The 72,089-nt window shown below is 39.8% G+C and overlaps 1 protein-coding gene across 1 annotated transcript; it reads left to right on the top strand.

Moving 5' to 3' along the window:
- Window positions 1-40,587: 40,587 nt before the first annotated feature.
- Window positions 40,588-68,245, top strand: tbca (tubulin cofactor a). The gene is made up of 4 exons (XM_061733331.1): window positions 40,588-40,718; window positions 60,693-60,798; window positions 65,655-65,741; window positions 67,367-68,245. The coding sequence occupies exons 1-4, from the start codon at window positions 40,666-40,668 to the stop codon at window positions 67,445-67,447; spliced, it is 327 nt and encodes a 108-aa protein (XP_061589315.1). The 5' UTR covers window positions 40,588-40,665; the 3' UTR covers window positions 67,448-68,245.
- The last annotated feature ends 3,844 nt before the right edge of the window (window positions 68,246-72,089 follow it).

Below are 72,089 nucleotides of genomic sequence, written 5' to 3'. Positions count from 1 at the left end.
TGGTAAATGAAACTTTTGAGGGGTCAGTGGTTTTGTACTTTGGCTATTCATCTTCTCCCTCACCTCGCAAGGGCTGCCGAACGGCAGGAGTGCTGCTGGGTAATTACCTCTCAGCGTGCCGCACTGCTTCATTATGTCCTGCAACTCCAATCCACTGAAACATTTGTAATTTAGTCTGGGAAGCTTCACGCAGGCCATGCTGAGAGCAGGATGCTTGGGTGTACACGTTTCTGTGTGTGTGTGTGTGTGTGTGTGTGTGTGTGTGTGTGTGTGTGCGCGCGCCTCAGAGGGTAATATGTGCATGCATATCATTGGTTGGGATCACCTCTAACTCTACCAGGCCCATTTAGGAAATGAAATGAAATTTAATTCATCAGTTGCAGAGATTGCCCATTATTTTCAATGAGTATTGTTTTTCAAATCTGTGATTGGATTTGCATCAAATCCCCCTGGTTTCGGTGCAGCGTACAAGATGCACATAAAAATATGATTTCTAGCAGAGTATTGTGTTATTTTGATGTGATCCGCCTACAGCACAAGAAGAAAACGGCCCAAACCTGACAGATCTTTTCCAATGCTTGACTTCAGCACCCTTACTGAAGAGTCTCCAAGTTCCACGTCTCTTCTGGCCAATCTGGATGAGGAAGGGGCGAGCCTTCATCGCACAGACAGACCCGTGACAGCGCACTCCGGCCCCGGCGGAGCCGCCACGCAGGCCGAGGCCGGCCTCTCAGATGTGGACTCATGCGAGAGGACGGATGGATGCACAAGCCTTTGTTTTGACAGAGCCGGTGGGACTGGGGTTAGGGTCTCTGGCATGAGTTAGCGTTGTCTGATCTTCCAAAGGAGCCACTCTGACAGGAAACTCACCAGTGTCACTCAAATGGCTTTCTATGACACGTTTTATCTCTCACTTAACACTCCCCAAAGCCCAGCGAGTCAACGACTGCTTAAAAAAGACATTTTTACCTCATAATTTAAAAAAATAACACATTCAAGGGTAGCACATACTCACCAAAGACCTGATATTCACTATTTTCCTTTATTCCCTTCATATTCAAAGACTGAAACCAACAAAGCATCTCTGCTGAAGGTGCGATGAAAAGGCCAAGGGATTTGTTGAAGGAGCCTGAACTGATAAACAAGCTGCAGTCGTCTAAAAATAATGGCGTAGCGTTGGCGCTCGTGTAGGAAAAAAGATATTTCCATTATTGTCAGTGAAACTCTAAAAATATCTAAAGCAGTCAGTTTTTATCAGTGCTTAATATCTGATGTGGTCTGTGAGACATGGTCCTATGTTTATTAGAAAATGGAAATCTTAATTTAAGACCTTCAATTATTTATTTGAAAAATGTTAGCTGCTTTCCAAAACAGCTGGGAGCTGTCACCTGTGCTAATTATGACACACTTGAAGGGAAAGGTGGACCAGTAATTAGGATCTATTTACAACATGTTTGGTGTTGTTTAAGGCAATTTATGGCTTTTAGGACTGGCTTTGAATTAATTGCAAAAAAAGATAATAAAAAATAAAGAAAAAGGTGCAGATAAAGATGGTCATGGACAAAAATGGAGAGAAAGCCATCTGCAATCATGACGTTTATCTGATTGCTAAGAGTTCTCCAAACACAAGTTCACAACAGCAGTTAAAAAGTTGGATAAAACACGGACCTTTGTGGTTATTATACTAGCTGTCGCTGCTGCTGGCCTTTGTAAGGAACATTTTATCGGCGCTTGTTGACATGTGCTCTTGTCCAAACTTGTTTTCTTGAGAAACGTCAGCGGCGCTTGAAGTTCTGTTCCAATTCAAGATTTTCATCTAAACAAAAACAGTCAAAATCCCCAGATGTTTTCTCATTCTATACAATCACTGCAGACTTGTGTGGACCAAGGCGTCAAACATCTGACTGCTGGGTTGAGGCTAATACAGAGCTGAGACTTGTTGCCCATTTAGGGTTGCCACCCGTCCCGTAAAATACGGAATTGTCCTTTATTTGAGAAAAAAATGTTGCGTCCCGTATTGAACTAATATGGGACGCGATTTGTCGCGTAATTTTTACACCATATTCTAGTTGAATTATTGAAATAAATTAACTTTTACACCATATTCTAGTTGAATTATTGAAATAAATTAACTTTTACACCATATTCTAGTTGAATTATTGAAATAAATTAACTTTTACACCATATTCTAGTTGAATTATTGAAATAAATTAACTTTTACACCATATTCTAAACTTTAAACTTTATTTATTTATATAGCACCAACTCATGCAGTGTAAGTGCAACTCATGGTGCTTTACATACAGAGATAAAATAACAATCAAAAGTACAGTTTAAAACATCCCATACGACCCCACCCCCCACGCATACACACACCCTCACTCACACTCATACACATGTGCATACACTCACACGCCCACACACACACACACACACACACACAATAAGTGGACTGGTGACATGGCTTAGCACTAACGATCCAGGTGAGGAAAACACTACCTATGGGTGGCCGTCCACACCGAGAGGCTCCACCGGCCACGACCACAAGGAGCATCGCCACAGAGACCCCCCCAACCCGGACAGACCAGGACAGACCCCACACAGAAGGTGGAGTCCCTCCCCCAGCTACCCAGGCCTGAGGGACCCCCATGACGACACCCCCATGGGCGGAGCAGGCACACCTCCCAGTGTGGACGACCCCCCTGGGGAAACACTGGAGCTAAAAACTAAAAGATTAAGAGAAAGTAAAAAATGCCTAAAAAGTGTAAAATTTTAGAAAAATCTATACAAAACTTAAGATGAATAATAAATAACATAAAATACAAAGTCACTCAAATGGATTAAAGGTCAGATAAAAGCCAAGCTAAAAAGGTGTGTCTTGAGCCTCCTTTTAAAAGTATCAACGTTCTCTGCGGTCCTGAGGTTCTCTGGCAGGCTGTTCCATAAATAAGGGCCATAATGGCTGAATGCAGCCTCACCGTGGGTTTTGGTCGCGGTTCGGGGAATGGTTAAGAGGCCGGTGCCAGAGGACCTCAGGGTCCGTGAGGGTTGATACAGTAAAAGCAGATCAGATAAATAAGATGGCCCAAGACCGTTAAGACATTTAAAAACCAGTAAAAGAACCTTAAAATCAATCCTGAAGCGGACGGGGAGCCAATGCAGCGATTTTAAAACAGGTGTAATGTGCTCCCGCCCTCTGGTCCTCGTCAGCACGCGAGCGGCTGAATTCTGTAATAGTTGTAGGTTCTTAATACTCTTTTTAGGAAGACCAGAGAGCAGGGCATTACAATAATCTAAACGACATGAGATAAAAGCATGCATCAGCACCTCCGTGCTGGCCTGAGAGAGAAACGGGCGGACTCTGGCTATATTCTTAAGATGGTAAAAACCTATCTTCGTAATATTCTTTATGTGTGGAATAAAAGTGAGCTCAGAGTCAAAAATAACACCCAGGTTCTTTACACATTTCGAAGGTTTAAAATCTTGTAGTTTTGGTAAAAGTTTCTCTCTCTGGCCTTCAGGACCAATAACTAAAACTTCTGTTTTGTCCTGGTTGAGCTGTAGGAAATTATCTGCCATCCATGACTTAATATCTAAAATACAGTTAAAAAGGGCATCAAGTGGCCCTGTGTCATCAGGAGACACAGCGATGTACAGCTGTGTGTCGTCAGCGTAGCTGTGGAAGCTGATGCCGTGTCTCCTGATGACGTCCCCCAAGGGAAGCATGTAAAGGTTAAAAAGAAGCGGACCTAAAATTGACCCTTGGGGGACCCCACACTTAATTTTATGCATTCTGGAGGAACATGTATCCAAACTTACAAAGAAAGATCGATCTGTGAGATAGGAGCGGAACCAGCTAAAAACAGTACCAGAAACAGTACTAGTTGAATTATTGAAATAAATTAACTTTTACACCATATTCTAGTTGAATTATTGAAATAAGTTAACTTTTACACCATATTCTAGTTGAATTATTGAAATAAATTAACTTTTACACCATATTCTAGTTGAATTATTGAAATAAATTAACTTTTACACCATATTCTAGTTGAATTATTGAAATAAATTAACTTTTACACCATATTCTTCATGTATATTATACATCTGGGCTGATGTGGACATACGTAGCATAGGAGGCTATTTCAGTTGCTATATGGTTGTCTGTCTCTACAGTCATGAAAGTTCAATGCTATTAAAGCATTTTAAACTTTAAATCAAAGCATTTTGTTTTTCATATAAAATAAACACATTTTTATTCAGTTTAGAAGTTTTAGGGCTTTTTTTTGGCTCCTGCGCTGCTGAAATCAGGGTGTCCCTTATTTCTATTTCTGAAAGGTGGCAACCCTATGCCCATTCTCTATACCCGTATTATCCTTTGCAGGGTCACAGGGGTCTGCTGGAGCCTATCCCAGCTAATTACAGACGAGAGGCAGGGGTTCATGCTGGACAGGTCGCCAGTCCATCACAGGTCCACATATATAGACAAACAACCAGGCAAACTCATACTCACACTCGACGGGCAATTTCAAATCACCAATTAACCTAATATTCATGTTTTTGGACTGTGGGAGGATGCTGGAGTCACCGGAGGGAACCCAGGTAAGCACACACTGTAAGAAAAGCCCGTAGAAATTACCGTAAAAAACTGAAATAGCAACGGTGAAGGACCGTAAATGTTACAGATGAAAATCTTTGTTGACATTGTGTAAGAGTCTGTCTAACTGGTAATAACTCATTTAATTAAGACATTACTCAAAGAATTCAATGATAGTATGTAGATCTTTATTTCACAACAAAATGCCGCTATTAATATTACAAAATATATTACACAACACACAATCTTTCAATAAAATAAGCGGAAAAGTTCAGTCAAATTACTGTCTTATAATGAGGCTTTTACCGATTAATAATACCTTTATTTTGATGTTTTCCAGTGAAATTTAATGGGATTAGATGTAAATTAAGCAATGGCTGCACATAAATTGTACAGGAAAAATAGCTTTAATGAAGGCATAGTCATGCTAATTTGGCTGAAAATGGATATTGAATTTACCAGTTTTGTACGTAAATTGTATAATGTTATTTTGCAAAGGATTACAGTTTAAATTTACAGGTTGTTCTGTAATATGTTTTACAATCCGCTGTATCTTTTACAGTATTATTCTGGCAACCACAGCTGCCAGTTTATTTCCGTAAAAACAGGGTTTTTTTTCTTACAGTGCAGGGAGAACATGCAAACTCCAATTGGGGCAATCATACCTCCATATTCTGTCAAGCGGTGGTTCATGATAGGAGCCACTTTCAGGAGAGTTTACACTGTAGTTCAGGAGCACGCCATGTCTGGATGAGTTGGGAGACTATTGGGCCAAAATCGGCATTGTTTATTCAATGTGTCAGCAAAAATAACCTCCTGCAAGTTCCATGGTCTTTCACAGTTCTCTACATCCATGACAACTCTGAGGGGGGATGAATTTTTTTTTTTACACCATGCTGGGAGAGTTTATATGAAGCAATAAATGTTTCTCTAAAATGACTGATTGACAGTGGACTCAGCCATCCTCACTTCCTGTTCCGTAAACACCTAAACATGGCGGTAATTTTTAGATTTCACCTTCGAGTCAACATGTTAAACGGTATATCCCGCTCTAAACGTCTGACGCAGCTCTGCAGATATTTCCGTGTGGATCCGCTGATGGAGCTGGGAGCCAAAGCTAACTTTGATTGAGACACAGTGGGCGTGTTCACGCCGGCCTCCGAAGCAACAGGGCTACGCCCAATATGAAGAAAAAGAGGCTTTCAAAACCACGCTTCAGAAACTAATGGTTCACATGACTGAATGCAAAGTATACCAGAATGCATTTTACATCAACAAGCAAAATGAATACAAGAGGAGAGAGGAGTAAATATAAAGTTATAACTTGTTTTTCTTTAACAGAGTAAAAAAATGTTTCAACTTAGTTGTTTAAGATGTCATGTGAAAATCTAGTTATTATAACTTCATATTTGTAGTAAAGTTATAAAGATATAGCTTTTTTAAAGACGTTCTTTTCACTCCCAACAAACTTCATTAGTAACATGGCTGACTTGTACAAAAGTGTAGAGGCGTCTCAGTATGCAATCGTCCTAGCTTTTCTTTTCTGTGTTCTGGCATTTGAGTTTTCCATTTAGGCCTTTTCTTATGTTTTTTGGAGTCCTGCCCTCATAATAAAGGACTTTGTTTGCACTCCTGCTACCTCTCGTCCTCCCACAGCTCAATCCCTGACACGTGTATATGTCTGAAAGTTTAAAGGGATTGTGACATGAAAAACAAATTTTTCTTGATTTTTTGTGTTTTGTTGGGTGTCTTGACATCAATTACACCCAAAAAACAACGAACTTTTAACATTCAGTGTATTGTGTGCTTTCTGAGATTTTCTGCATAACTATGCAAAAACGGCGCATGTGGTTTGGTGGCGGGCCGTTACGTAACAACCCGCTAAATCACTGCCCCCTCCACCCAGCTCCCTGCCTCCTCTCCTCTCCAGTGCACCATAAAGGCTGATTTATGGTTCCGCGTTACACCGACGCAGAGCCTACGGCGTAGGGTTACGCGGCGACGCGCACCATACGCTGAACCCTACGGCGTAGGCTCTGCGTAGATTTAACGCGGAACCATAAATGAGGCTTAACACGGAGCTGTTTAGAGCGTCTTTTGTTCTAATCACCGGAGGAAAACTGCTAAGAAGACCCGCGGCCACTGACTGGACTTAAGATAAGGTGACACTGCTGCTTGCATGCCTTTATTTTTATGATTGTTTGCTGTGGTTCTCCCTGCTGCTTTTCCGTGCATGCTTCGCCTGTCGCTCCCGGCTTAACTCTCTGACGCCGCTGTGAGCGTATGGCTTGGAGGAGGTTGGGAGGAGGAGCGGCGCAATGATTGACAGGAAAGGGAGAAAAGGAAGCGTTTTTCACGGCGCAAAAAAACACTGTAATAAAAAGCCAGGAATGGAGTACTAGAGTGAAGTTTTTCTTGTTACACTCTTTTAGACACATTTGAGGGATGTTGGCCAAGACTTTTAATAGTGTTAAAAGCATGTTAAAAATGATGTCACAATACCTTTAAAGAGTTGTGTCGTGAGTATAATCATCTTTGCATGTTCTAGCAGGCCGAAAAAAAGAGTTAAGTAAAAAAATGCAGTCAAACAGTGCAACAGGTCAGCTGTCATTGTTTAGTACGTGTAAAATAGTATACAATTAACACCATCATTGTGATTCATGATGTGTGTTTTCTTTGCCGGTCCAATGACTCAAACTTTTAAAAGCACCGCTCACATCTTCCAGTCACCCAACTCAGAGAACCAGGGTTACAAAAGTGAAGATCTCTTTCTCTTGTTAGACCCCCACATTTTCTCGCCTCCGTTGTCATCTGAGAGTTCCCTCTAATTAAGCCGCTCCCAGCCAAGTCCCTATTAGAGACTGTTGGCCTCTAATCTGCTAATCAGAAAACTCATTTTTCCCCCTATCCACGATCTCCCGGCAGGCCACGAGAAGCACACACACAAACACACACACACACACACACACACGAGTTAGTGTTGTTGCTGTAAGAGGCGAGGCCTTACAGTAGGAAGAAGACCCCCCTGCCCCTCCCTCCTCCCCCTGAGTGGAGAGCAGAGAGTGTATAGGGAGGGCAGGAGCAGCCAGCTGGGTTGTAGGAGTAATAAAGAAGGAGAATCAATAGGGCATGCAATGGAGCCAAGGTGCTGCCATTCATCACGCCGCCTCCCTGACTCCCATCATTCATCATGCTCAATGAGGCAGCAAATAGGAAAATGACTATTTGTATCAAACACATCTGCACTCATCCACCAAGGTATTTTATTCCCATTAACTCTCAGAGTAAAATACGCACAGGCTTGTTGTTTTTTTCCCCCCCCTCCTTCCAGGGATGGTGTGTGTTGGAGTGTGCGTCGTCTTTGTGTTGCTCGTGTCTCTCTGTTTGTAAAGAATAGTGGGGAAAAATTCCTCGAGCCAAGAGCATGTTGATAGTGGAGTTATCTTTTTTTTTTTTTTTTAAACTCCCCCTCCCTTTCTACCTCTGTCTCTCTTTCTAGTATTTTTATGATTTAGCCCCACCCACATCCCCACCCAGCTCAACCCATCCCCTCCCAGGTCTCCCACCCGCCTTCCCCATCATCCTTTATGTGCTGTCATTGCCGGATTTTCATGGATGTCTTTATTCCTGAACCACCGAAACACGCACAAGCACACACAAACAGAACGGCAGGCTGATTCTATTTGCCTTCCAGGTTTACGCTCGTGTAATAAATCTCCACGGTTGACTCTAAGTGTGGATTGTATTATTGCAGCACGGCTTATTCACGCCTTCGCTCTATAAATTACCAGGTAAGATGGAGGTGCAGCTCGGCAGCTAAAGGCTGGATGGGATGCAAATGTCGGGGACTATCATCATTATAGTGTAATACCCCATGAAATGGTGGGATCATTACAGTCTATGGCAGGATCATTATTGTCTGTGAGCTTTATGAGGTTCTGGGGAATGGCACAGAAGCACAATACGGGAAAATAGGCTGGTGTGCGCTCCCACAAACTCCTCGTGGAGGCTCTGTGATGCAGCCCGTCAACCTTTGCATTAAAGCGGTGCTGTTTGTTTTGAGGCGGCTCCCCTGGTGGCGGCCCTGTCACGTCACTATGGGCCCACAGTTTTAATTGGATCTGTCAAATTCTAATTAATGTGCATGATCCTCAAAACGCAAAACATAAACAACCAGATTGTCATTAAGGTGAAAATAGTGTGTAATATGAGGTTCTTCTGCATAAACAGTAGCAGGTAGCGGCGGGGTGACGTTAGCAGCTGAATACAGAAATGTTTCACAGAAATAATTAAAAAAAAGTTTTAAATGCTTGAGGTCACTGATTTATTTTGTGTACTTTTACATATGTTGAGAATACACAAATGTATTGAATGTTTTAGTGCGCAGTGGTAAAGGAAGAGCTTAGCTCTCTCCAGCGTGTCCAGGGTCTGAACCGGACTCTTCTTCCAGAAGGGCATCCCTTGAAAAACTTGCCCTGGAAGGTCCAAACCACCTCAGCTGGCTCCTCCTAGTCTTCTATCTCCAAGTCCAGCCAAGCTGAAGGAGATGCATGTCAGCTGCTTGTATCTGTGATCTCAGTTTTTCTTTCACTGAAACAAATTGAATTGGTTTGAATTAAGGCAGCACGGTGGTTTGGTGGTTAGCTCTCACAGCAGGAGTCTTCCTGGTAGGGTCTTTCCTTATGGATTTTGCATGTTCTCCCTATGCTCGAGTGGGTTTTCTCCACGTTCTCCGATTTCCTCCCACAATTCAAAAACCAATCCAAATCGAAGCGCCAGCAATATCAAGAAGAAGGAATGCGAGAAACTGGATAATACCAATATGAAATACCAAGATTTCATAAGGGAGACTTGTCACAAACTGAATGGGTGTGGCTGCAAAAAGATCCAAACGTTTATTTTCTGATAATTTATGGCCTAACCTCCAAAGATCTGGCATGCACATTATGTGGACATCGCATGTTTATGGTCTATATCATAACATTTGATTTCTTAACGGGGGCCCAAAGCTACGAGAAAAAAACATTGCACCCAGTCTTAGGAGAATAACTCAAATCTAAAATTCCCCTACATGAAGTAAGACAACTAACCTCAACCTATAATTATATTTAAACATAGAAAGATGTTCTGATTTTCTTACTCTTTTACTGGTCTGTGATACGTAGTCCCAAATTACTGTTTAACAGAGGAAAAAATCTTTAAAAAAGTCACAAATGTGTAGTTAAATTTTATATGCAAATGTTTTCCCTGACGAGCTGGAAAACAAGTAAAAAAAAGTTGACTTGCATTTGTTGGGGTGCTGTTTTCACTATTATATTAATCCATCCTGTAAGAATAAATACACAGAAAAGTCCTCTCTGCCGCAAACAAATAACTATACTCATTTTACAAATTCAAAGTATTGTTTAGGGATGTGTATTTGCATCCTAAAAGCTGAGCGTATTTCAAGTGGCTAAAATGGCTCCATTGGTTGCAACGATAAGAATCAGGCCGACTGAAATCCTCACCGGTCCACGGCTGCAGACGTGAAGTTTTGTAAAAGCCCTTTTCTCTTTTAAATCACCTCCATCTGGCCTCCTGCCTGCGCCCCACTTTCCAGCGGGCTCCTCTGGGAGCTGCCAGCAAAGTCACAGACTGCAGCAGCAGGCTTTTCAAATTCATAAAATTCATAGGATTTTTCACAAATGAATGAACACAATTTTCTACCAATTTCCTCATTATGCAAATATGCAAAATATCGCATTTAGGCCAATTAGGCCTCCACACAGTTCCAAATTTAACCATTTAAGCCATAATTGCAGAAACTATCAAATAATTACCGCCGCTAATTGCGAATATTTGTGACAGATACAACAAATTCTAACGCAAATTACATTTTATTCAAGGAGCCATCAAATGGCTCTGCAAGTTTCTTTTTTTTCTTGTGAAGTTTAATTTTTCTTACATAATAAAGCGAATTGAGTGCTTGTTATCAAATTTGAACAATTCATAAGGCTGTAATGTGGAATGATGAAATAAATTGGTCAGTGATCCACTAGGTATTTTACTCATCTTCTTCACTCGTCTTCCCATTTGTGGGGAAAATGTCCCGTTTTATTGTCCTATTATTATTGTAGGTGTCTCCGAGTCTTTCAAACAGTGATTGAAGCTGATAAATGGTGATGGACTGTCATCACTAACCGCCCCACCCCTTGTCTGCACTGAAGCCACTTCCAGAAATGTTCCTGTTTTTGTTGAAATGAGCCATTTAATAACGATCTAATAAAACATTTTCTGACAAAGCCTCTCTTTTTCTATATTTTTTCACCTGTCCTATAATAAAGTAGCTGGTGCCACATTCAAGGGAAGGTCATCTTTAGACACGGATATCTATCCCACCCCCACCCACCCCACCCCCAGCACACACAAGCATTTATAACTGTCTTGCTGGTGACCCGTTAGCAGGTTATGGATGTCCCCCTCGGGCCGTGATTTGTTTAATCCGTGGAAATGATCCTGGTGTTATGTAAACAAGCCATGTGTGGAGTGGAGGTGGTTGCCCGAGTGTAACGAGGAGGCCCTATTTGTTAGGGACCCTTCATAAAACACTGGGATGATGTTGGAGATCTGATGTCTTCATTTTAGACGGAGGGCGAAAAGGCCCTGTGACTATTGCAGCAAACTCAGTGTGGCCAAGTTTTAGCTAATCGTAGCAGCAACTGCAGAAAATTTCAGTTTTAATCAGCTTTTTAATGTATTTTCCAGTTTAATTGTCTAGTTAGAATATTTTGAATTAGATTAATCAAAGTTAATTAGTAAACACTAACAGATGAAACTGAATTATTTTCTTTCAGTATTTCCAAGAGTTTATTTACCTCATAATGAATTTAATTCTTTCCACTTTATTATTTACTTTAAAACTGCTTTAGATTGTCAGATTTCTTCCCCAAGATTTTTAAATAAACTGAGTGTTTCAGCTGATCTCAGGCTTTCTGGGGGTTTGTTCCAGACATGTGGAGCATAGAAGCTGAACGCAGATTCTCCCTGTCTGGTTCTGATTTGGGGAACTGATAAAAAACCAGATCCAGATGACCTGAGGGGTCTGGAAGGTTCATACCGGGTCAGGAGGTTGCTGGTGTTTTCTGGTCCTGGACTATTCAGAGCTTTATAAACCAGCATCAGACTTTAAAGTCTATCCTATGATGGACATGCAGCCAGTGTAAAAACCTCAGAGCTGGACTTATGTGGTCCACTTTTATGCTCTTAGAAAGGTCACCTTTCAGCCTCAAAAAATGGGACAAAGCCCTTGTGATGTCACCCACAGGTTTTCCAAAGCCCTTTCTTTCTGACCTCTGAAGGAAGTCATATGCCCCTTTTCCACTAGCACCTACACAGCGCGCTTCTACTTGCCATGCCCCCGTCTTGCGCTTTTACACTACGGGCCGAGGCGGGTGGAGCCGTGCCAAGCAGATACCTTTTCTGTATCTATTCTGCCGAGGTTCTAATGGCGCTTTTCCACTAGTACCTACGCAGCCCGACTCGCCTCGGGACGGGTCGTCACGCATCGTTCCGGCTCCACCCGCTTTGTCCTCGTTTGTTTTTTCACAGCCAGGTGAGAAGTGGGCGGGTTGGGGTGAAGCTGGTGTGACGTACTCGATTGTGCAACCCCTTTGTTTGTGTCGGCGCTGATCAGAAAATCAGCTGGAGCCGCGAGCGGCTGAGAGTAAAACAGAGCTCCTGTGGATCTGATCGTTCCTTATCACCCCTTTTTTAATTCTCTCGTCAGCCACCAGGTTTAAAAACATCTGCACCTCAGAGTTGGATCACCAGACGTTTGCGCTGTATAATGAAAACGCTGCGAGCCGCGTGAGGAGCCGTACCGAGGCGAGTCGGGCTGAGTAGGTACTAGTGGAAAAGCACCAATTCTGGCAGGAGCTGACTCTCTTCAACCCCAGTTAATCCAAAAAATTGGCAAATAGGCAGAACGAATAAACCTAGAAGCTGCGTAGAACATCTCAACTCAGTGACCACAAGTTAGATGTTTTATCTTGGCTTAGCTCATTGTTGCCCATGACGCAAGGTGGTGTAACTTTAAATTCATTCTAATCAAATCTTCACAGCCATCCTTGTTTCAGATGTCAGTACCGAAACAATATTGAAAGCTGAAAAGAGGACTGGCTTTGCTCCAATCCATCCACCATGACCCACAGTTCAGCATAGCTTGTACCCAGCAGAGGTACGGGAAAAGTTAATCAGCCCAACAGGCTGCAGTCCAACCTGGATGGTGACTCGATTGGAGGAGCCGGGTGTTGTTAGGCCTAGTAGCCTTTATAATCCTTGGATTATTCCAGGCTAACCCAGAGCTGGTTGGTTCGTTAGTACCTAACAGTAAGTACAGCTACTACTTGTTTTAAACTTTTTCTTTAAATATACAAGAAAGTATGCATTGCCAGGTCTTTATTTACAGCCCTGAAGTCAAGTCAATAGAGTTCTATGTACGTGAGCTATCGTAAAAGCTGTCACTCAAAAATCCAGGCTCCATCGAATTGTCATTTTACACATTTCCACCTGAAGAAGTACATACAAATTCCCCCCATGGTGTAGTTGTCATGACGGAATTTGAAACCATGCACCTTTACAACCTTTTTTTGGATAAACTTATAGACTTTAAACTGAAAATAGTCATGTCCCGATTTGAGTAGAAATCAGGGTCAGCCACGTGATTTCTGAATGATTGGCTGGAAATGATTGGATTTTTAAAATTTTTATTTCACTAAATCACATTATTCATTAATTTATATTTTATATATTCATACAGAAAACTGTCATTGGGGTTGCCAACTCACTGACTTTGTTGGTATATACAGGACTGTCTCAGAAAATTAGAAAGTTATTTATTTTCTGTAATGCAATTAAAAAAACAAAAATGTCATACATTCTGGATTCATTACAAATCAACTGAAATATTGCAAGCCTTTTATTATTTTAATATAGCTGATTATGGTTTACAGTTTAAGATTAAGATTCACAGAAAATGCTAATTTTTTGAGATAGGATATTTGAGTTTTCTTAAGCTGTAAGCCATGATCAGCATTATTAAAATAATAAAAGGCTTTCAATATTTCATTTGATTTGTAATGAATCCAGAATGTATGATATTTTTGCCTCAGTACATGAGCCGCTTGCTCACCCAGCTGCCTACTTTGTTGCTATATTTAACATATTTTCAGACTCCCACAGCAACTTTTTTCAGCCATCATTGAAGACTTTTGTATATTCTAACTTGAAGGCTTGTATCATTCTCACTCTTCTCAGCGAGCAGTCCGTGCTGCAGTGACCCCTGGTACCAAAGGGCTCTCTAGTCTCAGTCCTCCAGCAGCATGAGATGATCACCTCTCCACATCCAGACTGCAAATAAACTGTGCATTCACAAATCCAAAGCAGCATTGAATAATAAATAATAATAATTATGAGGTTAAGAATAAATGATCAATGGTGCTGCACGGGCCAATAGTCATTTAAAACTGGATGGTGAATGCAGTGCTACAGCAGCTTCTTCTGTTTGTGGTTTGGGAATCGGTTGGACAGAACTTCTTGTTTTTTGTGGTTTGCCAAAGTATCAGCTTGGGACTCGGTATTGGCCGATACTAAAAAACATCAAACGACTCGGACTCAGTAGCAAAAAGATTTGATCAGGACATCATTAGATACAAACAAAACGAATCTGGTACTTGCAGTATCAGTCCTCTAGAACAAACCAAGAAACATGTTCAAAAATGCTGATCTGCATCATCATTTGCTTTTATCTCAGTTGTTACGATCAAATTTGTCTGTGAGGATCAATGAGTCACAGCCAAACCAATTAACTCCCCTTGGATGGAGGATTTCTGCTTGTTGTTGTATTTCCCCATCACCCTCACTCCTACACACAAACACACACACACACGCACACACACACACACACACACACATACGGCTGAAGAGTTGGGCCCTCGTGGAGAATGATTTTAGGAGTGAATAGAGATGAAGGGGGGGATATTAAGTCACTCTATATAACATCCAGGACACAATGCTGCAGTGATTGATGGGGACAAAGTGGGAACAGCAGGACAGGTGGTGGGGAGGAGGAGAGGGTGGAGTTGGAGGGGCCCTTGGAGACTGCAGACGGGAGGGCGGGGGGTAAATATGGTTGAGGGACAGAGAAAAAAAAGAGGAGAGGAGGTGAAAAGAGAGAACACATTTCGGGAGGGACCGAGGAGAGTTTGGAGTCTATTTGTATGAGTAATAAGCCGCCTATCCACCCTAACCCCCTCCACCCACCACCACCACCACCACCACACACACACATACACACACTCTTTCACTGCTCTGTCTCTCTGTCAGCCATGTTTACTCACTGATTTTCTCAACAAGACAGCCATTGACACTGGATGGATGGGGCTAATCCGACACAGAGAAGAACAGCTCTGCCGGGGTTACAGGTCTGAGATGGAGTGCCCAAGACGCACTCACCTAATCTTCCGGCAAATATTTATCACTATCAATTTGGCCTGACTCCATGACATTAAAATACCACATATAGATAACCTCTTGCTGGAGAATCGATCGCGGGCTCATGCCGGCTCGTCCGGCCCGTCTCCCTCTGTCGCTGAGCGGGAGATCAGATGGGGAAGGTCACTTCAGTGGCACGCCACACCTGATGCCAAACAAGTCATGTGTGCATGTGTGCTGCTCCAGTGCCCGGGGAGGGCCTTTGCATTTTAATAAGGGTTTTTATCAAGCAGTGGTGAATCTCAGGGGCCAGCGGGATCTCTGAGTGAGATGGGGGGGGTTCTTTGTCATCACGGCTGATTTGAAGAGTCCAGGTTCATTTTCTTTGCATTTACTTGACACTGTTGAAACAGTCACGTCTTGTTTTTAAATCGCACAAACTCATCTTGCAACCTGTTTCCATTTGACCCTGACTCCTGCATCTCCGTTTGTCAGATGAACCAACTTCATATCCTCTTTCACTGCGTCCAGAAATCCCTTCTATGTAGGGTTGCCACCCGTCCCGTAAAATACGGAATTGTCCTTTATTTGAGAAATAAATGTTGCGTCCCGTATTGAACTAATATGGGACGCGATTTGTCCCGTATTTTCATTAATTTTTACACCATATTCTAGTTGAATTATTGAAATAAATTAACTTTTACACCATATTCTAGTTGAATTATTGAAATAAATTAACTTTTACACCATATTCTAGTTGAATTATTGAAATAAGTTAACTTTTACACCATATTCTAGTTGAATTATTGAAATAAATTAGCTTTTACACCATATTCTAGTTGAATTATTGAAATAAATTAACTTTTACACCATATTCTAGTTGAATTATTGAAATAAATTAACTTTTACACCATATTCTAGTTGAATTATTGAAATAAATTAACTTTTACACCATATTCTAGTTGAATTATTGAAATAAATTAACTTTTACACCATATTCTTCACCTGTATGTATATTATACATCTGGGCAGATGTGGACATACGTAGCATAGGAGGCTATTTCAGTTGCTATATGGTTGTCTGTCTCTACAGTCATGAAAGTTCAATGCTATTAAAGCATTTTAAACTTTAAATCAAAGCATTTTGTTTTTCATATAAAATAAACACATTTTTATTCAGTTTAGAAGTTTTAGGGCTTTTTTTTTGGCTCCTGCGCTGCTGAAATCAGGGCGTCCCTTATTTCTATTTCTGAAAGGTGGCAACCCTACTTCTATGGTCACCCTCTTTTTCAGGCAGCTTCATCCCCAGCATTCTTCCACCGGTGGTTCACCCTGCTAGCGTGGCCCGCCGTCCCAATTCCTTCTCTCTTCAGTGCAAAGAATAAATCTGGTTCTTCTGGATTTTACTTTGATATCTGGATAGACTTACAACCAGTCATAGAAATGAAGCAAGTATAACGAAGGCAGAGTAACAGCCAGATTACGTAAAATATCCAACCTGGTGTACAGTGGAGGAGAAAAACGGGTAACTTGTTGATCCAAGATGTTATTAGCACAATTTTGTTAGTTCTGAATAATCACTCATGGACGCTTCTGTTCCCCCCAACCCATTGTAATTGACTTTGTACTAGTAGAAATGGTTGAGAGCGGTAGAGGTACCGGACCCATTTCATGACAGAGAATTTATAGCTGCCGGCTACAACCTTCTTCTGTTGTCTTTTTCTTCAACGATAGCACAGATCCCTCAGACAACATGTTGGTAAGCAGTGCCAGTGGTGATTAACCCGGGAAATCATGAGCAACCTTAGTGACTGAATTAAAGTCTCTGTTTGTGCAGATCCCCAAGATTATTAATTATATATAATTTCAAGAACTGAAAGAAATGGGTCTGGTACCCCTCACAGCATTTTCGGCCACTGCAGGATGTGCCGAACCTCCTGTGGTTAAGAGTTTCTGTGTCTAGGTTTTATTTTCTTCTGTTTTTCTTAAATTTCCTGGTTTTGTAATCTAGTTCCTGTTTTATTTTGAAAGTCCATGTCTTGCTTTCTTAAGTTAGAATTTAACTTCCCTTGATCCTTAATCCTGATTGTTAGCATAGACTGTATACAACAGTGGACGAAGCATTTGGTCATGCGACCGAAATATCTGCAGAGTTGCAGAGAGATGTTTCCAGCGGGATGCATCGTTTAACATGTCCAATCAACGGTGAAATCAAAAACTTTCGGTTTCTACACTTTCACTTTCTGTTTTCAGAGCTATCATTATTATTATTATTATTATCATATTATTGCTATTATTATTATTATTACTATTATTATTATCATCATCATCATTATTGTTATTATTATTATTATTATTATTTTGTGTAGACTTATGATACTTCATTTGTTTTTTTGTTTTTTTTGTATACACTTTGTATACTTTGTATTCAGTTAAAAAGGTGGGCAAGATAAGCTTTATGCTTCAAGCCCAGACCTTTTCGGTCAAATAATCACAATGTTAACCAGGGAAAAACCTGTGTTATCTTGTTTGTTGATTTTTGTTTGTGATTGACCGAAATAAATAAATATTAACTAAATATTAACAAAAAAATTACCGTTGAGTTTAGCTGACACGGGTTAATACAAATGGGTGGTTTCTTGGCAATCTTAAAGGGGACCTATTATTGCATCTAATACCTATTTAAAACAGGCCTTTAATGTCTTAAAAACAAGCTTTTGATTGTTTTTGCTAAATAAATTAGAAATTCAGTCTCTGAGCCATGTCTTTATCTTCCCCATTTCTAACCTCCTTCTCTATGTGGGATTCTGAGTGGGCGGGCGGCTATGATAATGAGGCTCTGTGCTGATTGGCTGCCTGACGCGATGACACGAATGACGCGATGACCTGTTCAAACAGCCACCGCTGCGAAAAAATGGCGGAAGCTCCGGCCGGCGGAGTTAGTTGTGGGCGTGGTTTCACGCATCGCTCCTGTCATTATGTCACGACGGGAGCAGAATCTGAACGGCTCGTAGAAGTCACATGACACTGGACGGCTCATCCGGGCGGGCTGTACAGACACTGCAGAATTTGGTTGCTTTCCTCCTTCTCTGAGTTGGCAGGCTGAGGGGAGACCACTTTATATATGTTAAAGCAAGAAAAAACGTGCTTTTCACAATAGGTCCCCTTTAATGCAGATGTGAGATGGTTGGAGCTTGATCGTCAGAACCGAGCGCCAACCATCTAACGTCCGGGTTGAGGCTCATGCAGAACTAAGATTTGTTGCAATGCCTCGACTGGCCACTAGAGTCTGGCTGCAAAAGCGAGTCAATCTGCATTTACCTCAATATTAAAATGTCTAACTTGAGAGCAGAAATAAACAAAAAACTGTTTTGGTCTCAGTCTTTGAATTCATACCCATGACAACTCTGAGGGAGGTGAATGTTTTTGAGCTAACTCTCTTTGTGCTTTTCTTTTTTCATCACATGGAGTCTTTTTGCATTTCACTTTTGGGTTCCTTCCTGAGTAGCACTTTTTGTTTGAAATAAAATACTTTTTTGCACTCCTGCTGCATATGAATGTCAGAACCAATGGCATGCCCCTTTTGCTGACAGGAGGTATATCCAGCTGCATCCAGAGGCAGTTGTATCAATACTTAGGGCAGCTGGACAACCTCTCTTAGGTAAAAGTAATTTGATTCATGTGAAGAGAGTGAATAAAATAACAAAAATTGTGTCACTGTGCACACATTTCAAGCCCAACATTTTGAACTTGTGTATGATGAACTCTTAAATTAAAATAAATATGTCCAACATTGATATTACATTAAGAGAAAAATATAGATAGCGTCTGTAGGAGGTTTTTTTGTGTTGTTATGGTTGTTTTAAGCCTTATTAAACTACCATTATGGAGCTAAAACAACTCAGGGCCTATTATTAGATGGCAAGGAGAATAAACGTTAATTAGTGACCAAAATGACATAAATCCAACCACTTTTTACATGAAACGGAAGATAAGATTGCAACAAAATGGCATTTAATTTCAGTATGTGATGCAGTTGCATCAACATAAACCTGTATTTTAATTCTCTAACAAGTTTCAGAAATGTAATTCCACTTAGTGTGAATACGGTCCCAACCTACAGTCCAAGATTAAAACGGATTGTTTGACTCTACTTGGTTGATGACATCTTCTGATAAGTCAACTACTGATGACTGTCAAAAAGAGGCGAGTTTGCGGTCTCTTTTTCTAACATTTTCTTATTTCGTCATGAATATAAAAGTACTGATCAAATTCTAATTATTTTAATTTAATAAATATTTTAATTGGTGTCACACATATATTTGATATTGACTCTGTTGGAATGAATTGGATTAACAGAACTTTGATGATTTTATAGTTGAACTGTACTTTCTGTGAAAATTGCCTTCTTTGTAAATTGACCCTCTACAAATGAAGTGTGAATTTATATGATTTGTGATCATTTGTACTCATGGTGGAGTATTTTTGCACTAAGGTGTTTAAATATCTGAGTAACTCACCATCAGGTGAAGGAGCAGGCCAAAACAAGACGTGGTTCCTGTCAATTTTTCCTGTTTTTTTGTTGTTGTTTTAAAGTTGTTGTTGAGAAATTGAAATAATCCTGTTTAGAAAACAAAAACTGATTTTTTTTTAAACTCCATTGTGTTGGGGCAGAAACATTTCAAAACTGGGTAGATACATATGTGAAGCTAAGCGTGAGAGGTAAAATATATTCTTGTAATTTGAGCGAGATGAGACTTTCTGAAGGGCAATAATGTGGTTTCAGGACAAACAGACTGAAGCGAACGCTTTCCGTTGCATCAAAGTCAGAGATGTTGTTTCCCCAACTTCATTATGATTCACAGGAAAGCACATAAAAGCTTCTGAGAGGGAGGAAAGACAGGAGGCTGGGAGGAGTGTGTGCGTCCTCTCCAGGCAGTTCTGCATCATAAGAACACCAGCTGATCCCCCCACCACCCCCCGACTCCTCTTCCTCTCGCCTCTCACTAATTGACCGACAGCGTTCATACGCACATTTCTCACTAATTTCACATCGGCTATTCCAGCAGTGGTCGAGGCACGTCTCGAGGAATACATCTCACACCCCGTCGCTTCATTCAGATGCACCCCCCTCTCCTTCCCAAGCCCATTTATAAATGAGCTGTTTGGTTTGATAATCGAATCGGTTCGATTCTGCCTTGTTACCGCCACACACAAGCAATTTCTCTTGGAGAAAATTGCCAGAATGGATTGATATAAGATATGAGCTGCAAACATGTAGGCAAGGGCAACCTACAGTGCGCACATGGCTGGAGTGCGCAGAGAGGAGCGCGCAGGCCACTCAGGGCTTTAGAAAACTCCGAAGTCATCCAGTTTGCTCTAATCATTACAATTAGCCGTGAATTATCACTGGACTCTGACAGACGTTCCTTGTAACTCTCTTTTATTTCCACCCCGCGCTAATCAGCGGCTCTCATTACAAACGCTGATTAAACTGCAAATTACCCAGCAGCGGCCCCGTCCGCGCCGACCACTGCCTCGCTCAATATCAATTAGGCCTAGCAGCCCGTCTGTAGTCTCACGGCGCTTCCAAATGCTTGATAGTGCCACTTATTAGTTTGGAAAACTCGGAAAATACCAATAATCAACGGCCATGAAGCTGCAGGGAAGGAGCCCGGGGTTTTCCCACCGCTCACATGCAATCACAGACGCTCTGGCGGACAGGCTGCAGGACTTCTCTGCTGCCCCGCAGCCAGGCCTTCAAGGTGGGAGAAAGTTGCAACCACAAGCCCATATCATTTTCATTATTGTACAATAATACATGCAAATCTTTAAGCTGACATTATTTGATCACTCTTGTTACACAGAGAAAGAGTTGTTTCCTACGCTCTTGCTGCAATGTCAATTTGTTTCAGACCTTTTAAATTATTTTAAAAGGGAAGGGAATCTCAGTTCTGCAGGTTTCCATTCTGTTCATCATAGGCCGGATGTGAAGATGTTGTGAAGGAATGATTCATATGATCTCGTTTAATAAAAAAAAACGTCAAGATACTCAAGATATATTAAAAGTATGCCTCCGATCCAAAATATCCAATCCAAAAAGAGAAGAGTTTACAATTAGACTATACAAGTGAGAAAAGTGAGAAACTGAGAAAAGCAAGCATTTTACTCCTCCTTTAAGACTGGAGCCGGCCTTCTTATCTCATTTTAAAGCAGCAAAAGTTTGTCCTCAAATTTAGTCTTTTATTAGGATTTATTTTAGACTGGTAGTTATAAAGGTATTTACAATCATTGCAAGTAATTGTTATTGCAGAGAAAATATTGAGCAGCATGTTATTTTAATAATGGGGTTAAATAATCCTGGCTTGGAAAACTAATTTGAGGCACCAAAATGTTAGTTTGAAACTACAAAATATTTAACTTTGGCATAAAACACCAATTTTGAGTTTTGATATACCAATTTGTGCCAATAAAATATTAACTTAAAGCCACAAACTATTAATTGAAAGCCAACACATTTTATTTTAAAGCTCCAAATGGGTCATTGGTGGCCATGAAATATCAATTTGAGGTCACAACATATTAACATCAGATTACATAATTTTATTGTAAGGCACAACATATTAATTTGAGCAACAAAATAATTTGGCTCATACATAATAATTAGCCCCACATCTGGAAAGATGTACCTGTAAAGCAAATTTGAATTTGCTTTACAGGTACATCTTTCTAGATTTCAAGTCTAGATTGTCAAGTCTAGATTGTCTAGATTTCAAAGTTACAAAATTATAATTTACGTCCCTGAAATATTAATTATAGGTCATATAATACTAATTTAAGGCTGAAAAGTAGTAGCTCCAGATCACATAATGTTGTTTTGAGGCACAAATGACTAATTTGAGGCTGCAATGTTATTTTGAGCATTGTCTGTGTAAATTCACCTGATGTGGGAACATGTGCCTACCATCTAACTTCCCGGCTGAAGATATCTGTAAGTAACAAAGGCTGCAATTTTTCAATTGACACTGGAGACTCCATCAGTGAGCTGACCTCCTTTGATCCCCCATGTTAAAAAAAAACTGATTCACAACATAAATAAACATATTTATAGCCTGGTTCAACCATTTTAGATTTCAGATCCATGGCAACTCTGATGGGGGAGGTTGTGCCACGTCAGGTCAATTTGTATAAAGCAATACATTTATTTCTAATATAAGGAGTAGCTTTTTGATTGAAGGTTGGCTTAATGGCTAGCAACTCTCACTTCTCCCTTCTACTTCTACGAAGCAAAGCGAAGTAATCAGCAGTTTGTACAAACCCAGCATCGGCTAAACACAGCAGTCATTTCGGAATTTTGTCACTGAATCAACATCTGAAATGGGATGTTCCACCATAAACATCTGCCGTAGCAATACCTTCATAGGACAAACATCTGCTAAAATAATACCTCCTTTTCTAGGATGGCCTGAAGGAGGTGGTAGCCACAGCTAACTTTGACTGATTAGGAGTTGTGTTCCAACTTGCTCTCGGCCACTGCGGCGGTGCACAGTATGGGGATAAGCTGTCATTGAAACCTCTCCTTAAAAATCCTATGGGTCACCTTTCGGATATGTCGTACACTTAGTTCTACAGTTTATGGTTGAGAACAAGCTGCAAGAGCTCCCAAACCAGTGGGAAAAAAATGAAGCCATCAAGGATGAAACTAACTCACAGGGCTAAGTTACGTAACAATGTAAGAGTAAGTCTTAGTATCGAAAAAGTCTTTGGGCCTTAAGGTGGATCAGCTAAGTTTAAAACTGCAAATATGTTTTGCTTTACCAAACTTTAATGTGCACAAAAAATTGCCATTTTCTGCCCTGTTTGACTAGTGTAGGGGGCTACATTAGCAACGCTACTTACTTAAAAAACTCCAGAAAACACGACTCTCATTTAAGTGTCATCTGATGGGTTGGTAGCGGTGCCTCATGAACGTCCACAACCATACATATAGCATCAATTTACTGCCTGCTTTTGCATACAGACCGCCGTCGCTCCAGAATGCAGAATCACATCGTTAAGTTTTTTGAGTGAATGAGTCGGTTTTGGCCACTGGATTCGCTTAATCTGATAATAATTTATTATATACTGTTTTAGGTGAATCTTGGTTTTCCGACTTCCTAGCATGTCACCATCTCTCTGTCCGAACTCCGGAGGCAACATCCTTGGGAAGAGCTACAGCCATTAACAGAACGACAGTGGGGGAGTCCTTTGATAATCTGGCTGTAGTGATGGACAGGTGACAGAAATAATTATTTAGTTGCTAATGTTTTATGGAGGATTGACCTGTAGAATTTGGTTTTGAATCTGATTGGTTTCTACCCTTGCCTTTCCTTTTACAGGCATACATTTCTTCCACACACGATTTACAACGTTGACGAAACCGGTGTCCTGTGTTCTACCCCAGACTGAGCAATAACTGGGTCATGTGTTCTGAGCCCAAGACTGTTCTAATCTAACTGGTTCTGACATTTGAATGTTCACTGCCCTTCTAATGCAGCAAACAGAACTGTTGTACTGACAAGTTTCCAACATTAAAGTTTTTCAACATTAAACTTGATTCTGATTCTGATTTTGTTTAAAGTGATTTCAAGTGTTGAGAAAAATATGTGCTTATTGACCAATCCCCATGATTCTGTTACTAGTCTGACATTAGATCTAGAATGTGTAGCTGTCAAGTTAGCTGTCAGGAGTCTTAATGCTACAACATGTGTGGTTATGGTAGTTTTTAAGCGGAAAAGGTAATTGTATCAGACGACCCCAAGCTGTCTCACTTTAAACCCTTGACTTTTCTGGTCTGTCTCACTTTACACCGGGTCTGGGGCAAAGTGAGACACTTGACCACTTTTTTAAAAACAATCATATTTCCACTGCCCTTTGTCCTAAACACATTCTGACTATGTATGTTGCTAGAAAATATCCTGAACTAATAACAACTGTGCAAATTGTATTGATATATCATTTTAGCTTGCCTGGAGGGGAGGAAATGTAAAAAGTGTCTCACATTACCTCATTTATTATCTACTGTTTTAGGTGAATCTTGGTTTTCCGACTTCCTAGCATGTCACCATCTCTCTGTCCGAACTCCGGAGGCAACAGATTACAACAGAAGTTGTCTGTAGGCGCTTTCCAGAGACCCAGAACAGGACCCTGAGCAATTATTACATGAACATAACATAAACACTGGCAGGTAAAAACTCCCCTAGTGGGAGAAAAATCTTAAGCCAAACAGTGGCAAATAAAAAAAAACTGCCCTTTAGGAGGAAACAAACCTTGAGCAGGACCTGGATCATAAGGGGGGGCAGCTGGGCAGAGAAGGAAAAGAGAAAACAGACAAACGAATGAAGAACAGAGAAAGGAGAGACACAGACACAATGACTAACTGGTGCAGTACAGGGATGACTATACAAGCAAATGTAGACAGCAGACACTGAGATGGTCAGAGGGTGGGACTGCAGGTCAGGATGTCTGCAGGCTTCTACCAGACTCCCACTGAGACAGGTGGAAGCAAGCAGTGGGATGATCAGAGGGGGGGACTGCAGGTCAGCATGCAGCTCCTGAAGCTCTGGCCTGCAAACATGCACAGAAGGGAAAAAGAGGAGGCAGACCAGTAAAACAAACTACGAGAACGATGGACAACAATGATGGTTATGACATACTTATAAATTAATAACTGAGAAAGGAAAATGAAGAAGGTGTGATCGGCACCGCTCAGTGGATCATCTTGGTGTCCCCCTGCAGCGTAGGTCTATAGCAGCATATCTACAACAAAGCTATGTCTGAGACAAACTACTATAGTCTTGTCCTGTAGCTGCAGCTATGACTACTTGCCCTAACACACTAGAGTTTACACTAACTATAGGCTTTACTAAACAGAAATGTTTTAAGTTTGGTTTTAAAGATGGAGGTGGTGTCAGCCTCCTTAACCCAGATTGGAAGTTGGTTCCATAGTAATGGTTCCTGATAGCAGAAGACCCGTCCTCCAAATCTACATGTGGAAACTCTGGGAACTATACGAGTAAACCTGCACTCTGAGAACGGAGAGCTCTGTTAGGAACATATGGAACTATCAGGTCTTGAAAATATCGCTGAGCTAAGCCGTTTTGGGCTTTATATGCAAGTAATAACATTTTGAATTGGATTCTGAATTCTACGGGTAGCCAATGGAGCGAAGCTAACACAGGAGAAATGTCGTCTCTCTTGTTGATTCCTGTCAGCACTCGCACTGCTGCATTTTGGATCAGCTGGAGCCTACTCAGCAAATTACTTGGACATCCTGCTAATAACACATTACAGTAATCCTGTCTAGAAGATACAAATGCATTAATTAGTTTTTCCACATCACTCTGCGAGAGGATGTTCCTAATCTTTGCGATATTACAGGGATGGAAAAACACTATTTTACAAACCTGATTAATAAGATTCTCTGGAGGCCATTGCAACACCATCTAATACTTTTCCTAAGATGCTTTGGACCAAAAATAATAACCTCTGTTTTATCAGAATTTAGAAGCAAAAGAATTCTGGACATCCAGTCCTTGATGTCCCTATGACATGCCTGAAGTTTAGCTAACGGTTCTGTTTCATCTGGCTTCATAGACAAATAGAGCTGCGTATCATCAGCATAACAATGAAAATGTATGCTGTGATTCTGCATTATACTTCCCCTGGGCTGTATGTATAAACTGAACAAGATTGGCCCTAGCACTGAACCCTGCGGAACACCATAAGAGACCCTCGACTGTTCTGAAGAAACCTTGTGTACTTGAACAAACTGGAATCTGTCAGATAGATATGATTTAAACCAACCTAGACATGCTCTAACCTGTGTAGTAAGATGCTGATCTACAGTGTCCAAAGCAGCACTGAGGTCCAGTAGAACCAGTATGGACACTAATCCCTTATCTGAGGCCATACGAAGGTCATTCGTAACTCGAACCAGTGCTGTCTCTGTGCTATGATGCATTCTAAACCCTGACTGAAAGACTTCAAACAGATCATTTCTATACAAATAGTCACATAACTGGCTTGAAACTACATTTTCCAGAATTTTAGATACAAATGGAAGGTTAGAAATTGGTCTATAATTAGCTAAGATGTCTGGGTCAAGAGAAGGTTTTTTAAGTAAAGGTTTAATTACTGCAACTTTGAAAACCTGTGGTACATATCCTAAGTTTAGGGATAGGTTGATCTGGTCCAGTATTGTCGTACCAATAAGAGAAAAAATATTTTTGAATAGTCGAGTCGGGATGGGGTCTAACATACATGTGGTTGACTTAGCTCTATTGATGAGTGAGGTCAGCTCATGGAGGTTTATAGGATCGAAACAGTCTAGAGTCAAGTCAGAGCCTATGGAAGTCGCTAAAGCTGAAGAAACGCCCACAACCGGCTGGTTGATTTCTTCTCTAATTCTCATGATTTTACTGTTAAAGAAGCTCATAAAGTCTTCACTACTGAGAGCTGCAGGAATGCACGGCTCAACAGAGTTGTGACTCTTTGTCAGCCTGGCTACAGTGCTGAACAGAAAACGTGGGTTACTTTTGTTATCCTCTATCAACGATGAATAATAAGCTGTTCTGGCTTTTTTATATACTATTAGAATATCTTTCCATTCATGATAGGAGTCTACAGACTTACAAGTGTACCACTTCCTTTCCATTTCATGCACGTTTTGTTTACACATGCGGATATCTGATTTATACCAGGGAGTTAAGCTCCTGTGGTTAGAAACCCTCCTTTTCAAATGAGCAACTTCATCTAAAGCTGAATGCAACAAATCAGCAGTGTTACTAGCAAGGACATCAACATCTGCAGAGGCAGAACCCAGATCACTGGCCTCGACTACTACTGAGCAATGGCCTCCATAAGTTTAGTAATAGCTTCATCAGACAAACATCAGACAGTACCTCCTATTTTGCACTTCAACATCGACAATATTAAATTCAAAAGTTATTAAATAATGGTCGGATAAAAGGGAGTTTACAGGTGACACCAACAGATCATCAGTTTCAACACCGTAGGTGAGAACGAGATCCAGGGTATGATTAAAACAGTGCGTCGGTTTGTCCACTTTTTGTGAGATACTCATTGATTCTAGAAGAGAATTGAAAGCTAATTTAAGATTATCGCTTTCAACATCCATATGAATATTAAAGTCACCCACTATGATGAATTTATCTGTACTGATCAATTATCCAGATTGGAAATCTGAAAATTCAGACAGAAACTCTAGATAAGCACCAGCAGGGCGCCGGTACACTACCACTAACACAACTGGCTTTTCTGATTTCCAGCTCAGGAATTTCAGAGTAAACGTGAGGCTTTCAAATGTATTATAATTGCACTTAGGTTCAGTTTTTGTTTGGAGACCGGAGTTATAAATTGCTGCGACTCCTCCGCCTCGGCCCGTGCTTCTAGGAATGTGATGATTAAAGTAGCCGGGCGGAGTCGATTCATTCAAACTAACATACTCTTCCTCCTGTAGCCATGTTCCTGTTAAACAGAAAATATCACTCCTGCTGCCTCTCTGTAATTATATTGTTTACTAACAGAGACTTGGAGCTTAACGATCGTATATTTAGTAGTCCGCATCTAATTTTTCGGTCTCTTATTGGTACCAAATGCGCATTATTATACGAATAAGTAAGCGTAAACACTATAGTGAGCTAATCAAGGCTTCTCAAGGTGATCAGAAGCAATGCTGGAAGGTGCTGAATGAGGTTCTCAGCCGGGGACATAAAACCACTGTTCTTCCTGACGCCAGGATCATGCAAAATGCCAGAAATAATTTAAATGATGTTGACCTGGCAAACAGTTTTAATGATCATTTTAATTCTATAGGAGAAAATCTCTCTAAAACCATTAGTTCACCAGAGGGAGTTACCTATCAACATTATCTTAAAGGAAATTATATAAACTCTTTTTTTCTGGCACCAACTAATAAAACAGAAGTTACTAAAATCATTATGAGCATTCAAGCACCCTGACGGCAGGCGTGGATGGTATATGTAGTAAAATTATAAAAGCCATTGTTAATGAAATTGTTGATCCACTTGTTTTTACCATTAATCTTTCTCTGCTCTGCGGGGTGGTACCCAAAATGACAAAGATAGCAAAAAATATCCCTATTTTTAAATCTGGAGACAAAAATAATATGAATAACTACAGACCTATATCTATTCTACCCACTCTTTCTAAAGTACTAGAGAAAATAGTTTATTTTAGACTCAGTGATTATCTAGATAATCTTAATATACTCCTCCCATCACAATATGGATTTAGAAAGAAGAACACAACCAGTATGGCGATTTTAGATCTTGCTGAAAAAATAAATGACTCTATAGATAAAGGTGAGTTTGGGATTGGAGTTTTTCTTGATTTATCAAAGGCGTTTGATACCATCAATTTTGAAATCCTTTTAGGCAAATTGCAGCATTATGGTGTCAGGGGAACTGCACTCAGTTGGTTCAGAAGCTATTTATATGAAAGGGAGCAATACGTAAATGTAAATAATAGTAAATCACAATGTAAAACCATTAAACATGGAGTCCCACAAGGTTCAATACTAGGTCCGCTTCTTTTCATCTTATATGTAAATGACTTTGACAACTCTTCTAACATCCTTCATAAAGTTATTTTTGCGGATGACACAAATTTATTTCTCTCACATAAGAAGCTGGAATATCTCCAAAACCTTATGAATGAAGAATTGACCAAGGTGGACTCCTGGTTTAAATGCAATAAATTATCTTTAAATATTAATAAAACTAACTATGTTTTGTTTCGCTCAAATAGAAACCGAAGTAATATTGAAAATATACAAATAGTGATAAATGGTAGAGCTATCGAGAGGGTAGAATTTATTAAATTTTTAGGAATATATGTGGATGAATTTTTAAACTTTAGGAAACATATTGATGAATTAACAAAGAAATTATCAAAATATGTCGGCTTATTTTATAGACTGAGACATTTTCTTCCTCTTGAAGCTCTCCTAACGCTGTACCGGTCTCTATTTGAGCCTCATTTAAATTATTGTAATGTTTTATGGTGTAATACATATCCAAGTTATGTGGACAAACTACAGATTTTACAAAAGAAAGTGATTCGCGTTATATCATGGAGCAAATTTAATGTTCCCTCTGATCCTCTTTTTTATGGTTTTAAGCTTCTGAAACTTACTGAATGTAAAATTTTCCACAATGCCTGTTTAATGTATAATGTAGTTTTTAGACTCAATGACAGACTCTGTCATCTCATCCCCATTTCTGTTCCCACTCATGAACACACCACAAGGGGAAAACAACTTTTAAAGGGAAAGGAAAGGAAACTAAAATGTACAAGTTTTAGTGTAACCTGCAAAGGCCCAAAAATTTGGAATGAGCTTGGTAGTGCTATAAAAGAGTCTGGATCTCTCTCAATTTTTAAAAAAAGATTAAAACAAAAATTATTATTAAATTATGTTTCTTGTTAAATTTGTTGTTAGATTTTTTTTTTTTTTTTTTTTTTTTTTCTTTTTTAATTTAGGTTATAGGGATATAAGGTTATTATACTGTATGTATATGTGTAATTTATAGTTGTTCTGCTGTGTGTGACTGGGCCCCTATTCATAAGCTACAGTAGCTTCTGTGGAGTCCCATTTTACAAACCTCCATTATTATCTGTATTTGTGCTTTTTAATTATTTGTAAATAAACTCAATTCTAAAAAATTCTAAGGCGATTTAAGAGAAGACTGGGAGACTCCTACATAAAGTGCGTTTCAATAGTCCAACCGTGAGCTAGTTAGGGCTTGGACGGCCTTTTCCAGGTCATGTCGACTTGAAAACATTTTAACTTTGGCCAGGAGACACAGCTGGAAAAAACTTGTCCCCACCACATTGTTGATTTGTTTGTCAAAGTTCAGATGACTGTCAATGGTCACTCCCAGATTTCTGATGGTTGAACTGATCTTTGAAGTCAAGTAACTTTAGGGTTTTGAGGGGGAAAATAACTGTTTCTTTTGACATATCACCAGCTTTGATTCACGTTCTTTAGGTCTGTAAAGACGACACTGCTTTCCATCTGATAATAAATGTTGGGTTGTTTTAACTCCTGAACGTTTCTTTAAGTGTTCAATTATTTTTTTTTTCTGTAGCACTAAACAAAATACCGCCAGTTCATAGGTTTTTTTCTTTGAGTAAATGGTAAATGTACCAGAAAATTACCCCGTCATGTGAAGCGTGTTTTGATTTGTGTATAAAATAAAATGAGCAAAACAATGTAAAGCCGTCATATGTTGATGCAGAATCATATTACCAGGAGTAGATGCAACAATGGTCACTGTCTTATTTTTTTAAATCTTACCACATCATTTTATGCACTGTTTATCTTTTTTACCCCACTAAATGTATTATTTTTCAGAAGTTTTTTTTTTGTTTATTTTTCTGACGGATCTGGTAAAATTCCCTTAATTTCTCACTTCAAAAAAGAATAATGAATACATGATTAACACAATTAAGTCTGTGGAGAGAAAAATACGGCTTCTATTTAGCATTTGGCAATTCCAAATGTTAAACCAATTTAAAAAAAAGAAAAGGATTTCATCAGGAGATGTGTTCTTTTTTTCTCCACAACTCACTTGACACCTGCACTTTTCATCGGTTTTGTTGATAATCAGATGTGATGACAATTAAGACATTTAAAATAACATTAAGATTCTGTCTATGTAATTATTTTTCCGGTGTTATGGAGAAGTTGTGTTAATACTGTTGATGTGTAAAAATATTGTAAACTTTTAACTTTATCTCAAGGCATGAGTCTGGACTGTAATTACGTATATCTTTTTTGACACACACTGCCTTGTAAAACACTATGAAATTGATTCTTTTCTCAGCGATCACACAAATCAATATCAGAGGCACAAAGATTTAAATTATATTGAATGTGCTGTCTTTGTAACGCGGTTTTAGAAGGCATGTCAATTGTTTAACTTAAATGATACACTGTGTAAATAAAGAAATTGGCTTTTTTGAAGCTTATACACCTTAATTTACAGACACTTTTGAATACTTCTGAATACAATTTCTTATTTAAAATGAATGTGAAAGACCAAAGTAAATGTTAAAAATTGTTTGTTTACTTGCAAATCAATCTAGATGACATTTAGATATTTTACACTGAAAACAATATCAAAAGTAAGATTTTCTGACTTTAATTTTGTATTTTACATGGGACTTAAAGGAGACCTATTATGGCATCTAATCCCTATTTTAAACAGGCCTTGAATGTCTTAAAAACAAGCTTTTGTTTGTTTTTGCTAAATAAATTAGAAATTCAGCCTCTAAACTATGTCTTTATCTTCCCATTCTCTAACCTCCTTCTCTATGTGGGATTCTGAGTGGGCGGGGAGGCTATGATAATGAGGCACTGTGCTGATTGGCTTCCTGAATGACATGTAGCAGGGGAGGGCACAAAGTCTCGCTCTGGGCAGAAGAGCAGCCGGCTGCTTCACTATTAAGGCTGTTTTACGGTTCAGTGTTACACCAACGCAGAGCCTAAGGCGTAGGGTACGGCGTACCCTACGGCGTAGGCTCTGCGTCGATTTAACGCGGAACCATAATTCAGGTTTTAAACCGTGTCCCATGCGATGCGAGCAAGCGACAAAATCAATTTTTTGCTCAAAACGCGCTGTTTTGAGCAAAACATTTGTCGACGCCCTGCTTCTATTTTCTTCCTGCCGCTCGCGTTGAAAGCCGGTTTAAAGCCGGTTGAAAGCGCTGTAAGAAACGGTCGTGGATGAGGAACGGCTGATCCAGTTAGTTGAAATGAGAAGTTATCTCTATGATACCTCCTCATTTCACTAAAAAAATCTCAATAAAGTGGCAGCTGGCTGGAGAGAGATGGACAGAGAGCATCCGATGTCACGATAGTCGGACGCTCGCATGCAGAAGGCTGGATTAGGACACAGTGTTTAGTTGTGGGCGTGGTTTGCATTTTGGTTACGTAACAAAAATGCGCAGAATCTGAATGGCTCGTAGAAGCCACGTCAGACTGGATGGTTCATCCGGGCGGCTGAACAGACACTGCAGAATTCGCTTACTTTCCTCCTTCTCTGAGTTGGCAGGCTGTTGGCGACGCGCCCCTTACGGTGCGGGTTGCTGTGTACCCTACGCCGTAGGCTTTGCGTTGGTGTAACGCAGAACCATAAATCAGGCTTTAGCAGTTTGGGCCATTCTGTGTGGCGATAAATGAAAAAAGATTAGACAACGCCGTGATTGGACAAGGAATTGGCTGGGCAGACGTGGTAAATGCGGTCTTTTTCTTCTGCTATTAAAACATGATTTGTAATGTGAATTTGCAACACTTTAAACTACAAATAATAGTTTTTGACATCAGAGATTGCGCATGCTCTCTGCGAAAGGATGAGGCAAATCGGGTCGTAGCACAACCAGGATTTCAAACACGTTTGATTTTCTTGCGAGCACACGATTTGTGATCGGGAGCTCGTCGTGAGGTGTTAATCTCTCGTCGTTACCCCACGTATACTGCACGAGGCACGACCAACGGTTGGGTCGAAATCCGGCCCGATCCAAAAAATAGTCGCACGACTGGAAAATCGGCTCAAAAAGAGCCGATAATCGCACAGTGTAAGCCCGATTGTGTATTGTGTATTGTTCCGAAACAGGGAGCGTTTCCCCCTAAAGATCGGTTCGTTTGGTATATGTGAACACAGCAATCGCACTCGGATGCGGCACAAAACAAGCAATCTGAGATCACCTAGGAGAGGTGGTCTCGGCTCGCTTCCATTCCAGACCTGGAGCGGTGCGTTTGGAGTGAGAACATAATCGACACAGCAACCAACACATCTCCATTCATTGTGTATGTGCCACCGCGGCGCAAGAAGAGTCGGCACAGAGCCTCCACCACCTTCTCTCCTATTGGACACAACTTTCTCTCTTCTCCCTTCTCTCCTATTGGACGTGCCGAGATGTCATCACAGCGCGTCACCGTGAAATTAAAAAATGTTCAATTCGGGCAGGCAGGCGCGGTGCAAACGCTGCGGCAGGCGCTGCCAAGCTCGGCAGCAGAGCGGTCCGCTCTTGCGCCGGTAGCACATACACTAAATGGGATTGGCGGCGGCGGCGGTCTGCGCTTTGCGCCCCGTGAAAGGGGTTATAACCATAGTTGTTTTTTCCGGGGTACAGAAGAGGAAACTCCTTCCGCGTTAATTTCTAACCAATGAGAGAACAGTTGGTTCGCGCATGCCATTTGTTAACAGCTTTGAACCGCTACAGACGGTTGCCTTGTGAACACAAACGCCACAAACAAAAAACAAAACAACTGTATCGATTTAGCCCCTGAATCGGAACAAAACAAACGGGCCACAGGTCTAAAAGCATCCTAAGAGGATGACTCTGAGTTCTTCAAGATCTGCAATGTAAGTATTTGGTACACCAATAGAAATGTCAATATTAATGAAATGTAACATGAACTATAGTATGGGAAACATACTTATGCCTCCTTTTCAGGTTTAAATTGATGAGTAGGTTTTTATTTTTTCCCAATATAATGCTAAAATATGGTATGTACAATGAAAGAGTGTTTGGGGAATCTATTCTCCAAATTTAAGAGAAACCCACAATTCTTGTTTGATGCAAATCTGTTTATCGAACTGTATGTGAATCATCTATGAGTCTTTAGTTGTCTGAGTTAGAAACATTTTGTTGACATTGTTATTCATGCATGACTTTAAAACGTTTTTACTGGAATTATGGGCATAATTGGATTGTTTGTATTTTGCAGCCAGATGGACCAGACATTGCTGACACTCCTGTGGGTCTCCTAACTGTGGTCACTGACAACACAACCCATTTAAGTCCCAAGAGCATTTCTGGTGTCATCGAAGATTAACTAGTTGTTTGTGATCGCCTTTGTTTGACAGATGCATTTTTACGGCTGTTTGGCTTGATCTATGCTTTGTATTTAGATTATCCAAAGAAACTCATACACACATTCACCTTTGTTCAGAAAATACTGATGAGCCTTGATGACTGTAAACCACTAAAACCGTGCCTACTTAATCGAAAACATGAATTGTTGAAAGAAGTTTGAATTTTCTCCTGTATAAATAGTACCGTAAATTCTGGACTATAGAGGGAATGCGCATGACGTCACAGATGCGACTTCACAGCGGGTTACGCCCACTGGGTGGCAGAAAGACTGAGTGGCAGCGTAAACTTTCAGTTTGAGCACTCAAACATCTAAAATGGGAAAGAGCTGTTGTGCCATTGACTGCACTCATAGATTTAGCAAGAAATCGGATTTATCGGTTTTACAGACTGCCGAAAAATAAGCTTAAGAGAGACAAATGGATTCGCAGAAACAACTTGATTTCAGGCACCGAGACGTGGATTTGCGGTTCCCATTTTGTATCAGGTACTGTTGGATTTTTGGGTAGCTAACGTTAAATGGTCAAATCATAAAGTTCAGTGTCCTCATCACTTTCATTTCACCAACAAATCCTGCCTTGAAGTAGGACCAAGCGTCAAGACTTTTGTAAGCCTTCAAGCTTTTCTTTGTGTATTTCCCCGGCGTAGAAATTGAGTACCGTACATAGAAATATCAGGAAACTCGATTCGTGGCCAAATATTAATGTCCATGGACCACTAGTTCTTCGGGTAATTGTACGAGTCACTGTCAAGTCCAACTGCCTTTAATTTAAGCCGATAATCGGCTGTTATCCCGTCTTCTCCACAGTTTCCCCTACTAGTTGCAGCCATTTTTGCTGATGTTTTGTGCCATTCAGTGCAAGTAAGGGGGCGTGGTCCAGTGGGAATGTGACGTAAATGCCTACCCTCTATAGAGCACACCCATATATAGGCCGCACCTGCTAATTTTTAAAAGAAATTGTACATAAATAAGCCGCACTTGTCTATAAGCTGCAGGTGTCCCCGTTGAAACATGAGATATTAACGCTGTAAGATTTAATTTTTTTTAAACTTTTAATTAAATGCCGGTAACATCCACAACTACATACATACTGCAAATGCCTTTTGTCAGAACAGTGAAAAAACAGAACAGTTTAATAACAGTGCTTTTAACAGTAATAATGTTGGAATTGAACAGCCTGAAGGACTAATTCATGTTTTTTTTCTTGGTGAAAATACAGGAACCTACCAGCAAAAGTCACTGATCACTATCGTCATCATCCTCCTGGGCACTAAAACCATTAAATTGCTCTTCTTCAGCGTCGGAATTAAAGAGCCTCAGAATGGCTTCGTCCCACTCCGTCATAGAGCCCAGATATACTTACAGTTCAGACCGCGTACGCATCATGGCCGCCACGCGTATCCTGCGTTCATTTGACGTGCACGTTCTCAAAAAGACACTGAACGCGTACGCGACCTGCAATTCTCGCTCTGCCCGCGAGTGGTGCTGGTCCCGGTCAGATACCAGCTGGTCCTGGTCTGATACCAGCTGGTCCCGGTCTGATACCAGCTGGTCCCGGTCAGATACCAGCTTGTCCCGGTCAGATACCAGCTGGCCACAAGTGACGACACGGAGGTCGCTGGCGCTGTTTCCTTTGCCGAGATTGCAACCAAAGCAATGTTATAATCTCCTCTTCATCTAATGTTGTCATGTTAACTTGTTTGTTGTTCTAATCTGCTACTGCTACTACAGCTACTGCTAAATATTTAATCACTTTTCCAACTGTTGCTCTGCTTACTGCCCCCAATCGGTTACCGCCGGTACGACGCGCTCTCCTCGCGTACTACGCGAGCAACGTTGAAGTTGGTGATGCACACGAACGGACGCGAACGCAAGCTCAAACTGTAAGTATATCTGGGCTCTTACTTTCCTCCGCGCTCTCAGTGTCACCGTTCGCCAGAGGCCAATATGCCGGTGAGCTTGCGCTGGCCTCCTCGTCACGCAGCAGTCCAGCCTTCCGGATCCTGTTGGTTGCTCCACGCAGTTAGGATCCACTCGCAGACTTGACAAAAAGTTGCTCTCCGCATGTGGCCAGATTTTGTGAAGGATTTCTCGCCGCTCGTCATCCAAGCCTCCCACTGAACTCGGAGTGCCACCTTAAATGCTCGGTTCACACTAATGTCAAGGGGCTGCAACTACTTTGCTGTGCCCCCTGGAACACACACAGCTGGAAATGAGTTTGTCGTCTTGATGGCTGCTTTCACAGAATCTGTTATATGGGCACTCATACTGAAAAAATCCCCCTGGTCGCTTACCGTAGCATTCATTCAGCCATTCCTTCATTAGGCTTTCTATCATCCACCCTTTTTTGTTGACTTTCACGCTGATTGCTTTTGGGAATTTTTCTTTTGGCATTGTCATCCGCTTAAAAATCACCATGGGTGGAAGCTTTCGTCCGGATGCTGTGCAGCTCAGAACACAGGTGAAATGCGTTCTCTCATGGCCAGTGGTTTTCAGCGTGATGGACGATTCACCTTTTTTGTTAACAGTCCAAGTCAGCAGTAGGTCAAACGTCAAAGGTATTTCATCCATATTTATGATGAAATCTGGTACAATAGAATTTTCGGCTATCTTTCTTTGAGTGAATTCCCTGAAGTTTGTCATTTTTTCCTTGAAGTCAGAAGGGAGTTGCTGACACAGTTGTCCGTGCCCTGATTGACAGGCCTTTTCATTGCATAATTTTTTTAATTTTTTTAATTTATTTTTTTATACCTTGTCTGCACACATATTAATGGTTAATACCATGCTGGTAAAAACCTAAGGCATATATATGTGCATTGTTACTATATTTAATATATATACGCATACACATACATATATATACACATACAAACCCAGTGGTTTTTTTTTGTTTTTTTTTGGTGGGGGAAGGAAGGGGGTGACATCCGCTGCTAAACCAGGAAGCAAGAACACATGGAGGCCTATCCCAGGCCGGCGAGGGAACGCGGGTGGTGTGGGCCCCTCTCATTGCATAAATCTAAAACACCAAGTTAGTCCACCTCTAAAATCTTCAAAATCCTTTTCGGTGGCGTTTGCTTTAGCTTTCAGTCGGAGCTGCCCAGTGGAAACACCCCGGCCGTCTGCTCTCTGTGTTTTCACCCAGTCTCCAAGAACGTTTCAAGTTCAGGCCATCTGCTTTTCTTTCCTCCGAAAGCTTTTGTCGTCTTTTTACAACAAGCCAGTTTTTCGTCCTGCTGTCTCCAGCGTCTCACCATCGATTCCTTGATGCCGAGCGTACGTGCAGCAGCCCTATTTCCTTCTTTGACAGCCAGACGGATCGCTTTTAGCTTGAAAGCCGCATCATAAGCGATTCTTCGTGTCTTTTCCATGATGAGAGTGCGTGCACGAAACGGGTGATCTGAAGAGGAGTGAGTTACCGTAGTTTTGCCAAAAGAGTTTCATTGGTCCGCTGTGACCTGTTCGGTAATTTCATTGGTCTGATATGATAAGGTTACCGGTAAATGTGTTGCCAGCAGGAAGTTAGTTAGCCTATGAAAATCCATAAATTAGCCGCATCGTTGTAAAAGCTGCAGTCTCAAAGCGTGTGGAAAAAAGGAGCGGCTTATATGCCAGAATTTACGGTACATCCCTGTATGTGCATCACTCAAAATCTCCAACATAGTTTTAAATCAGAGCTGGCTTCAGATGCTTATTGTCAGAAACATGTTAAAATACTTTAAGACTATAGTTCATACATAGTATATGAAGAATATGTTTACTACAAGCTTAAATCGGTCTTTTGGTCAGCGTTCTTTTGTATTTTGTTACAGTTCCTTGTCTATCTTACCTGACATTTAGCATTTTTTGTTACTTTTTATGTTAAAGGGTGACATATTTTAATTTTTTAGTGTCAAAGTCATTATCGAATTGGCAGCATGCAGCTGCAAACTTAGGGACAATGGAAACTTTGTTGGCACTTGTGTGCTGCCAACCTACTTCCAGTAAAAGTGCATGTTTTCTGGCTCAGATTGTTTAATATGTCTCACAACATTATGAAAATCGGTAATCGGTCACAGCAAAAATTTAGTATTTTCAACTTATCAGGGTTTACAGTGTGGCAATAACCATTCGCCAGCCTCTGTCGCAGACATGCTCATGCACGGGGTGTTCTCGAGTTTAGTTTGGGGAAGAGTGTTGCTGTGGTAACATCGTTGCTGCTAATGTTAGCTTTGGCTGCGCTCGCGACGGGGTGCTTGCGTTTATGTGATAGGCTAAACCCCCCCCCCGTCCAGCTACAATGGGAGCCTACCAGCGTCTGCTGAACACGCCCAAACAGTGACAGACAATACATTTCCACTTCAAGGTGTGACTTCGAGGTGAAAAAACAGAAAAAATTCAAACATGATATACTTTATAACAAAAGGTCAACAGCTGGATAGTGGGGGATCAACAGCTGTGTAAATGCAAATACCAACAAAGGCCAGCTGCGAGAAAGGAATTAGAAGAGGAGGGTATAGAAGATGAAGTAGATGCAGGTGAAATGCAATGTATGCTTTCCTCTAAGAGAACTAGCACCAATATGTTGGATGCAGGGGGCCACAGTGTCCCTTGAATGACCTGTTAAGTTTCCTGTCTTTCATGTTACTAGCTTCCAATAACCTGTCAGGTCCTACCCATTCCCATATAAAAGAAGTCAAACAACATATTGCCTCAGACTCAACTGTCCAGCCTGCGTGCTGCACGTTGACTCTCCTGATTGCGCATCAGTTAAAAAATAAACTATGGTAATCTCGAGCTCACCGATGTTGTAGTTTAAGGATCTGTTGTTTATTTTGTGCAATTTATAAAATTCCACAACAGTGACATAAATAAAACAGTAGTTTCATACAGTATATTTTGGCTATTCTCCAGTATAACTCGTGACCTGACAGAATGAGGCCAACTTATTTTCATATTTTGTGTTTATTTCATCAGAATCAGGTTTATTGGCCAAGTCAGGTCAAACAAGACGGGGAATTTGACTCTGTTATTTTTCTAAATCTTCATTTAAACTGATATGATATTGTACATTATCACTTTTTTTGTAGACTGAAACAACACTGTAAGAACCATTCTGTAACTGATGGCGGTGCAGCTGGTTTGAACATGTACAAAAAAAGATACATAGCCTATAGAGTCTTCAGCTAAAGTATCAGAATCAGGTTTTATTGGCCAAGTTTGAACATGCCAGACAGGGAATTTGACTACAGTTATTATTGCTCACTGTACAGTAAATAGACAAATAACTCTTATAAACACATATACATTTTTTTTTAAAGTGAAAGGTGCAGCAGTATGAGGTAGACATGGTTATTTAAAGGTGCCTTGTTACAGCATATGATTGTGGTTATTATTATTATTGCCCAGTGATTGATTACTCTGAGACTATATGAGTGATGAAAGTTAATCAGAGCAAAGAGATGTGATCAAAGAATCAGAATCAGAATCAGAATCAAAATCATCTTTATTGGCCAGGTTCGAACATTGTCCAATGTGGTATTTCTTTATATATATACAGAATAAATAAAGTGTAGACTTTAAGCCTGAAGTCTGGGTCCAATGGACATCACCAATTTATGAGTTTCCCTTAGAATAAGAATCAGATTTACGGTAGGTTTATTGCCCAAATCAGGTCAAACAAGACAGGGAAGTTGACTCTGGTTGTTTCGCTCACTTTACAGTAAATAGACAAATGTTAACATTTATATACAATTTTTAAAAAAAGTGAAAGGTGCAGCAGTATGAGGTAGGCATGGTTATTGCATTATAGTCATTATTACAAAAAAGTCTATACATTTTCTTTAATAAGATCTTTTAAATAAAACAGTCCAGCTTACTTGACACTGTATTGTTCCTCCTGGACAGGGGTGCAGATCCGATGTCAGGATTGGGGGGGGACACCAACGTGATTTTAATTTTACATTTTTTGCCAATATGCAACTCATACCATGCCATAAATTGGTAAAGGCTCGCCAAAAAATACTGCACAGGAAATCATTTATTGTGCTTACCTTTCTTGTTTATTTGTCTTAAACAACCAACAGTGTGTGTCACTGCTTACTTAACTGTTATATTCGTAAATCATAATTTTAAGGGTTTTGGGCATGTGTCTACTCATCTCAAATTCTTCTCACCATCTTCCTTTTATCCTATGGGACTACTTTATGCACAATCAATTGATATATGGATGAAATATGGAGCCCTAAACAAGTTGTTTAAACTAACTGATCATGTTTTAACAGTTATGGTGGTAAACAGTTCTAAAAAAAAAAAAAAAGGACCCATTGCTTTCATTCTGTACACCTCAAAACGCACAGTGGGTGTATTATTTTTTTATAAATATATTTTTAATAAATATTCTACATATTCAACCTTTAAGTCTGAAAATACATTTGTTCAATTTTGAATAATTTAGGGTATTTTTATTGGGGGGGGCAATTCATGTTTTTCAGAAATTGGAGGGGACATGTCCCCCCCGTCCCCCCCGGGATCTGCACCCATGTCACGCAGACCCTCTAAATCTATAACGATCCACTCTTCAGATCGATGTATCTGGGTGCAGCTCGTCACCACTGACTCCAGTCTTCCTAGTCGGGGAAATAACTGATCATCTCTCACCATGGCGGACCCAAGAATACGGCAGATCAAAATCAAAACCGGTATAGTTAAGAGGTGAGTGTTCGTTTCTCTCCGCGATGACGCAAAATACGCTAAAGCAGGGGCTCCGCCGGTGCGACACGCTGGGTTGGTGAAACCGACGCCGCAAGTCGGACACGTTTAGTCGGGTGCGCTCTCAGGATACACCGGGTACTGAGCGCGGCCTAGGCGCCGGCGCTAACTTAGCAGGCGTCTGTCTTCGGTTTATGGTCGTTTTATGATCTCAAGCTGACAGATGTGGTTATATAATGAAGCTGATCGAATTGTAAAAGAAAAATAACGATTTATATATGTATATATCTGTAGATATATTAGTTGGCAGGCGCTATGCTAATGCCGCGTTCCATTTGTCCTCGGAAGTCGGAAATTCCCAGTTCCCAGTCGGAATTTTCAACTGGAACGCCCCTCGAAGTGGGATTTCCTACTGGGAAAGTGGGAGAAGCTTCACAACCCCCGAGTTACCATTCCAAGATGGCTGCCGTTCCCAGTTCCGATTTCCGAGGTAAATGGAACGCGGCAGATCCACGCTGCTTTGTCATCCCTGGAATTTGCTGATGGAGAATGTGGCTTTTGTCCAAGTTAATGCATTTACATATTATTCAAGTAAACAAGTATACTTAGAGACACTGAAACCGAAGAGATCCTCTTCGTTTTAACTAACACCGTTTGCTTTTATCTGTTGGTTTGTATTTGTGCAAAGTCATCAAACCAAACGCATCAGCTTCTGTGGCGTCAACAATTAATATGTGCATGAATGTAAAACGGGATGCTTTTATATTTTTAAATACATATATTAATAGGATTACATTGTAAGCCTGATATGTGTTGATATATAGCTGGAAACGGTCTGACAACAGTACTTCAACTTCAAAAACAAGTTGAAGTACTGTTGTACATTATTGCATAAAAAATAGGCTTATTTCAAGATGTTGAATAATAAAACTGACAAATTAGGAAACACATAGCATTCATTCAGAATAGGAGGTAATGAGTACTGCTGGTCTACAAAGCACTGAATGGTCCTGGACCAAAATACATGCTTGATCTGTTAGTTCCCTATGAAGTTCCCAGACCCCTGAGGTTCATCTGGATCTGGTTTGTTGTGTGTCCCAAGAACCAGAACCAAGCAAGGTGAGGCAGCGTTCAGTTATTCTGCTCCTCACCGGTGGAACAAACTTCCTGTAGACCTGAGGTCTGCTCCAACTGTCAGCTCCTTTTAAATTAGGCCTAAAAACATTACTGTTTACTGAAGCCTACTCTTAAATTAAATACTTACCTGCTGTTCTCTACTGCCATTACTTTTCAACAACTTGTGCTTTTTATTATTTTACCTATTTTCTTATCATTTTATTTGTTATTTACTGTTTTTGTTTTTTACTGTAATTGAGTCTTGCTGCTTTTAATGTTGATGTAAAGCACTTTGAATTACCTTAATAATGGCTTGGTTTTATATAGCGCCCTTCAAGGCACCCAGAGTGCTTTACAGAGATCATTATTCATTCATACACGTTCTCACCGGTGGTAGTAGCTACATTTTGTAGCCACAGCTTCCCTGGGGCAGACTGACGGAAGCGTGGCTGCAATATCGTGCCAAACGGCCCCTCCGACCACCAACAAACATTCATACACATTCAAACACATTCACCTTGTGTTGAATTGTGCTTTACAAATAAACTTGCCTTGCCTAGATATGTCATGTTTTGCTCTGTGATGCACTTCTGCAGAACAGTATGTAACCATAATTGTTTTTTTTTTTTAAGAAAGAAATACAAGTTGTACAAAAAGATAAATGGACAGAACAGTGTGTAGCTTCCCTCTGCTGTTCATGTACACAGCCAAACACGTAGCTATCAATACGGCGGATTTCCTAGGAGCATATCATCACTTGCTGATACAATCCCAAACCTGCGGTAATTCACCTGCCAAAACTGTCCAGTGGTGTAAAGTAACGAAGTACAAGTACTTCGTTATTGTACTTAAGTAAGATTTTTGAGAATTTGTACTTTTATTGATACTTTCATTTTTCTGTACTTTTACTTTTACTTCGTTACATTTTCAAGGAAAAAATCGTACTTTTAATCCGCTACATTTAAAATTGGACACGTCGTTACTCGCTACAAATTAAAGAACAGCACAGCGGGGGCTGATTTATGGTTCCGCGTTACACCGGCGCAGAGCTACGGCGTAGGGTACGCGGCGACGCACACCTTACGCCGTTGCCTACGGCGTAAGGTGTGCGTTGATTTAACGCGGACCGGCGGACGGGAAGGAAGGGGGGCGCGTGAATATACCGAGAAGTAGCCGCAGCTCCCGGGAGAGTTGCGCCGCAGAGGCGGGCCGGAAGGCCGGAGGAACCGGCGTCGCGTCGAGTACCGATGAGGACTGAAGCCTGAATTATGGTTCCGCGTTAAATCGACGCAGAGCCTCGCCGTAGGGTACGGGCCCTGCGTTTGTGTAACGCAGAACCATAAATCAGCCTTGAGCGGCACCATTCTTTGATTCCACCACTTCTAAGGTGGTTTTGGCATTTAAAAGTTCAAAAGTCTCATCCTTTATCAGCTGGGGTTGCTTAATTTTATCACTGCATACTACAGGCTGGGGGTGAACCTGTCAGTGGGGCCAATGGGGTACAGCAGCAGTGATGAGCAAAGGGAGAAATTAAAAAGGGGTTAATGGAAACAAACGCTAAAGGGGTCGGAATAATATCACCATTATTTAGAGTTGTAAGCAAATTGTTGGATTCTTCATTTCTTTGCAATCCTTTTGAAAATAATTTTATACTTTGAATTTTGTACTTTGTACTTTGTACTTTTGTACTTAAGTACATTTTACACCATGTACTTTTGGTACTTTATTATATTTAATTTGAGGTACTTTTATACTTTTACTTAAGTAATTTTCTTAATGGGTACTTTTTACTTTTACTTAAGTAATTTTCAAGCAGAAAATTTGTACTTTTACTTAAGTACAATATTTTTGTACTTTTTCCACCTCTGAAACTGTCCATTTTTTCCAGTGTTTTTTCTTTCTTTACACTTTTTTTCCGTACTGTGTTTGATTTACTCAAGCCTAATTTTTCTCTCTGTCAAAGTAAACACTCCTCTGCAGAGCTCTGCATCTCCAGATATACACCTCCCCAAATGTTCTGACGATGAGTCGTATCGATGCAGACTGCAAGAAACGTGATTGGCAGATTATTCTCTTCAGAATTTTCCGCCGCTATGTCTCTTTTGTTGTTTTTAAGTCTGGTAGAACGATAGTTTGTTGCAATGTCTCCCAAAACGGCGGATGTTCAACATTTACCAGCCCAGGTCCCATAAAATATACATAATATATTATGTAGAGCTGTGTTAGGCCGTCATGTGTTTGGTATTATGCAGAAGCATAAATCAGGCTTAAGCCATTCTTAATCACTTAAATCAGGTTTACTCACCCACCTGGTTGACAACTACATTTTCAAAGTTATTCATGGTGAAAAGAGTCCTCCTCCAAATACAAATGAGGCAAAAAAAAAAAGCTTAAGCAACTAAAATATGGCAATGGATTCCTTTGTTCCAAAACCATGCGGTCAGCTGTAATAAAATCAAGCTTGGTCTCAGAGTGAGGCCTCAGAGCTGGGCTTTAAAGTTGAAATTAAGGCTTCCCCTGTTCACATAGGACTGTGGCCCAACATCGCTCACGGACAAAAGACGGATATGTGTGCATTCCATCGGTGTGGGTCTGGATTAGTCGTATGGGGCCTCAGTTGTAGCCGCACGTTTTTGTTATCAGGAGCAGCCCAGTAACTAGGATTTTTGGGAACTTGTATGAAAGCACCTTCAGTGCTAATCTTATCATTACAGTTTTTCTTTTCTTTTTCTTCTTCCTCCATTTATTTGTGGTTAGCGAACAATGAAAATGGCATATTGCTGCCACTTGGTGGTATGGAGTGGTAGTTTATGTATTTGGATCCTACCCGTCCTTCCACTGTAAATGGAAATATAGGTTAAAAAGACAGAGGAGGTTTCACACTCCCGCAAATGGAAAACACACCTTTTTAACAGGCCATATGTGAGTTTGTGAAAGGATTAATCAAGTGAAACCAGTAGAAGGATGGTTTAAAATTAGGTTTGAAGCAAAAAACTAAACAGAAGACGGATTTTAGTGTAAAAATCAAACCCGGGATGAAGACTTATGTAGACCAAACTAAGTTCTACAAAGTAATTTGTATTGTTTACCTCTCTGCTTCCCTTTTTAATTTCTTGTAAATAATCATTAAGGTTTCTCCCTCCTACTCTTCTTTCAGAAGTAGTTTCCCCCCCATGATGTTGCTTCTGTTTTTTCTGTTTTTCTTACTTTTTTATTTTATTTATATTTTTTCAAATAAGGGATGTCTTGTATTTAAAGGAGCATGAGGCAGGATTGAGGCATGATTTATGAAAAAAATTCGTATATGTTTTAAGTTTTCTAGTAATAATGTCAGATGAAGCGTTCCAAACCAAAAAGAATGAGCCCTCTAGTTTATCTCTCCGTTGCCTTGAACAGGCTGTGTGCTGCAAAATCTGCTGCAATTCCGGGTCCGATTTTCCCGCGCTGTCCTGCGGATGTGACGTCAAATGACGCTGCAAGCGCGTTCTCCCCGTTCTCCCGTGCCGGCTTCACTGTTGGCTGCAGTACCCCCGACGGCCATCGTGGCGAAGGTGGCGCTAATGAGTCATTTCTTAAAGGAGCCTCATGCTCCTTTTAAAGAAAGTAGGTTTTAGAGTTAAAGCCTGGCAAAATGCTAAATTAGTCTGCTGGCCAGGCGCCTGAGCTAAAGAAAGTGTGTAAGATTTGAGTTCAATGATGGCGATTGAAACAAAAATAACTGTTGATACCATAAAACAGAACTTTCTTCAGACCACACAAGACATAATCTATTCTATTAGAGACGATGGCTACAACTCTTGCAGAAAAATACAACAGTCCAAACGGTAAATCCCTATTCCTCTTCCTTTCTTCCTTCCTTTTTCATAACTGAAAGTAATGTCATCTAGCAGCACCGCTTTAGTTACCATACTACAATACTTGCATATGGTTTAGGACTTTTAACTGCATCCCTGATAAATTGTTAATCTTTACATAACATCTACATTATTTCCATGGTCAAATTTCAAGATGCAAAATCCATTACTTGAACTTTTTATTTTCAAAAGATGACTACATAAATGAGTCTGTCACTGTTATTTTATCCTATTAAAATAAAACAACAGTCTTGACATTTCTAAACGCTAGATTTTCAGTACATTACCAAAATAATGATGTTGAGTGATGTTGAGATATAATAAAGGTAGTTTTGAGTTGCATATTGACTCATTAAGCAAATTAGTTGACAAATCCTCGTCACTTCCAATGAACTGCACATTGCGACTCCAGAGCTGTCAATTTGATTCAAATTCACTTGAATTTCTTTTGTTGTTTTTTTCCTTTGTAAGCTAACTAAATGTGAGTTGCAACTCTTTGTTTTTCTAACACTGATAAATGGGCTGAATATTATGGACTAGCTCATTCTTCCCTTTTAAAAATGGTACAGATGTGCTATTCTTCTACGTATTTGTCCCTACACAGTCACTGCATTATTTTTATGCTTGTATTAATTTTTTCCTTTAATGAATTTTGTGTTTAAGGTGCCCAACTATGTTGAGCCACAAGGCCGGTGGATGCAATGCAGGACATTAATTTTTGTAATATAGTCACCATATGACCTCCATAAGATGTTAATGTTTATCTTTTTTTTTTAATTTATTTTTATATAACCGAGTTTACCTGCTCTTGATACATTTATTCATTAGACATTTATTTTCAGAAATATCGGACTAGAGTATACAGAGGGGGTGTAAATTAACTTTTTTGTTTTGAAATATTAAAGTATAGTTGAAAGTTTTACCAGATGGCACATTTAGACCTAATCTGAGCTACTTTTGGCACTTGCGGCTCAGTTACGGCACTGCTGAGTGCTAATGTGGGCCCGACGTGTCCCCAATTTCGTGAATTGGGACAGACTTGGGTTTTGGCATCTGTTGTTGATCCAGGAGCTGGTAAAGAAAACTGCTGCCATGTGCCAAGTCTGGGCCAAACATTCTTTGTTATCTGGCTTTGAGCTTTCTGAGAAACAATTGACGGTTGGGTGCCAACTGCTGATTTACCAACCTGGGCAGCTGTGCCCCTACCAGCATTGCTATGGTGACAACAGGTTTAAGTTTTTTTTACTTTGAAACATGTAAGAAATTATAGTTTAAAAAAAAAAAGTCTGCCTACTTGGAAAATTTGTTCACCTTGCTACAGATTGTGGTCAGAGTCCATGCTTTGTTTTTTGACTCTTTTCATATATAAATAGAGCTGAGAATTAATTTTTTTTTCATTGTTGAACATTGGAAAAAAAAGTGTATTCAATATAAACAAAAGGTAAATGGAAAAGCCAAATCTGTGTATTCCGTTTGTTAAAGAAACACTTCATTTCCAAGTAGGGGTGGGTATTGGGAAGGACCTCACGATACGATACGCATCACGATACTTGAGCCACGATACGATACACATTGCAATATCCCGATTATGCGATATCCCGATTATTATATTCTACATAGTTCACCGAAAAATTTAAAAATGCATTACACATCTTAAAATCCAAGTTGTATATATGAACATCAGATGATAGTGATGGATCTTAAAATCCGAGTTGCACGTTCATCAGATTATAGTGACAATTCATGGGACAAACTGAGTCAAAACAATGTTTTATTATAACTATACAAGCTAAAGTTACAACATATTTGTATATGTTTTTCATATTATTTACATCATATGAAATTAACATTAAATTTAATATGAGGTTGCTTTAATTATGTGGCAAATGATAATAAACACAAGAAAGATGGGTACTAAAACCAAGGACAGGCACAGTGATCAGTCAGTATAGATATAAATCCATCAATAAATAAACCTCTGTCCATTATTTTTCATTTTTTTAAGGACAGGCAATTGTGTTATATAAAAAATAAATTATAAAATGAAATAAAACGTGAAATAAAACCTGAGCTCAGTGCAGGGCCCTCCCAGGGTTGGTAGAGAGTGGCAATGCCCAGGACGGTCACTTAGGTAGGAGCACTGGGTGATAAAATGGGAAAAAAATCGGGGATAAAAAATATTTAAAAAAAATATATAAAAAAAAAAAAATTGATATTCAAATTTTGAATATCGATATTGAATCGGCTGGAAAAGTATCGCAATATATTGCCATATCGATATTTTTGCCCACCCCTATTTCCAAGCGTTTTGTCTCTCCATTTTATCTGTAGGTCTGATCATTGAACATAACTTTTGCTTTAGTACCTGTGAAATGATCATGGAGTTGAAGCCATCCCACGTCTGAGCGCAGCTCCTAAATTCGTACGCTGACCACATTTACTGTGCTCAAGCAGAAAATATTGCAGACATCATGAGTAGGGTTGAGATAATGGCCTCGGGATAGTTGACGGTCAGGGTGCCTTGTGTTGATCTCCAGTTCCCTGCTGTCGATTGCATTTATGTAATTTGATATTGATTGTGTTTTGATGGCAGTTAGGCGCCCGTAGGGATGTGATAATGGTGGCTGGATTTCCCGTGGAGATCGCAGCCGTGGGGTGTCGAGGAAAAACAGTACAGTGCAGTCATCAGAAGAAAGACTGTCCCTTCCTACTGTACTGAGGTTTTTGAGGTTGAGTAAACTCTTTGAACAAAAGACAGGAGATATTACATCCCCCGCCCCCCCCGGGACCAAAAATACTACCTTGACGTGAACCTTTAATCAAGCTGTCTGTTGTAAACGCACATCGTGTCATTGCTCTCTGTCTCTTCATAATCTTCTGTCCCTCCCTTCTCCCATTCCCGTCTCTTTTTTTTTCCCTCCCTCTGTCTGTCTGCCTTCCTTCCTTACTCCCGCCACCATTTCATATATTTCAGTTTGCAGGAGAGCTGCCTGCTCTTTTAGCCGGGCCTATTTCCACCGGCTTTTGCACATTCCAGTCGGTGCCTCTCTGCCCTAGCGAGGCGGATGGCCTTAATAAAATGACAACAGTAATTTGCCTTTGTCATTCCGGCCCAAGCACAGACTACACCGTGGCTCAAAAATACAGTGCTGTAGAAGGCGGCCGAATATGTGTGTCGGCTGGCTCTAATTCCTTTTTTTTTCCTATTTTCCAGAGAGCTGCCTTTTCCATTAAGTCGGAGGTGGCAGGTCTATTTAAAACCAGCCACGACCCCACCCCTCATTCACAGAGCGCTCCAAGTCTGGGAGAAATAAGAAATTAACATGAGGACTGGAAGGGGAGGAATGGACGTTCTGTTATTAGACTGTCCTTCAGTTTTATTCAGATGATCCCAGCCTCCCTTCCTCCATCTTTTCTCCTCGCCACGCCACCTTCTTTGACTCTAAACAGGCGACATCACTCATTCTGCATCAAGCTTGAGAGAGGAAGACGGGAGCTGGTATTGCATATGGTGCCTGTTTAAAAGCTTCTTGATGGAACCGTATCACAATGAGTGGTAATTGATGTAAAATATGACAGAGTGCTGTTGGCTTCCTTGGTTAGGCGAGGAGCGGTACAACACGGAGGGACGGGTCTCCAGTAATGTGACTGACTAATGAAGGATTACTCACTTACACAGCTGATTTTATGAAAAATGAAATTTGTGTTGTCATTTTCAACAGGCGGCCACAGCCGGAAAAAGACAATTAGTGGGAAATCATTATCAATAGCTATATTTTCAAACTCCATTATGCTAATCAGGGTCTGAATCTGTTTAATAGATTTAGTTCTATTTGGCCCGTAATTGATAAATAATCAAAATTTATCAATGCACTCAGGCCCATTTTCACTATCAATCAATAAAAAGAAGCCCATTTACCACCTGACTTGGTTCAAATTAGGGATTGAATTGATGATCAATTAATCTCTAAAAAGGACCAGTAGTGTGTGAGTGTATAGGAGTGTGTGTGAGTGTTGGAGAGTGTGTTTTTGGAAGGCAATAAAAGCAGATAAAGGAGTTGGATAATCCTTTGAGTTGGAAGTTATGATATAGTTAGTACGTGTCTGCTCGCTGCATGTTAAGTCTTTTTAAGAAATTGTCATAGGGGGCCTGATTTAAGTTTTCATTGGAGGTTTTACTTTAATACTTGACAATAAACAAAAATACTTTCAGTATTTATTTAAAAACCATATTAGCTATGGCTGTCTTTCAAATGGCCGTGTTAACACAATGTACTCCGTAAGTGTGCCGTGTTTGGATGAATGCCGTCGGCTTTTACGGGAAATGGCGACTGTTCCTTCCTCAGTTTATTTTCTGAAATAACCAGATTTAGATTTAGAAGATTTAACTGTTTGTTGATTTTTAAGTTCTTAATAGAATTAACTTGGCTGGCAGATTCTGGGAAAAATTTGTAATTTTTTTTTTTTTCGAACTCTCAGGCATGTTTTTCATAATTCCAACCCTAATCCTTTATCCTGACAATAGGCCAGTCCAGTAAAAAAAATATATAATTACATTAACTAGAATAAACCACTAATCTAGGGCTGGGCGATTTTGGACAAAAATAAAATCCCGATTTTTTTTTTTTTTTTTTTTTTTTTTGTTTCTCTGAAAACCCGATTTTCGATTTCGATTTTTTTGGTAAAACTACAAAAGACAATGGAATAAATTGTTTCAAATATTTTATCTTTATTTTTAAAGAAAAATAGCAAACAAATGTCCCTATTGGGAATGAAGTGCAATTGAAAGATACTGTAAATCCTCCTCGAGTTTAGTAAAGTGACAACATTTACAATTTTCTTGACCAAACAAAGATGACTAGACGAGCTCTGTCTGTAATGCAGCCAGCTGCAAAAAAGGAAAATCGATTTTCCGATTTTCCTTTTTTTAACATCGATTGTGATTAATAAATCCGATTTAGATTTAAAATCGATTAATCGCACAGCCCTACACTAATCTCATGTTGTAAATCAATTTCTGCTGGTTTTTATTATCATAGTCATTATGTATGTGTAACTCTCTTGATATTAGAAAAAACTTAATTGCATATTTATGAGCTATGTTTTTATTTATTGATTGTAATGTAAACCAGATCAATCTCGAACTCCATGCCTCAATGAGACTAACATTTTAGTATAAATATCTAAATCAGTATTATTCAATGGTGCTGGGCACGTACCCTAGGGTAAGAACAAGGCCAGTATCTTATCAGCGCAATGCACATCTCCAGCTCGGAGCTGGCAGCGGCTCCTGCGCAAGCTAAAAGGTTGCCTTGAGGGCACTTTGGAGCGGACCACAGCAGCACCGTCTCGTCTGCTCGCTGAAGAACGAGTGGAAACGATACGGGCTTTCACATCTCCGATAAGACTTGGTAAAGGGGCTAAATTTGTTGCTAGAGAGGTCTGAAAACTCGCTAGATATAGCGTCAAAGTTGCTAAGTTGGCAACACCAACTGCAGGGCCGGTAGGCTTGCTCAGCCAGTGTATCACTGACCTAAAAGCGTCTTATGATAGGTTGAGGGAGAAGATAGCGACAATGTACCTGCACCTGTGATTGATTACCATCCCCTTTAACTGAAAACGTAGTAGAGATGCCCTGATTCATTGTTAGCGTTGTATATTGGCTCTGACGTTGACAAAATAGGTGGATTGGTTATCATAAAATTGTATTTATTTAAGTTTGAGTATCTTTCGTTAGGAATTTAAATGAAATTGCATAGTTATTTGTTACCTCTGTTGCAGAATTGTTTGGGTTTTTTTCTAACAAAACATTTCACTACATTTATATCTGTGTTAAGCCCAAATCCCACAGGGCAAAGAACTGATGTGGTTTAGTTATGCAACTGTTTGCAGTGGTTTTGCTCCGCTATAAGGTCTCAACAGGAGTGTTTCAAAAGTGGAGCGCTGCCTCCTCAGCTGGATCTGTGAGGTTACAGGCCCATTAATGTCCGACGCAGAAGACGGATACGCAGACGGACAGGCCTTCATCTGTCTCCTGTGTAGTTCACACGCAGAATTTGGTCAGTTTTCAGGATCCTTGTGGATCTGTCGTGTGACGGAGGACAAGGAACAATACCACCGCAAACCGCGGGGGGCAGTGTTAGTGTAGCTAACATGTAAAAAGAACAAACCAGAGAAGAAGAGGAAGAACTCGCCATCCACATGTTGCGATGTATTGAATGGACCACTACTGTGGTGCCTCTGAGGAGCGTGCAGCCTCACGATTTCCTCCACCGTCGCCATGTTTGCTGTAATAGCTTCTTCTTTGTCTTTTCCTCCTCCTTTTGCAGTGGCGCATTTCTGCCACCAACCAGTGTCTGAAACTGACATTAATATGCTGAAGTGAACTCTGAACTCACCACTGCTGGTGGATGAATTGCCCTAACCAAGGCAACTTAAAAGGCCCATGGGAGTATGACGGTGCTTGAAATGGGTGTGACTATTACATACGTAAGAGAGCATAAATGGGCCCTTTGAGTTTTCCCAGGAACTTTGAGATCATGTAAGAATTGTGCGGTAGTCATTTAAAAATGTACATCTCGCCATGTCTTCCCCCTTTTAGGATTATACATATAAAGGATGAGTGGTATCCAGATGAGATGAGCTTTTTGAATTTTAAACTGAATATTTCCTTGTAGGGGTTAAAACATTTTGAAAATTGACCGTGATTCTCTGTGCCGCTGTCTGACTTTCTGCCAGCTCGATTTGCTGCGTGTAAATTGATGCGGTTTACTCGCCATCCAGTGCCAACGTGGGATTCTAACGGTTGGCGTCTAGTACGCATGACTAGCCGCTCCCACAACATAGGGCTGGGCGATTATGGACCAAAAGTCATATCTCGATATTTTTATAGCTAAATGGCGATACTCGATTTATATCGATATTTTTTTTGTGACATAATTGGGGTTTCTCCCAAAGCATTATAGCATCTCTGTTAGCTTCATTTTTTTCTGAGGCAAACCCTTAAAAAAACACACAGTCAGTTTTAATACAAAGCCTCGTGCCAAATGTCACACAGGTACCTTTATTAACAGAGGTCTGCACAATATCAAAATGTATAAAACAAATGAAATAAAAATAAACTGCCTGCATATATAGAATAAAAATGCTTCTTGAATAAAATAAAACAAATATCCCTTTCCTGCATAACAATTAAATTTAAATACACTGTGCAATTAATACAATGTAGACAGTAACAGGCAGACTTTTCCACTGAGGTTGACAGTTGTGCAAATAACAAAACATTTGTGCAAATCTCAAATAAAACATTCAAGTCAATTTGTCACAAAATAAGCTATATCAAAATCATTAAAAAAAAAATATATATATATATATTTTTTTTAAATTGATATAAACGATATTGTCTCGTACCATATCACGTTTGAAAATATATCGATATATATTAAAATCTCGATATATCGCCCAGCCCACAACACGGACCCCATTCATTTTTTTTTATGGGAAGCAGAGAGGCGTGTTCGTCGTGAAAGCCAAAGGATTTTAGGAATCGGGGTGTCCGGGCGGGGCTTTAAAAAGGCGAGCAGCAGCGTCCAGCATGAGACCATTGTTCAATCAAAGTTGACAACTCTGTCTGCATCATTAAATTAAATTTCAATATCCTCCAACTGAATTGGGCAGCTTCATTTTATACCTCCAAAACTCATAATAGTTTACAGTCATTGGGGGCGGTGCTTCTGATTTGCCTTCTTCTTGTCATAAATGGCCAATCAAATATTCTTCCTGCTCACTATTGATGCACCGATCAGGATTTTCAGGGCCGATCACCAATCTCGAAAACCAGTATCTGCCGATCCCAATTTTTCCGATCACAGCGTGAAATCCTAAATTCGTCAATATTGTTGTCTCATGTACATGACACTGACATTGTATTATTAGATATAAAAATTAGGAAATGAGAAAGTATCATAAATTGTCTGTTTTAGTTCAGGCTAAGGCAATGAGCAATATTTCTCACTAGAGACTCTTAGAGACGACTAAGACTCGGCTTACAAAGAGTAAATGTAGCTCACTAGCTTCAGCTTCCTGTGGTAATAATTATGTACAACATGTGCACCAACACAGACAACAGCAGACATGTCACTCTCTAAAAGTTAATACAAGTTGTAAACTATAAACTTTAGTTTTCCTGTGGAAAGAGGAATAAAATCTTAAAATAAAAATTAATTATGAATTATTAAGCTTTGTGAAAGCTTTAGCAATAGCATTCGCCGCGTGTGAGGAAACTATTGTGAGTGAAGCAAAACTCTTCACACTAGAACTCCACGTCACTCCTGAAGCGACTGACACGACTGTCGTCCTGCATGAGACTTTGGACTGTATATAGTTTGGTATAACTCCGACAGGATTTCATCAGTGAAATATTTACGACGCGGCCGCGAGGATCCAAGCTGCAAACGTGTTTTAAACCTGATGTCTTCTACAACAGAAAGCGGCTGATGAGCAAAGCATATGAATTCATTACCTTACGATGTAGTTCTTTATTTTTCTTCCTGTTTATAAATCTCTTACAGGTGTTTCAGCTGAGTTAGTCCCGTTGCTGTGCGCTCCTTTTCTTTCTCTGCCTTAGCAGCAGCCAACTTTGGAAACTCAATATACTCCTTCGTGTGAAAAACTATCTTATCAAATGTCTTATCAGCTTCGTTGTGTTGAAATTCTTTTGTAACATTCCTCCTCGTGGTATCTCCTTTGCACACACTTTGCAAACTTTAAATTTGTTGTCCTTTTCGGACATTGTAAAACTCCCATACCGGCGAGGCCGACTCCCCCTTAGGAAAGCTCGGTCTGAGATACGGGAACGCCGGCGCGGGTGGGGGATTGTTGTTGTTGTAAACGTCATCAGATCGGCCCACTCTGAACTATTATTTTCTGATCTCTGATCAAAACCTATAGGGCCATTATCGGCCCGATCCCGATCAGTGGCCGATCAATCGGTGCATCTCTACTCACTATGTAAGTACCGTATTGGCCTGAATATAAGACGGGGTTTTTTACATTGAAATCAGACTGAAAAAGTGGGGGTCGTCTTACATTCGGGGTCTAGACGTTATACCCATTTACAACGCTAGATGGCGCCAGATATCTTTAAAGCGAATGCTGAATTTAACTCCCCAGGCCAAAGGAACCCCTGTCACGAAGAAGAAAAATAAAAAATAGTATAAGAAAGAGAAGAAAATAAGAGAAGAGATAACAGAAAGTGGAGAAACGTAGCGACAATCTGGGGAAAAGAGGGTGGAAGATCGGCAGCTGAGGAGAAGTTATGATGTAAACTTCAACATAATGGTTGGAATGAGGCAAAATAACAGGCTTTTTCTCTTGAATATATTGTAATAATCATTTGTTTCAGATGCGCTATCATTATTTTCTGTATAAAAATTTAATTAAGTGTTCAAAAAGTCTTTTTTCAAACTTGAGTCTTGAAAAAGATGGAGTCGTCTTATAATCAGGGTCGTCTTATATTCGGGACAATACGGTAAGCCTCGTACTTTGAATGTGTCCCGCTCCCATCAGTTGCTTCGTCACTGAAGTTTCATTGCTCGCATTAAGCCGTGAAAAGTTAGAAATTCCCCAACTTTTGACGGAAGCAGCTCCAATATACAGTGGTATGAAAAAGTTTGGGCACCCCTGATCATTTTCAAGATGTTCCTTTATAAATCATTGGTTGTTGGGATCAGCAATTTCAGTTAAATATATCATATGGCAGACAAACACAGTGCTATTTGAGAAGTGAAATTAAGTTTATAGGACTTACAGAAAGTGTGCAATAATTACTTAAACAAAAGTAGGCAGGTGCATAAATTTAGGCACCCTTGTTGTTTTATTGATTTGAATACATTTAGCATTAATTATTTGGAACACAACAGTTGTTTGTTCAGTTCATTGACCCTTCACCTACATACACAGGTGAAGCCAATCATGACAAAGGGTATTTAAGGTGGCCTGTTGTAAGTTGTTCACCTCTTTGCATCTTCTTAGAAGAGTGGCAACATGGGAGCCTCAAAACAACTGTCAAATGACCTGAAAACAAAGATTGTTCAACATCATGGTTTAGGGGAAGGATACAAAAAGCTAGCTCAGAGATTTCAGCTGTCAGTTTCCACTGTAAGGAACATAGTGAGGAAATGGAAGACACAGGCACAGTTCTAGTTAAAGCCCGGAGTGGCAGGCCAAGAAAAATGTCAGATAGGCAGAGACGAAGGATGGTGAGAACAGTCCAAGTCAACCCACAGACCAGCTCCAAAGACCTACAACATGATCTTGCTGCAAATGGTGTCACTGTGCATCGTTCAACTATTCAGCGCACTTTGCACAAGGAGATGCTGTATGGGAGAGTAATGCGGCGGAAGCCTTTTCTGCGCACACGCCACAAACAGAGTCGCTTGAGGTCTGCTACAGCACATTTGGACAAACCAGCTTCATTTTGGAATAAGGTGCTGTGGACTGATGAAACTAAAATTGAGTTATTTGGACATAACAAGCGGCGGTATGCATGGCGGAAGAAGAACACAGAATTCCAAGACAAACACTTGCTACCCACAGTCAAATTTGGTGGTGGTTCCATCATGCTTTGGGGCTGTGTGGCCAGTGCAGGTACTGGCAATCTCGTTAAAGTTGAAGGTCGCATGGATTCCAGTCAGTATCAGCAGAGTCTTGCCAACAATGTTCAAGAATCAGTGACAAAGTTGAAGTTGCGCCGGGGCTGGATACTTCAACAAGACAACGACCCTAAACACTGCTCAAAGTCTACTAAGGCATTCATGCAGAGGAACAGGTACAACGTTCTGGAATGGCCATCTCAGTCCCCAGACCTGAATATTATTGAAAATCTGTGGTGTGATTTAAAGCGGGCTGTCCATGCTCGGAAACCATCAAACCTGACTGAACTGGAGATGTTTTGTAAAGAAGAATGGTCAAAAATACCTTCAACCAGAATCCAGACCCTCATTGGAAGCTATAGGAAGCGTTTAGAGGCTATTATTTCTGCAAAAGGAGGATCTACTAAATATTGATGTAATTTTTCTGTTGGGGTGCCCAAATTTATGCACCTGCCTACTTTTGTTTAAGTAATTATTGCACACTTTCTGTAAATCCTATAAACTTCATTTCACTTCTCAAATAGCACTGTGTTTGTCTGCCATATGATATATTTAACTGAAATTGCTGATCCCAACAACCAATGAATTATAAAGGAAAATCTTGAAAATGATCAGGGGTGCCCAAACTTTTTCATACAACTGTACTTCAGTTGGACAACGCTTGACGTCTCCTCATTCAAAATGAATGGACATTCTCACTACGTACTTGCACGGTGAACCTTGTACTTTGTTGGACTTGTGTCCCCCACTCACCCCTGCCCCCAACATGCAGAAAGAAAAGTTTCAAGTATTAGCTGCAATCTTGATAAGGAATTTGTAATGTAACTCATGAATTAAGATGAAACTCGTTTTATAAATTAAAAACAAATCTGTGTTCAAATATTTTTTTAAATGGAGCTCACATCACTTGAGACCATGAAACTTGGGCAACTAGTGAGCTAAGCGCATAACCTTGAACAAGATAAATCTAATTCCTAATTCCTTACATTACCAGCTTTGTTGTAAAAATCTTCACTAATAACATGCTTATCTTGAAAATTTTGGCACTGCTGAACAGAGTTGTACGGTGTTCTCCGTTTACATTATAAATGTTACAATCTGAATAACCTATCCAATCTATGGCTCTAAAAATGTGATATGGTCTGAACCGCGCAATATGAGCCATTACAGTCCCAGATTTCTGTGTACCAGAAGTGTAGTGTGAACACACTTTCGTACTCAAAATAGTAATTGTAATGATGCGTGTATGTGATTTAGAACCACCCATCAATCGGATATGAGTTCACTTTAAAACTTATTTAGAAAATCAATGTTTGAATGTCAAGAATCATAATCTACCTACATTTTAATGACCCAAATTATCAGCATTTGTGTGAAAATGTTCATAAAAACACCTAACTTGAATTATAAAAATTAAAAAAATGGGGGCAAAATGTTAATGTGAAGAGGCAGCTGTGAAACTAAACACCAAATATTTTCTTCTGACTGAATAAAACGGAAAAAGCACACATTGATAAACGTACTAAACCATTTTTCTGTTCCTGCATACTCACCAAGAGCTCATTAAATAGGCAATATATTAAATTAGAGATCAGCTAATTGATTACTTGATCCTTGGAAATTAAATTTGATCTCTTGTTCTGCCCTCTTAATTATGAGGATTTACTGTTTTTCTCTGTTTAATGTGACTACGAATCTTTAAATATCTTTTTTTTCCCTCCTGTCGAGTGTTTAAAACATCAGTTTCGTGCTTTTTAGAAGTTGTCAGTAGCAATTTGTAACTTAGTAAAGTTTTAGTTTCAGCCCTAGGTTCAGTTGAGTCTTTCTAGCATCAATTTATAATTGTAATAAATGTTTTCTTATGATTAAACCCCCACCCCACTGTGGAAAGTTTGTAGACATTTTTAAAAAATCAGAAAAAGTTAATACAACATTAATTTGTCTAAGGATGGGATTTTACTTGTGTTATTTACCTTTATTCTTCTAAAGTAACAACAAACTGGAGGTTTGATTCAACATAGATGTAGAAGAACCCAAAATGAGACGAACGTGGTTGTTTGATATCCACCCGAACATCTTACAGATTTTAAATTATTGGCTTAGTCGTGACTTTTGCAAAAAATTTAATTACCAAAGATGAAGATATGGAAATGTAAGTGTGATGGATTTGGTTAATTTATTTTCTGGCCATTAGAACTGTAGTCGGCAAATAATCAGTATCTGTTTATTTGTAACATGCACAGTGTTTGCTAAGTGTTTACATGAGTTTGGAGAAAAAAGACAAGAGTTGCTTCTTTTTTTCTTTAAAGGACATTTCATGCATCCTACTTTGCCACAGACCAACGGTTAAATGCTCAACTTAAATATCCGCCTGTTATCCCAGCACGTATTTTTGAGCTCCAATACACTGCAGACATGTATATGAGAATGCGTTGGTACTTTATGACATTACTGCTACCGTTACTCTAGGTATAGAGGTTCACAGACCTCCAGATGTGAGCTTGTGGAAGACCTACAGAAAGATTTTGCCTGGGTCTCCAATTCTTTGTACTAATAGGACTTTGTAGTGACTCTCAACTCATTGTAAAGCCGGTCTCGGTTCGCTGCTGATGGTTGTCTAACATCGTTTTCGGTTAAACAAGGCAACTGCTGTTGGTGCCAAAGCCCCCAAAAGGATCTGGGATCTTCCCTGCTTCCTACCAGGCAGAAGACAAACTTGTGAATACTATTGATCTTTTATTTGGCAGCGACAAAGATATTTCCTTTTAGGAGTGAGTAGAGAGCAGAATCTGAGCGAAGGGAATGGAGGCAGATGAGATATCACAGATGGACAGAAATGTGCCACCAAATGAATGATGATGCAGATTAGGGCTGTTCGATTAATCGATTTTAAATCGTAATCGGGATTATGTACCGTATTTTCTGGACTATAAGCCGCACCTGTATATAAGCCGCATCCGCGCTATTTTTAAAAAAACAATAAAAAAAGATATACAAGCCGCACCTGTATGTAAGCCGCATCCGCTCTATTTAAAAAAAAAAAAGATATGCAAGCCGCAGATATTTATGTTGTTAGATTAGATATTTACTACATGTACAGAAGGATTTTGAACTGTAAATGATGTACATGTATATATCTAAATAGATCCTTTCCTAACAGTGTCTTTTAACACGGCAGCAACTTTGCTGATTAAAACGGGACAGAACCAAGAGAAAATAACTGGTATTTATTTATCTATTTATCTGTTTGAAATCTGCTTCTACCTACTTCTATCTGCTAAAGAAGAAGTAGAATATTCTTCTTTGCATTTATTTTGTCTTAGTTTTGATTCTAATTCCGGTTAGCACTCCCCCTAGCGGTGGAAGAAAAATCCACAGAATAGCCGCACCTTTGTATAAGCCGCACGGTTCAAAACCTATGAAAAAAGTAGCGGCTTATAGTCCAGAAAATACGGTAATTAGAACGATGTTAAAACATGAAAATCGTAAAATCGATTTTTCACTTTTTTTTTTTTTTACCTTGTCTGCACACATATTAATGATTGATACCATATTAATGATTGATGGAAATACCTCTCAATACCTGCGACAAGTGCCCCATCGGAGAGGCTCTTAAATATAACTTACTGTATGTTTGCAAGTGCTGATTTGCTGATTTTTTTTTTTTTTTTTTTTCAGAGATAAAACTTTATATTTTATTATATTTTTTAAAACTTTTTTTCAACTTATTTTACAGAGTTTTGCACTTTATTCATTCATTTTTGGTTTAATAAGAGCAAAGTTTGCACTTAAAGCCCAATGGGGCAAATGTTCAATAAAAAAACAGCATATTTGAAATCATTTCTTTGCCTTTTGTCAATTCACAAAATAATCATAATCGTAATCGAAAATCGGATTTTGAGAGAAAAAAATCGAGATTTTATTTTTTGGCAAAATCGAACAGCCCTAATGCAGATCTGAAACTGTAATTCAAGAAAAAGGTTCCCGGGTGCTTTTGGATTTAAAGGAAATAAAATGTACTTCATGCAAATGTGTCTCAAGTTCCTCTTACGTCCAAACATAAACTTGATCTTCACTGCGCATCAGTGAGTAGGGATATGTCTGGTGGTGGTTCTGGAGGTGTGTATCTTGCCATCCTGTGGGAGATGATCTCACCGTGTCCCCTCAGTCAGTGGAATCATGGACAGAATGAGGATTGATGGCCTCGTCTGCAGAAAGTGACCATCACAGTCCGCCTTTCATGGTTCAGCCCATATTATCTCCGGGAGGCTGCGCGTTTGTTTCATCTTTTGAGGAACAACTCTGTGTCACTACCTGTAACAACATCTTGTTTCCCTCTTCCTGTTCGTCTCCAGACTGGCAAAAGAGAAGATCTCCTACATAAATGAAGCAAAGGGCCAAGAGGAGAAGATTGAGCGCCTGAAAGCAGAAGCAGGAGATGACTACGTCATCAAGAAGCAGGTATTCAAGTCTTATGATTGTCTGTTTGATGCTGCAGTTCAGAATATTAACCTTATGCAGTATAAATGATCAGTTATTCATGGTTGTCAAGGCAGGAGTCTCACTGCATCTGGAGTTTAAACCTTAACTAGTTTGGCTCTGCTGGAAACTTCTTGACTTTTATTTTGCATTTTGCTCTTTTGTAGTGCAATGAGTTAATGATTACAGAAATATTTTTCTTTGACAAAAGTCAGAGGGTTTCAGGTTTACATGGGTATAACTCAACAGAGCAGAGAGAAGGCTGCACTGTAGAGAGGCCGACGGCTTCACCGTCGTTGGTGGACGGTTACAGCGACTTAGTGTTTACTTCACATAATCACTGATGGCAGTGCTGTTTATACCAGAGCTATGAGTAAATGCGGCTGTGATCGGTCTCCGCTTGACAAATATGGATTCAAGGCAACAATAAATTGTGTTTGTTACGTTCTGCAAGAAGACTAAAGTTTGAAATGGTTGACATGAGTGTTTGAGGGTCTCAGGGACGAAGCAAGTCTTCATAGGGCTGGGAGATGTATCGAGATTTTAATATATATCGATATATTTTCAAACGCGATATTGTACGAGACAATATCGTTTATATCGATTTTAAATTATTATTATTATTATTTTATTTTATTTTTTTATGATTTTGATATAGCTTATTTTGTGACAAATTGACTTGAATGTTTTATTTGAGATTTGCACAAATGTTTTGTTATTTGCACAACTGTCAACCTCAGTGGAAAAGTCTGCCTGTTACTGTCTACATTGTATTAATTGCACAGTGTATTTTAATTTAATTTTTATGCAGGAAAGGGATATTTGTTTTATTTTATTCAAGAAGCATTTTTATTCTATATATGCAGGCAGTTTATTGTTATTTCATTTGTTTTATACATTTTGATATTGTGCAGACCTCTGTTAATAAAAGTACCTGTGTGACGTTTGGCACGAGGTATTGTATTAAAACTGACTTTTTTTTAAGGGTTTGCCTCAGAAAAAGATGAAGCTAACAGAGATGCTATGCTTTAATGCTTTGGGGGAAACCCCAATTAAGGCACAGAAAAAAATATCGATATATATCGAGTATCGCCATTCAGCTAGAAAATATCGAGATATGACTTTTGGTCCATATCGCCCAGCCCTAAGTCTTCAGCAAACTTCAGAAATCTCCTAGTACCGTTTGTCGCAGTCTTTAGTGGATCATCGTGATCAAAGACTGAGTAAGAGCTGACCAGGCAACGAGTTCAGGTTGGCTAGTGGTCTATAAAGTCATTCTGGAACGGTCCAGAAATGGTCAGAGGTGAAGATCTTGGACTGAAGGATGCAACTGCAAGCAGCTGATGTTCAAGAGGTCGCTTCCTGCTGCTCAGCTGGGCTTCACCCCCAACCCCAGACGCTCACGACCATTGTGTAAAAAAGTAAGAAAGAATTAAATGAATAAATCAAAACAATTTTGACAACCACTGCTTTTGGAAAGGAGAGAAATTTCAGTTTTTTGGGATTTACTGAAATGAGCGAAAGTCAATAATTCTGAAATTTGATGATTTGAAGTCTCAATTTCTATCTTTGGAACTTTTATTTTGAAGTGGACTTGAAATGAGTCTTTTAGTACATCTCTGTTAAAATGGGCTTAAAAAGGTCTTAAGTCTGTTAACACCGTGACACAGACAGTTTAGTTGTGTTCAGAGGGGAGTTCTTGTCGGTGTAAACTGGAACTGGAATCTTTTGGTGAAGATTGCGTCTCTCGCATCACGATGCACTCGCACACTCGGACCCTACTTAACCCGCAAAAAGGACAACAACAATGGCGGACCTCTGTCACGTTTCTGCCCCTGCATGTTTTTAGTTTATTTGATCTGTTGAAACAAAACCCGTTTCCGTTGCAGCCGTCGATTGAGACTAAAACGTTAAAAAAAAAAAAAAATTTTAGTCTGAATCGTTTTATTTCACACTCATGACAACTCTGAGGAGGTGAATTTAAAAAAGATTTTGTAGCCCGCCAGGAGAGTTGATATAAAACATTAAATCGATTTCTGATGGGATTGATTGACAGTAGGGATGGGCGGTATGGACTAAAAAATGTATCACGATAATTTCTGACATTTATCCCGATAACGATAAAAATGACGATAAAAAAAAATACCAATTCAACTCCACCTTTGTAACTATAAATCTATCACCACATTCAGTCTTTGGAGCCCCCAAAACACTGCTCTAAAAGAATACTAAATACTAATAAACTACACCAATTAAATTGAATTGATAAAAACCTATTAAATTTGCCCACCTGTACCGCAAAACTGTAATGACTCAGATCCACCATGTTTGTTACACAAACACGTATCAACTTGATTGATTGATTGATTGATTGATTGATTGATTTCTTTCTTTCTTTCTTTCTTTCTTTCTTTCTTTCTTTCTTTCTTTCTTTCTTTCTTTCTTTCTTTCTTTCTTTCTTTCTTTCTTTCTTTCTTTCTTTCTTTCTTTCTTTCTTTCTTTCTTTCTTTCTTTCTTTCTTTCTTTCTTTCTTTCTTTCTTTCTTTGCCAATGGCTAGCTGTTATCACTTGACTCATCCATAATCCTCATGTTACGCGCTTAGAGAACCATCCACCCGTTTGTATGAACCCAGCCTTCGCATAAACGCGACGGTCATGTTTGTTTTTCACCTTCAGGTCAACATGTTAAACGGTACATCCCGCTGTGAATATCTGACGGCAGCTCTGCAGATATGTTGGCTGAAGGACCTGGGAGCAAAGCCAGCTTTGATTGACATACGTGTTCGTATCGGCTTCCAGAGCAACATCGGCTGCAGCACATGTTTAGCTTTAGAGAGCCTCAGAAAAGATCTGGAGTGAAAGTTAGTTTGAGAATGGTGGACAACATGCAGACATTTCTTTCTTATTTTTCCCCATGTTCAACTTGAAGAAGGTTGTTGAAAACAGCGTGCGTCTCAGAACTGCCCTGTGGGTCCCTGCTACAGATTTAGGGTTGGGTAAAATGAAAAATTCACTGTTTTTGCTTTGTTTGTTCATTCATAGAGTGGTGGTTCAGGCTGAGCAGCAGGCTTGGTTGGTGTTAAACGGCTATATTAGAAGGCCAGATGGATTATGGTTGAAGACGAGAGGTCTGAGGCAGGATGGATTAGAGGTTTATGTTTTTAATGGAATCAATACACTTTAAGTGTCATCTTTATCCTGCGCTGATGGGATCATTCCACTGCACCAAGAGGGCACTGTGACTTTCCTCCGTTGCAGGTTCCTTCTTGTCTCACCCCACCCCCTCACAACCCGTCATATCTTGATGGCAACCATCTCGTCTTGTTTTTGATGAAATTGTTCTCCACCAGGCAGCCGTGTGATGTTCATGGGTGTAACTGAGTCCATGAGATGGGCCAGGAAGCATCTGTCAGGAGGGAGTGTGTCTGACAACGTTAGCCAGCTCCTCTCTGCTCTTTAGGGTGCCAGATGGGGGGGGGATTCCACATTAGTTCCCCAGCTGTAACAGTTTGACTGCAGGCGTAGTAATACCTCTGTACGCCTCATCACGGTGCCCTCGGCTCAAGGTTTCTTCATTCATCCAGGTGTGCAGGCATATCGAGGTGGCCCCCCGCTGCCCAACTCCCGGCCCCGATCGATAACTCAATAACATCTTTCATACTGCCGACTTGTTGAGGGGATGTTAAGCACAGCTGAGTGTGTGTGGGACACCCTGCTGCCAGGAGCAGAGCTGGGGCTGAATCCAGGGGAATTAATATGTCTGACTGCTTCAATTATTGCTCCAAACTAGTGACAATGCATGTTTCTTTATGATTTGATTTAAAAAAAAAAAAAAAAAAAAAAAAAAAAAAATCACATAGCAATGTTATGCATTGGCTATGTGAAATGTGGTGTTTGTTAAACCTCTTTTTTTGTCTTCATTTTGAAAAATAAAAATTATAAATATTAAAAAGAAACAACAAAAAAAACCAACACATTTTAATAAAGATGTACTAATGTAAATAGGGATGGGCAAAAATATCGATATGGCAATATATCGCGATACTTTTCCAGCCGATTCAATATCGATATTCAAAATTTGAATATCGATTTTTTTTTTTTTTTTTTTTTTTTTTTTAATATAAATATATATATTTTTTTTTATCCCCGATTTTTTTCCCATTATATCACCCAGTGCTCCTACCCAAGTGACAGTCCTGGGCATTGCCACTCTCTACCAACCCTGGGAGGGCCCTGCACTGAGCTCAGGTTTTATTTCACGTTTTATTTCATTTTATAATTTATTTTTTATATAACACAATTGCCTGTCCTTAAAAAATGAAAAATAATGGAGAGGTTTATTTATTTATGGATTTATATCTATACTGACTGATCACTGTGCCTGTCCTTGGTTTTAGTTCCATCTTTCTTGTGTTTATTATCATTTGCCACATAATTAAAGCAACCTCATACTAAATTTAATGTTAATTTCATATGATGTAAATAATATGAAAAACATATACAAATATGTTGTAACTTTAGCTTGTATAGTTATAATAAAACATTGTTTTGACTCAGTTTGTCCCATGAATTGTCACTATAATCTGATGAACGTGCAACTCGGATTTTAAGATCCATCACTATCATCTTATGTACATATATACAACTTGGATTTTAAGATGTGTAATGCATTTTTAAATTTTTCGGTGAACTATGTAGAATATAATAAATCGGGATATCGCATAATCGGGATATCGCAATGTGTATCGTATCGTGGCTCAAGTATCGTGATGCGTATCGTATCGTGAGGTCCTTCCCAATACCCACCCCTAAATGTAAATTGGTTGCTGTGATTTCAGATGGAGGTGCTGCAGGAGTCCAGAATGATGGTTCCAGACTGTCACCGCCGACTGACCATAGCACATGCGGACCTGCTGCAGTTACTAGTAAGTAACGCTGTGAAACTGTTAATCAGAGGCAGAAAGACTAACGACGCTCAAACACCTATTCAAATCTCTACACAGCACGTTCTTTCATTCTGAACGGTTTCCTTGGATTCGTTTCTCCCGGCAGCGAGACCTTGTTCAGGATGTTATTCCATCTGCCACTCCGGTCACCATGCCAACCAACTTATAACCTGTCGGGTAGCTGTTGTAGCCGCTCTCCAATGAGCAAACTCCAGTGTGTTGGACCGGAGCTGGTGGCAGCTGTCGGATATTTCGTGACTTGATTGTGCCCTCGTTCGTCTGTTCAGCCTCGGTGTCACATGATCCACTTCAGGAAGTTGCTGCGACAACACTGGCGCTCGCAGCAAAGCTGAATGAGGACTGAGTTCGCCAGCTTTAGTCTGAGATGTTGGAGCTGGAACAGCTGGATATCTGGACAGATATTGAAACGTATATATGTACTTGCAGGTGGAGCCCCCGAGTGACACGATTCATTTGAGAAATCAATCTCATGACACGTAAAGATGAAATAAAAATCAGCACTCTCCTCAAATTTTACCCCCGACACTTTAAGCTACATTGTGATGAAAATGATCCATTTCAACTAGTGAATAAATGTTGTGATTAAAAAGAAAATGAGAGGAAAATGTAACGGTAAAATTAAGCAATTAGTTATCATCAAGTTCATCAAAACCAACAAGCAGTTTATCACTTTTTTCTTTTACTGATATGTATTTTTGATATTTAGGTTTTGTTTGAATTTAGCAAGCCCTGTTGGTGCCTAAACCGAAGATACTTGAATCTTGTCAGAGGCTTGAAATAAATATTTATGACCCCCCCCGACCAACATTGATTGCCATTTCACTGGAAACGTTTGTTCTGTCGTCACTCGAAGCTGCTTTGATTCAAATCGTTTTGGTCCCTAATAAAAGCTTCCTCAGATCTAATAATAACGGGGTTGTTTTAACTCTGGAATGTTCTTTCATGTTAAAAAATAAAATGTAGAATGAAGTTTGGTCTAATATTCAGTTTTTTTTCCTCTTTCTTCCTGGCTGTATTTAAATCTCAGCAGACGTTGTTCTCCGCCGCAGCATATTTCTGAAAAAACTGTACTGAATCTTGAATTATAGGCAGGTAAAGGTTTGGGTATGGTTTTGTATGTATTTGACCAGAAAGTGTGGCAGACCCTGCAGGATGTAAGATGACATGGTGAGAAGCAACCGTAAGCATGCACCACTTCGGGTCATTGCAATTAATGCGGAGCAGCAGCCAGACAGCAGGAGGTGCGAGTCACCGACGGCAGAGCTGAACGCCGGGCCGAGGGGGCCAACGTGGAATCAGCCGCATCCCCGCTCCCGTATCCTCCCTCCGTCTTCCCCGAGACAGACATGCACATATGCACACGCTCATCACAGCTCATTAGCAGCGCCGTCACTGTGGTGACCATCACAGGAACTCAAACACACTTTGATTAAAGAATGTTGCGTTATCCCTTGGATCTGCTAAATTTAGGTCCCGCTAACAAGTTTTGTTCATTGTGTTTTTAATATGTACAGTCAGAGCTGTAATCCCTCATTTTGAGTGAATTAAACCCAACCTGTGTGTGTGTGTTTGTGTCTTCCCAGGAAACAGAAGAGGATCTGGGTGAAGCAGAGGAGTACAAAGAGGCTCGAAGCGTATTGGACTCAGTGAAGCTTGAAGGATGATTTCTGATGTGTTTCTGTTCTCACTGTGAGACTCACTCACTTAAATGTCCATTCCTTTCGTCAGGCCTTGTTTGGAGCCGTGGAAGCCGACCGAATCCGTTCAGTCTCTGCTCTTGATGTAATTATTTCTACTGTTTACTGTTAACGTGCCACCACTTCTGTTCACGCTTCTGCTATGTGTAAAATCCTGAAAAAAGTGATCAAATGGTCACTTTATCACAGAGGAGTGCAGGGTTGAGTGTCTTATTGTTATTTTTTCACACAATAAAACTTCATACATGTTATTAGATGTTCACATTTGGCAGTCATGTCTTTTATGCTTTTATCTACTGATTTAGATGATTTCTCCCACTTTGATCCAGGGTTAGTTTGAAGAAGGAAGTTTTACTATGTTTTTATTTTTCTGCTTTTATTGGTACAAATTTTGTCCAGAATGTTTCCCAGAATGCTCACAAGATCAGAACATGATTATTGATCTAACTGTGGAATTAAAATGGATGAAAATGGTTCCAGAACGCAAAATAAAATCTTAAAGTTTTAAAATCCAAAGATGCTTGCTTAAAAAAACTCTAAAGTGTCACGTTTCATTCATAATAATTAAGAAACTTGGATGTGGCTTGAAAATTGTCACTGCGTTTTGAGTTTTCATGTCTTTTAACTTCTTGATTTCTTTATCAGTTTACCAAAAATTGCATGTATCTATCTGATGGTATTCATGTGAACTGGAAATGAACTGGATGCGAGTGTAGTGTTGCCTACAATAAAGATGAGAGGGAAGTGCCTCTTTCAGTGAAATGACATGTTGGTCGCTGTGTCTCATGTCCCGCTGCTGAAATAACCACACCTTACATCTGGGCTGAGAGAGTCCTTCCTAAATAGTCATACTAATAAATGAACTCAATTGCCAGACAAATTAAGGTTACATTTGACTTGATCCTTATTTTACAGATTTCGATAATTATCGGGATCACCCCAAAGTCTCATTACCGCCCTAATGAGGCGCTGCTGCTCCGTGACATCTACCCCGCTCCATCTCGTTAAGGAAATCGCTCTTCAATGCTGATTATTTTATTTGGAGGTATAATTATATTTCTTTCGGATAAATCACGTCCTAATCGAGTCCGTGCAGAGGGCAGCGGCGCTAATTGAGGCATGAGATGCGGCGGCGGGGCGCCGCACCTGCGCTCTGCGCGACCGCGGGACCCGGACAGGCTGCGCGCTCCGCAGACGTGTGGCCTCAGAAGGAAAACAACAAATATCTCCGGTGTGTGTGCTGTGTGGGAAAAGATGTGAGGAATGGTGCAGGAGAAAAATCTCCCTCCAAAAATCATGCATTTAAAATTACAAAAGACAAACCCACAACCTAACCTGATACGGACGAGGTAAATGAAAGCAGGTGTGCGGGTTTGTTTTAACCAATGAAAATCATTTTAAATTAATGGCGTTTTTTTCCTCCTTGATATTAGATATCAGGCGATGATTTAAAAAAATGTGTAATATTTCTATTTGACATGATAATACAGACTAAATTTTATAGACTATAGTTTCATCCGTTTCACTGCATTGTTCTGTACCCACACACAGACACACACGTCACGTGACTAGCCATGAATGCAGTGGCGTCAATTCAGTCAAAGCTAAGGTATGGCAAGATTACGAGTCACAGAACTTAACTAGAGTATCAATCAACACGTCCAGCAAATACTCATCACAGAAGTCTATGTAGCTTATCTGTGTGGTCAAGAAAATTGGAACTTTATCAAATGCAGTCTAACTCACTGCAAAAACTCAAAATCTTACCAGGAATATTTGTCTTATTTCTAGTTAAAATGTCTCATTTTAAGTCAAAAAATCTCATTACACTTAAAACAAGAGTCATTACCAGAAAAATAACTTATTTGACCATTTTCACCTGTTTCAAGTAAATTTTCACTTAAAATAAGTAGAAAAATCTGCCCGTGGGACAAGATTTATCTTCTCATTACAAGCAAAAAAATCTTGTTCCAATGGCAGATTTTTACTTGAAACAGGTGAAAATGGTTGTTTTTGACTCTTGTCTTAAATGTAATGAGTTTTTTTTTACTAAAAATTAGACATTTTTACTAGAAATAAGAAATATTCTTGTTAAGATTTTGAGTTTTTGCAGTGTATAATAACTAGTGAAATCGATCATGTTGTTCTGATTTGCATTTGTAGTTATTCTATATGTATTAAGTAATAGAATAATCAATACAAAGAGACACAGAGTAATTCCATAAATGTATTTAAAAAAACAAACATTTACATTTAACCCTTGAAGCCAAGGTGTGGCGGCTGCCATACCTTGGCATACCCAATTGACGCCCCTGCTTGAATGAACTGTCCACTAGAGCAAGAATATTCAAAGTAAAGGGTGAATACAACCCCTAAGCCATTTTATCCAGCTAAATATACATCCCATCAATTCTTAGGGGCCTGTACTTGAGTATGTCAACTTTCTGCTTCACTGGAGTGATTTCTGTAGGCTACATTTGGCATTGCAGCGTTGTTGTCAACATGCAGCCTGTCCTGACAGGAGAAAATGGTACGGATGCTCTTTGCTCTTACCATAGTCGGCATCCAAGTTTGAGGTTTAAACCAACTGGAAGTTAGAAAGAAAATACAGTTCCTCAACTGGCCATCGGGGGCGGACTCCCAAAGCGAGCAAATCTCAACTGACCTCCATGTTAAAATGTTCAACTCTGCAGCAGAAATAAACACATTTAAAGTCTGATTCAGAAAACAGTGTTAGTCTGGATTTAACATCCATGACTAGGGTTGCCACCTTTCAGAAATAGAAATAAGGGACGCCCTGATTTCAGCAGCACAGGAGCCAAAAGAAAAAAGCCCCCAAACTTCTAAACTGAATAAAAATGTGTTTATTTTTATATAAAATTTTTATATAAAAAAACAAAATGCTTTGATTTCAAGTTTAAAGTGCTTTAATAGCATTGAACTTGCATGACTGTACAGACAGCTAACCATACTAGCAACTGAAATAGCCTCCTATGCTATGTATGTCCACATCAGCCCAGATGTATAATATAGCCTACAGGTGAAGAATATGGTGTAAAAGTTAATTTATTTCAATAATTCAACTAGAATATGGTGTAAAAGTTAACTTATTTCAATAATTCAACTAGAATATGGTGTAAAAGTTAACTTATTTCAATAATTCAACTAGAATATGGTGTAAAAGTTAACTTATTTCAATAATTCAACTAGACTATGGTGTAAAGGTTAATTTATTTCAATAATTCAACCAGAATATGGTGTAAAAGTTAATTTATTTCAATAATTCAACTAGAATATGGTGTAAAAGTTAATGAAAATACGGTACAAATCGCGTCCCGTATTAGTTCAATACGGGACGCAACATTTTTTTCTCAAATAAAGGACAATTCCGTATTTTACGGGATGGGTGGCAACCCTATCCATGACAACTGTGCGGGGCTGAGTTTTTTTTTCTTTTAATAACAAGTCAGACAAAAATATATAAAGAAGTACATTTATGAATAATTAGAGCATGGACTTTTGAATGGTGGATCATTTTTTGACCCTTCCTAATGGGAACCTCCTGGGACAGCGAAGCCACTAAGCTTGCCCAACCAAATAGGTTTCACCTCTAGCAACCCCAGGTCAAAGTGTAGCTCTGCTGGTCCTAGTTTCAACAAGGATGGATTTACAGATCTGGTTAGAAAGAATGTAAAGTAACATTAATTCACATCGTAGCTTAGCATAAGATGAGGCAGCCTACTAAAATGGCTAAAACTGGTTGACATGAGTGGCCCTGTTTTGTTTTGCTAATTTCCCACACCGTACAAGGAAAAACAGGCTTCAAAAGCACTGTAGGACCTGTGGAGGATGTCCAGTTATTCGTAAGCAGTCTGAAGTTTTTGCTGACAGTTGTGACCGGAGACTGCAAAAGATAGAAAATGTCCCTAAAGTACTCATATATTTCTTCAGAGAGATTGAAACTGATATTTCCACATGAAGAAGCTATTTTGTGCCTCATTAAAAAAAGAGAAACTGGCTGTGAACCTGTCAGCCAGGCTGCATTATTGCCACCAGTCACTTCATTTAAATCAACATGCAGTTTTTCTTATTTTCCATCTTTGGAAGTTTGTCCATGTCAAACTTTGCTCTGCTGTAGCTGCTCTCCTCTTCCTCACCACAGCAAGCTCATTCCTCCTAATCCCGCAGAGCGTCAACAAATCAGCTGCATGAAACAAGAATCTCATTTGTTAAACTGAAAGCCTGTGCAGATGGGAGATCGATTGTTTTTCTCCTCAGAAATCTCTAATTGAGTGAATACGGACTGCAAAGGCGGATCAGGCAAAGAAAAGTCGCCTGGGCTCTGCTGTTTGAATAACCTGTACATGCGGTTACCCAGTGGTGGACAGTAACGGAGTACATTTACTTGAGTACTGTACTTAAGTACATATCCAGAGGATTTGTACTTTACTTGAGTATTAGATTTCTTTGGTACTTATTACTCTTACTTGAATACATTTCCAAGACAAATATTTTTACTTTTACTCGAGTAAATTTCTAGGAAGGCTGAAAAGTACTCGTTACTTTCAGGTCTGCTCTTTTTTCTTCTTCCCTAAAATCCTATTGGACA

Source organism: Cololabis saira, chromosome 11 (assembly GCF_033807715.1).
Source record: "Cololabis saira isolate AMF1-May2022 chromosome 11, fColSai1.1, whole genome shotgun sequence".
Classification (NCBI taxonomy): Eukaryota; Metazoa; Chordata; class Actinopteri; order Beloniformes; family Belonidae; genus Cololabis; species Cololabis saira.
Note: the sequence above shows the minus strand (reverse complement) of the source record. Positions and strands in the feature narration are given on the sequence as shown.

What these genes read in the sequence shown, in the direction of transcription:
- tbca (XM_061733331.1), top strand. Translation starts at nt 40,666, where the DNA reads ATGGCGGACCCAAGAATACGGCAGATCAAAATCAAAACCGGTATAGTT. An exon ending in AAAACCGGTATAGTTAAGAG is followed by an intron (nt 40,719 to 60,692) that starts GTGAGTGTTCGT and finishes GTTCGTCTCCAG; the next exon opens with ACTGGCAAAAGAGAAGATCT. An exon ending in ACTACGTCATCAAGAAGCAG is followed by an intron (nt 60,799 to 65,654) that starts GTATTCAAGTCT and finishes CTGTGATTTCAG; the next exon opens with ATGGAGGTGCTGCAGGAGTC.